Source organism: Pelophylax lessonae (assembly GCF_965119305.1).
Source record: "Pelophylax lessonae genome assembly, chromosome: 2".
In the NCBI taxonomy this organism is placed as follows: domain Eukaryota; kingdom Metazoa; phylum Chordata; class Amphibia; order Anura; family Ranidae; genus Pelophylax; species Pelophylax lessonae.
Window position 1 is genome coordinate 63,013,037 of NC_138769.1, and position 72,089 is coordinate 63,085,125.

Sequence of the window (72,089 nt, forward strand, 5' to 3'; positions counted from 1 at the left end):
GCAGGACACAAAGGCAGACGCGTTTCACGACTTAGAGATGTCGCTTACTCATTGCCAACTCAAAGTAGGAGTTGGCAATCAGTAAGCGACATCTCTAAGTCGTGAAACGCGTCTGCCTTTGTGTCCTGCATCCACAGTGTGTTGTTCCAGTTTGCCCATTTGTTTTGATGTGGAATAAATTTTACTCCAATTTTTGATTTACATCGGAGTGCGGTCATTTTCTTCTTGCTTCAAGTGATTCTGGATCAACGGATCCGACCAGCACCTGACACCCAGCCCACCTGGAGCGGTCTTTTTCTCCCTTGGATTTCAGCTTCCCTGACACCCCCCTAATGTGTGGCACCCGGGCGGACCGCCCCCCCCCCCACTATTGGTACGCCACTGACTACAGCAAGCCTATATGATGGTGAGAGCCTATGCTTCTTAGTAGCCATAGACAAAGGAATCAACAGCTGCTTTGCCGATTGTTCAGATCTCCAGAGTTTACAATTTAAAGTGGTTGTAAACCCTTACATATGCCCAGTGAAGTGACTGGCCTCAGGGGATACACAGACATGAAACAAATCCATATGGTACAAAAACATATGTTGTACCTGTTTATCTGCAGTCTTCTCTACAGCCGTTCAATTTTGAATTTTAGATGAGAGTTGAGAAAAAAAGGGTTGGAGAGCTAAAGTTACACTCTAAAGAGCTCAGCGAGGAGAGCTCTGAGAGCTGATTGGAGGATGGGGGACACACCCCTCTTCACACAGGAACACAGCTGAGGCTGTCAGTCAACTGGAGCTCCCTCCCCTGTCACCATTGTTCTCTTGGTGTCAGGAAAACTTGTCAGAAGTGATTGATACTGATAGCAGAGGAATGAAACAGCAGACAGAAATTACACTTGGTGCTCCTAATTGAGACAAGTAGACACTATAGAAGGATGTGCTTTGTTAATATTTCAGGTCTGAGGTTTACAACAACTTTAATTTTTTTATAGGCTGCTTTGACAAAGGTGGATCACACGATCAACTTACGTAGAATGGAGTGGGTTCAGCAGGACCACCATCTCTGATGAAGCAGCCCCACATAGGAGACTTTTCAAGGCTCAATTATCTCCAGTATAGTTCTATCTATTCAGGTGAATAGTTAAATCTCTTAGTGGCAAGATACTCAAATATCCCTAGCCTAATGCTGGCTATACACTAGCAGAAAAATTGGTCAAAATTCTATAGCGACGATCGTTCGGCTGACATTCTTATAGTTAGTGGATGAGGAACGGTAATCCCTTTCAACTTTTCGGTCTTTAAAAATCGTTTGAGAATTTAGAAATATTTTTCCTGATCGAACGAAATTCTGAAGTTTTGTGGCTGCCTTGCATGAAAAACATTGTGCAACTTTTCGTGCGCATGTGCAAAATCCTTTAACCCGGAAGGTAAACATATTACGGAATGAACAGAATAAATAGACATCTCTGATCCACGAAAACTCATTTTGTGTAAAGTGCATTTCTTCACGAACATTCATTGCTAAACTCAACAAACAAGGGCACCATGCTAGCTTGTGAAATGAGAGTATTTAACCTCCCTGGCGGTATGATTGTTTCCTATTTTAGGTGCTGAAAGCGGTACCATTATTTTGCATGTAATTCTTAAGAATGAGCAGCCCAAACCAACCATTTACATATGATTTTTTTTTTACTGTGCGTTCTTCTTTATAGCATCTCGGGTATGATAAAGTTTGAAACACAAAATCATAAATTATAATTATATATATATATATATATATATATATAACTATTTATCTATCTATTTGTAATTTATCAGTGTGTTTGGTGTGTTTTACTATTTGAATGTGCCGCCGGTTCCTCCCCCCTGTGAGTGTCACGTCGCAGGAGACGGAAGCCAGGGCTCACAGCATCGGGCGGAAGATCCAGCAGCGGTATGCTGCAGTGACACATGGCGGGATCCCGGCAACAAGGTAAGTAACCTCTCTTACAGGATCCAGCGATCTCCCTAGCGGTACCCCGAGCGTGGCTCGGGGTTACCGCTAATGGCTCTGAAATTTCACCCCGAGTCACACTCCGGAATACCGCTAAGGAGGTTAATAACCAATCAAAATACTGCAATGATAAACAAACTTTATTGCAAATAAAAGCACAGCAACATGCGTTATAGAAATGTCACAAACAATACAAACATTATAAAATATATAACGATATGAAAAATAACATGATCGATATTTTGGTTGTAATGTTCTCATTTATTTTTTTTATTTTTCAAAAAAAGTCTTTGCAGTGATATAAAGTAATTTTTATTCAAAAAAGTATTTGCATTTGTTATCCTTAATATTTTGTTTGAAAAACAAATATGTGGATATTACCTGCCAGTTTGCATTGCCATGTGAAATAAGGAGCAGTGATTCATGTGCCGCATACATATGTAGAGGCGGCACATGTACCACTGCCATACTCAGTACACCTGAGCAGCAGTGGTTCATGTGCCGCATACATATGTAAAGGCGGCACATGTACCACTGCTATAGGAGGCACATATCAAACCCAAAAATGGAAAGTTTTTAACCTGCTAATAAAGTGACATATGGCAAGTGCAATAAAAATAATATTGGTGGAGGTAGTAACCACTAGTCATGTGGCAGTCCACGTGAGCAGCAGTGGTTCATGTGCTGCATACATACATACATATGTAAACAATGAACGTTCTGGAAATTCGAGCGAGAATAACCCGGAATGTACGTCTAGAGGTCACTTTTATGTCATCATTTCCCTTCTAATTTCACAAAATCTAAAGATAAAATGGTTAATTTATGTTCATGGAACATTTATCTTTCGAAATTTGATTGTTTCATGATGGTAGTATGTTTTGCCCTTCCGATAAATCGTTCCATTTTATAAATCGCGCACGCCCAATTTTTCTGCTAGTGTATGGCCAGCATAAGGACTGTTCACACCAGAGAAGTCTGTGCTAATTGTTTTTCTACATATTTTCCAACTGCTCTGTGGTATAATTTAGAGTGGGAGCAGTAATTGATTTTTCCATGTAATTAAAGTATTCAGTCGTAAGGTTAGTAAATTTAATCTTTAATTTTTTTGTCTCCAGGACCTGTATTAGTCCAAATCTCTGCTCAAAAATGCCAAAGGATCTTCCTTCGCTTAAAATGATTCCAGTAACAGCCACCACCACCAGTCCATGCTTAGAATTCACACATTTAAACCGTTCATGATCAATACTTGGCCTAAATTCTAATCTCTCGTGGCTTGTAAGTTTCAGCAGGAAATCACTCACACATTCAGAACCTTCATAGCGTTCTAAAGCATGCTGCCCATTATTAAAATGTTTCATCTCAGCTGTGACATTTTCCCAGAAAAGGTGAGGTCCCCAAGTTATGTTTTCACTTTGTCTACATGCTGGATTCTGTGAGTTCCAGAGAGGATAGAATTCATTACAGAACACTTGGCCTACTGTTTCACAGGAAAATACCTCACTTCTTCCCATATCTCTGCTTTGTACCTGCAAGCACATTTTTAATTGAATTAGAACATTAAAGATATCTTGTTTTAACCTTGCCTGTATCCATTAATTAGAACATACCAATTTTACATTAGTATATGGACCTATTTAGTTCTAGAGTTACTTACAGTATATATATATGTTACAAGATGCCTAGGGACTTTGAGGTACTAAATACCAACACATCTAAAACCGGGGTCTCCAAACTTTCTAAACAAAGGGCCAGTTTGCTGTCATTTGGACTTTGAGGGGGCCAGAAAATACCCTGGTGTCAATGGGAGTAAACAATGACCGAGCATTGGCATTAGTGGGAGGAATAGTGCCTTATTGTTGGTATTAGGGGTAGGAACAGTGCTCCATCATTGGTGTCAGTGTTAGGAATGGTAACCCATCATTGGTGTCAGTGTTAGGAATGGTAACCCATCATTGGTGTCAGTGGAAGGAATAGTACCTCATCATTGGTGTCAGTGCAAATAAGAGTGCCCCATTATCTGTGTCAGTGGAAGGAATGGTACCCCATCATTGGTGTCAGTAGGAGGAATAGTGCCCTATCATTGATGTCAGTGGGAAGGAATATTGCTCCATCATTTGTTTCAGTGAAAGGAATCGTGCCCCAACATTGGTGTCAGTGGAAAGAATAGTGCCTCAACATTTGTGTCAGTGAAAGGAATAGTAACCCATCATTGGTGACAGTTCAAGGACTAGTGCCCCATCATTGTTGTCAGTTAGAGGAATAGTGTCCCGTCATTGACGTGAGTGGGAGGGAAAGTGCCCCATCATTGGTGTCAATGTGAGGAATAGTGTCTTGTATCAATGAAAGGAATAGTATACCAAGGGCCAGATAGAGGCAAGCAAAGGACAGCATCTGGCCCCCGGGACCGCAGTTTGGAGACCACTGACATAAGATAAAATGAATAACATAATTTTTATCCATTAGTTGACTTTTTTAAAATGATACAATTGTAATTAAAATTCCTTATTACATATGAAACTACATACTTATTTCAATAAACAATAAATATCTTGGATGTTGAATATAACAACCTTCTCTTTATGACTGAACCACCATATATTTTATATATCATAGTTTTAGCCATAATATTTGTCTTTCCAGTATTCCAGTTGCCCAACTGTAGCGCTACCCTCATAGGAGCCACTGCCTAAGATAGGTCCTCTGTTCTTTACCTCAACCTCCTTAACCACTTGCCGCCCGACTATATACGGCGGCGGTCAGCCCTCCCAGGCAAAGTGACGTACCGGTACGTCACTAGCCTGGGAGCGAATAGGGGCGAGCGCGCGCCGCCGGAGGCGTGCTCCCACCCTCGCTCGTACCCGACGAAGCCGGCGCGTGTGACCGGCGGACCCAATGTCCGCCGGTCACTCGCGATCATCGGGTAGAGAGGGAGAAAGGCAGGCAGCTAGTGTAAACAAAGCTGCCTGTCACTCTCCCCTGTGTAAAAGCACAGATCACTCGGTCCTGCTATGTAGGACCGTTAATCTGTGCTATTACACCACTAGCCACATCCAATGACAGTTAGAAACACGCCCCTAGGGACACACTTAACCCCTCCCTCTCCAATAAAGTTAACCCCTTCGCTCCCAGTGTCATTTTTACAGTAACAGTGCATATGTATCGCACTGATTACTGTAGTAATATCACTGGTACCCCCAAAAGTGTCAAAAATGTCAGTCAAGGGTCCGATCTGTCTGCCGCAATGTCGCAGTACCGCAAAAAAAATCGCAGATCGCCGCCATTACGCCTTAAAACAAAAAGGACAAAAATCTTTCCCTTAGTTAGTAAACGCAATAACTTTTGCGCAAACCAATCAAAATATGCTTATTGTGATTTTTTTTTACCAAACATAGGTAGCAGAAAACAAATTGGCCAAAAAATTAAAAACATTTTGATTTTTACATTTTTTTGGGGGGGATTTTCATATAAAAAATGTGAAAAATATTGTTATTTTTGCAAAATTGTCGCTCTTTTTTTGTTTATAGCGCATAATCAAAAAATTGCACAGGTGATCAAATACCACCAAAAGAAAGCTCTGTTTGTGGGAAAAAAAAAGGACGTCAAATTAGTTTGGATACAGCGTCGCACGACCGCGCAATTGTCTGTTAAAATCACGCAGTGCCGAATTGCAAAATACCCCCTGGTCAGGAAGGGGGTAAAATCTTCCGGGGCTTAAGTGGTTAAGAACTTCAACCCCTCTGATGCACTAGCTTGAGTGTACAAAGCATGCAATATCAAGAAAATACCTAGTAAACCAGTATTAGTACTATGTCAAAGAAAACATACACTGAACCAGTTAGTAAAGGCAAGCTTAAAGTGATTGTAAAGTCTATTTTTTTTTTAAAATACCAATGTTACACTTACCTGCTCTGTGTAGTGGTTTTGCACAGAGCAGCCTGGATCCTCTTCTCGGGTCCCTCTTCGGCTCTCCTGGCCCCTCCATCATGTTGAGTGCCCCCACAACAAGCAGCTTGCTATGGGGGCACCCAAGCAGAGTCACAGCTCTATGTGTCCATTCAGACATGGAGCCGTGACCTCTCTCTCCTGATTGGCGGAGTGATTTTGATTGAGAGCAGAGGGAGCCAAACACATCACACTGCTGTCTCAGCCAATGAGGAGGAGAATCCCAGGCAGTTTAGACACGCTTGCAACATCGCTGGATAAAGACAGCTCAGGTAAGTAATAGGAGGCTGCTGCAAACAGAAGGTTTTTTTATCTTAATGCATAGAATGCATTAGGATATAAAAAATACCTTGTGCCTTTATAATCCATTTAATATATTGTCACCCAATATGCTAGGCCTAGAGCAACTGGGTGTGCGCTGTTTATAGAAATTTGCAGGATGGTCTTACTGGAGGTGCAGTCCTTTATATTGTTCTTAAGCCAGCTATCATTGGGGCCCTTTTAAGAAGTGTTGCTGCACTTACATTTCACTTTAATCAGTCCTTTATATTGTTTTTAAGCCAGCTATCATTGGGGCCCTTTTAAGAAGTGTTGCTGCACTTAGAAACAGTTTAGTAAACCTGCATGTAGTATATCTGCCATAAAAATGCAGTGAAGGTGCTGTAAAAATGCAGTCAATGTGCAGGTGTGGTACAGGTGCAGTATATTCAGTGTCCTACTTCCAGTAACTCAATTCCTGCTAGTAGTGTGAAAAATGGCCAGTGCTCTCTCACCACTCCCCGTGGTGTGGCTGTAGAAAGGGGCCCCCCTAAGTCTCTCCACAGAATGCCTCAGGAGATTCAGCTGTGGGAAGCAGAGGGTGAGATGATTCTCTGGTCTCTACTCACAGATCTCAGACTCAATCCCAGCTGATCTGGCTTCTCAGCAGTGTGGTCAGCATGCAGCAGAGATGCTCTCCTCATTTCTGTCTGGGCCAAGAGGAAGAACTTTACTTTGCAGTTTAATAAAATAACTTCTTCTACTCCTCCCAATGCAAAGTGCCTGTTAGGATCTGTATTGTAAGGAGTCTATTTGTTACATGGCTGCCGTCTCAAACCACAACTCATAGCATTCACAGCACTCTGCATAGAAGTCTATGGCCTTACTTGGCTCTAGCTCTCCCCCTGCTGACCAGAGGAGAATGGTGGAGCACAACTTCACAGTAGAGGGAGAAAAGAACAAAAATGAATGTCTTCTTCTCTATATTGCTGTAGCCCAGCACTTGGCTACACGATCATATGATGAAATTAAGGACTAGTCTTTTCCTCTACGCATTTCACAATATAGTTTCCTCAGGACAATAGAGGAAGGTTAACACTGCACAACTGCCCACCTAACATCGGAAATAGGTTTCAGCTAACCAAGTTGTGCCCCCCCCCCTAGGAGGGGCAGTGAAAGCACCACTGTGCATGTTTAGAGCACAGATATAAGTGGCTGTCTGAATGTGTCTCCGCCAATCAGGAGGGAGAGTCACGGATGCCCAAGGGACTCGTGGACATCGCAGAATAGAGATGGGGCTCAGATAAGTATTATGGGGTGCTGGGGAGGCTGTTACATAGAATGCATTAAGATAAAAAACTCTGACTTTACAACTCCTTTAAGGGAACAATACTATTTGTGAAGTGTAGGCTGGGGGGGTCCCTTGGAGTAATGTTACATTAGATTCAAGTCCATGTCTCCTCAAGACACACATACTCTGGGACTCTAGACCTGGGGTCCCTGTTTATGGCCTAGCTGCCCCATTATTATGAGGACTGCTCCACACAGTCAGACTCATAGCAGATGTTAATATCATCAACTCAACCACCTGTCTTCCACACATTGTTAATTGTGCTAATTAACACACCAGTTGTCTGCTAGCAAACCTATTGGGGGATGTGTTTACACTTGTAATAATGTATATTGTACTTTGTGAGCTTGATGCCAGCAAGTCTGACCTAGAATGAGATCCCTGATTGTCCAGGTGGTCAGTTGTTTAATTAACCTAATCTTTATAGCGTTAATTATATTTCTGTATACAGTTGCGTTTGTAAATGATAATGTGATCAGCCTCATCTGAGTGTGTAGTGCATAAAAATCCTGTATTCTTGTTCAATAAACAGTTCCAGGTTTGCAGCTAAACTAGTCCTGCATAGTTCTGGGTTGCAATATGCGGCTATAATATCTGATATCTATGTTCAGACTGAAGGAAGCGGTATATTGATAGAAGCACTCAAGTGGAGTGTGGAACGGTCCCATCACAACTACAGACCAAATTTACTCCATAAGCTTAGGGCAGCAGTGAAAAAATAGATTGTACAAAAAATAACATTGATGTCACACTGACCTTAAAATTTTTAAATAATTCCTGGCTAAATGATCCTTGATCCTGAGAGTAGCCTGAAGACATGGAAACTCTACTGAAGGCATTAGGAGGTTCAGTAGCAAAAGCAAAACTGCTCTAAAATGTGAAAGAAAATTAAAAACATATACATTAGTGCCAGCTTCATCTAACTCCAGTACTGTAAAATTAAAAATAACACAAGGTTTAACAATCTTTTGATAATAATGAAAATTGTACATTTATTTTGCAAAATTATAGCTATATGTCATCTCTACCCATAGTGCTTTATTAGTCAGTTTGTTAGTAATAAGGGCTGTATACCTCTTGCTATGTTACATGAATATAAAAGGGTTATCACTAGATAATTATATTGCCCTTCCTCCTCACCTGATTTTTAATTAAAATAAACCCAGACATCAGTATGAATTCATAACATTTAATGTATATTTAACGTGAGTCACTGTTACTGGAATGTGCAGGTCTTATAATGCATTGTTACAATTAACATTCACTGAATGCAGTTCCCCTTTCTCGCCCCAGATGTAGCTTCTTCGGACTTAGAGCTTCAGATTCACTGGAGCACTGAATGTTAGGAGATGTAGTTTGTGCCAGGAGAGATGCCAATACCATATAGATAAAATAAACTATAGGACCCAGTGTGCCTGGAGGCAGAAGGTGCCAGATAAATCAGATAAATACAAAAGCGCGGGAAAGGGTAGAGGCAGTTGGAAGATATCTGCAAGTGTGTGAAGAAGGAAAGAGTCTGTTGTGGAGAGAGGAGAGCTGAGGATTCCGGTTAAAGACTTGGTGCTGTATCGCTGGTGGGGCCAGTCAGCTCCGGAGAGTGTGGCGATCTGTTGCATACCATTGGACTGGGATAAAGGCAGAGTGCTTACTTCTACTGTGTCAAGTTCCATACTGGGGTCTATCGCTTGTGCTGTCATGGTGTGCAGATTTCAGAATAGTTTATTGCTGCTGCCGCCAAACAGAGCCCAATCAGAAACTCCTGCTGCAATGCAAAGGCTGATTGCTGCAGGAAGCTGCCTGGAACCAACATCATCTTAATGGGGACCCCCTGTTTGAAAAGGAAGCCTGCTTCTAAAAATACAGTGGTAGCAGTGAGCAGGTCATAGACCCATCAATGATCTATTATTTGACTTTGTGCTTATTTAAGTTGAGAATCTTACTGTTCTTTTCCTCCTTTTACATCTTCCACTTACTTACTACTGATCACTGCTAGTAATGTTGGCCAGAGTATATACACCTGTTATCAAATCTCAGAGGCTTAACACGTGTCTGGCCCCTCCCATTTCAGTGCTCCAAGAAGCTCATTGTTACCCAGGACTGTCTCATTTCTTGCAGGGATATCCCTCTCTCTAACAAGCGTGCCAGGCCTAGGCTTAGCACCCCCACCTCAACTTAGCCCTGATCTGCATTGGTACCAACCTGCAATTGCTCTATGCTGCTCATTTAGTAAGAGAAGATATAGTTAATGCTGGCTCAGTTTGAATTTGAGGTAGCAAATTAAGCCTTGTAATAGTGTATGTTGCAAAGATTTATACTCAGCTTGTCTAAACATTACTTGACGATATATTTTGTTACTTTACCACAAATTCTCAAGTCTCATTTCAGGGTAACCCTAAGGCTAGGTTCACATCTGTGTGAACGATTTTCACTGCATGAACACACCTGTTCCCACAGCCGCAACCACCCACACAGAAAAAAGCAGGAGCGGTGTGAGGTCCCGTTAATGCTAACACTGGAATTCGCACCCACGCTATAAATCGCATTGCATTGTGGCTCACTTGTTGGTTGTGATTTCTAAAATGCTGCAGGGACCTTTTCCCTGCACAAAATGCGGCCAACAGAGCATAACCTCTGTAAGCTGTGTGAACATAACCCAAGGCATTAAAAAAAAATGAATCTCTACCTATTGATGTGTACACCAAGGTGTTAGTGGTGCTGAGGTCTAGGGATGATCGAACTTTTGAAAAGTTCGGTTCGGCCAGAACATCCGAACTACCCGAAAGTTCAGCCCGGATTTCAGAACCCCATTGAAATCAATGGACCCGAACTTCGATAATCAAAAAACACCATTTTAAAGCCATAAAACCCAATAAATGCCCCTAAAAAGTGCCTAGGGTTCTGGGTCATGCACAAGGGACTATTAATCACACAAAAAAGTTCTTAAAAATTGTAATTTTTGAAAAAAAAGCCAATTATTGAAAAAATAAAAAAAAAATAAAAAAAAGAGATTTGTACCTGTGAAGTTTCAGCTCTGTAGCATGTCCAGAACCATAAAAAAAAAAGATTGTTTGTATTTTGTCACTTAGAAGTTAGAACACAGGTAGTTGGCTTCGCCCCGGTTACACATGGCCGGTTTAGTAGCAAGCGTTTATTTGGGCATTTTTTGGGTTCTTTTGAGGCAGGAAAAACATCTGAACTTGTGTATAGTGGTGTATATACACACATAGTTATATGTATATACACACCTAGACATACAGTATATAGGTGTGATATGAGCAGAAATATATTGGTGTTAATTATTTCATTAGCGCAAGTAGTTTTTTCTGCTCCTTTCACACCTATATATGTCTAGGTGTATATATACAGACATTGGTGTGTATATATACCCCCTATACACATGTTCAGATGTCATTTCTGACTCCAAACATGTGCTCAAAAAAGCACTAGCAACGCCTGCAGCCAAAAATGCTGGCGGCGGCGAAGCCATATCCCTGCAGCGAAGGTGACACAAGAGAAACTAGCTTTTCTCTATAGCGGTCACCCTGCTACTGTCAGTTCACCCTACACTACATTACGGTCACCCTGACACTTCACACTTTCCCTACAGAAACTGAATTTTTGCATCTAACTAAAGTGTAAAGGAGCACTCTAACTACACTAGATATCCCTTTCCTCACACTAATAAATGCTAAATGACACTTTTAAAGTAAATTTAACAGAACGGCTTCCATTCTCTTCCATGTCCTGTATAACAATGCTAGGAATATGGCGGGGGCTATCTTATATACTGGGGGGCGTATTCACTAATGATTGGTCTAGGGACCCCCTAGTCACTCCAATCACATTCCTAGCATTCTCCTGCCCCCTCAATTGGCTTTTGCTAATGGTTCTGGTCCAATCACGGGCTTTTAAAGCCCATTTCCTGTCCCATTGCATTTTGGTCGGTTCTGGTTGCCGAATTCCGAACTTTTTGGGCAAAAAGTTCTAAATTAGGCCGAACCTCGAACACCCAATGTTGGGGCCGAACCGATGGTCGACCCGAACCGTTCGATCATCCCTACTGAGGTCTTTGTCAAGGTAAGAACAAATGACCCGATATAGACAGCCGCTCCTGCGGGGGTAGCGCTACATATACTTCAATTAACAGGATTACCATTCATGTGACTGGCGTGACATTTTACAAACTCTTTGAAGAGGAATGCTTTAGGATTATGATAGCCTGTCAGACCTTAAAATTACACTTCCTCCTAAAGACATAAATGAGAATGCTAAAGCACCCTAAAGGGTAACTCCACTTTCGTGGGAAAAAATATAGGAAGTAAAACGAAAAACAATATAGCATCTACATTTGCTACTGAAGCCATCTATACAGTAGCAGAACTTTACAGAAAGCTACAAAAGGAGTTCTTCTGTGCCTGGCAGGTTCCCTCAACAGGGGCTGTGTACACCCTTCAGGAGAGCACACCTCCAGTTCTCCACCTTATGGCCACAGAAGCATGCACTGTAGGACCTTATCTTTTCTGTAGCTCCAAAGCTTGCCAAAGTAGGGCATATGTCAGTCTACTTGGAGACCATGCTGCTTGCTTGTAACATTGCAAATTCTCCAGAAACTTTTTTTCCCTCATCTTCTCTGCTTCCACAAACAACATACAGCCCCAGGTTTCCCCCATGAGTCCTGCACCACCAGTTCCATGCTGGGACCGATGCTGAGAACACAGAATACTGGATACATATGATTACATGATAGCAAGAATGGCTATGGCTGTATTCATGAGGAGAGAGAACATGGGGTAATCAGGCTTGGAACAAAAGAGTATAACCAGCCTACACAGATGAGACATCATTTAAAGCCAGCTTCGTTCTGTTTGCTGATTTACCTTTCCACAAGGAGGTCCTTTATTATATGAGGTTTGATGTGTTTCACCTAAAACAAAAAAAATCAGAAGACATTATTATGCATTGATCCCTGTTCCTAAGTCATCATGATTAGTACACAATATTTAAGTGGAAATAAAACTCCTGCATTGCCACCATACAAGAATATGGAAATAACTAAATGTTTTAAAATAATTACACCAAGCTGCTGAAGAAACTTTTTATGTGCTCCCACATTCAAAATAAATATCAAGGATGTGTATATTGCCGTGCTGCTTTTAACCAACAAAACAGTGCTGTATGCGGAAAAAAAAATACAGATGCAAGGTGTCTATTTAATAGTGCACATCTGTGAGTTTAAAGTCTATTAGGTCCCTAAACAAATAAATAAAAACTTTTATCAAGGTCAGTGATCCCACCACTGCAGTGCTACACAGCACAGCAGGAACTTCTATCAAAGTTGGTGATCTCAAAACTCCGGTACTGCGCAGCAAACCAAATCCACCTCTGTGATAATGCCCTAACCTTAAACAATGAACCTATAGTAGAACACAGGTGTTATATGGCTAACCATCCTGGGGTAACATGTCAGTCTGATGTCACTCAGAATCCCAACAATACAATATTCACCAGTTCAGCATATGTTCCCTTTAAGAGGCTGGTCCCTTCACCAAGCAGCTATAAATGGGCTCAAATTATATAAAAACCACCATAGTAGTGTAGTAGTCTTCCAATATATGAATATTTGTTAAAATATTTGCACTCCCATTAGCATAAAAGGTCAGCACAGTACTTCAAATGTCGCATCAAGGTTTTGAGCAACAATATCAGCACTGTTCTTACAATTTCGCAAAAAACTTCTCCTGGTTCTGCCCAATGTGCTCCACCATCCAATCACATGACTTCATTAGGGGATTCCAGTGCTTTAAGTGGGCCCGTATGCACTGGTAGTCAGTACCGCCACTTCCAAATATGGCTCTTGAGCATACCGCCACCTCTCCGTGCGCCTTAGCGTACCAGGACGCTCATTTTGGACATCTGCGCCCTCAATTGCCCCCCCCAAGAATATTTCCCACTCCAGAGCCAGATCAGTCACCACCAGTGTGTCCCCCTGCTCCAGAGTCCCAGCCCAGGCCAGGGGGGTGCTCTGTGGGGACCCTGATGTGGGGTGGAGGGGCGACATAATTTATAGGCTATAATAGAGTACCGTCACCTCTTTTGGGCCACTTAAAGCACTGGGGGATTCATCCCCATTAGTACTGTGACTTCATCCCCATTAGTACGGGTGATATCAATGGTGGCGCCCGGAACATGGATGCAACATTTGAAGTACTGCATCTTCAGTAACAATGCCCAGTGTAATACAAGTTTTGGCAATGCTTCTCCTTTAAAAGTAATGGCAAAGTTGTTGACGTATATTTTAAGTAGTGCAAAATGTTTTTTCTTATTGTAAAAATGCATAAACAATAAAATACATCCAAGAAGTGAAATAAAAAACTCAGGAGCCATTTAAAGCCCACTAAGGCTTAAAAGAATTACCTTAAAGCCTAACTCCACTTTTGTTGAGAAAAAAACATTCCCCTCTGGGTGATCTCTGTACATTGCAAGGATTATAACAACCTTTGTTGCAGATTCCTACGTTTTGTTATTCTGAAGAAATCATTGTTTGTTCCTCTGTGCCTCTGTGCTAAGTGAGTGTAATGGGAGTGTTTTCATAATTATCAATCAGCTGTGCAGCTGCAGAGCACTAATGATGAAATCTGCTGGCCTGTATCCCTTTAGATTTGTTCCTATTGGGAGTATCTCACCAAAAAATATATTTTTGTTGCAGGGGATGCCTAAAATCTGACTTGTATCTTAGGCAGACTTCTGGGAAATTTGGTGAGCCAATCACACAAGCAGGAAATGATGTTTGTGGGGTGTGGTCAGTACACATTCTGTGTACAGAATACCTCCAGGTAGCCATATTGCATTGCATTTTCAGAAAATTACAGAGCTGCAGATTGTAAAGGAATTGTCGTTTTTAATAACATTCAATTACAATATGACTTGTGTTGCTATTTTATACGCTATATTTTTTCTTTATTTGCTATTGTTTTCCCACAAAAGTGGAGTTACCCTTTAAGCCACTTAAAATTCAACTTCCCATTTAAAATGGCAACATTTCATCAAAATATCAAAGTATTAACAAATTTGGTTTTGGTAAGATCTCTCCATTGAAAGGTAGGCAAATAATCTTGTCTGCCATCAGTTTACCCCAGGGTAGATGAACTTTAGCCACTTGTCGACTGCCCGCCATGTACTGTGGCTAGGTGGCCCATGCAGGCAAATTGATGTACCCCTATGTAGCTGCCAGCTTCTGGGATTTGTGATTGTATACAGCAGGAGTCTGTCAGCAGGTCCAGGCCAATGATTTTCAATCACAACCAAAAGCCCTGTGACAAACGACACAGGGCTCTGTACAGAGTGAACAATCTCTCTGTTTCTTAGCCCCTTTGCAGGGCTAAGAAACAAAGAGATCTTTAGTAAAAAGCAGCACACATTACACATTGTTAGGCACAACTTTAATGCCTTGATTGCCCCTAGATATTAACCCCTTACCAGCCAGTATCCCTAGGATAGTGTATAATATTAGCACTGATCACTGTATTAGTGTCACTGGTGATGTCAGTGGCAGTTAGCCAATTAAACCCCCCCCCCCAGTCAGTTCCATATTTCCCTCCGCACTATCACACTCCCATTATAAATCACTGATCACCATCATTAGTAGTATAAAAAAAATCCAATATACTGTATATACACCATAGTTTGTAGACACTATAACTTTCATGCAAACCGGTCAATATACAGTACACTTCTTTTACCAAAGACATGTAGCAGAATACATTTTGGCCAAGATTTATGAAGAAACTTGATTTTAAAATGTTTTTTTTAATATGCTTTATAGCAGAAAGTAAAAAACTTATTTTAATAAAACTTTTCAGTCTTTTTTCATTTATATATTAAAAAAGCCCAGTGGTGATCAAATACCACCAAAAGACAGCTCTATTTGTGTGAAAAATTAGATAAATTTCCTTTTGGGTACAGCATTGCACGACCGCACAATTACTAGTATCGCAGTGCTAAATAAAAAATGGCCTGGTCATGAAGGGGGTAAAATCTTCCAGAGCTGAATTGGTTAAGCACCCAGTGTACTAGCCCATCAACTAAAGTGCCCAAAATGTGAGGTGTAACAATGAAGACCAATCCAGACTGCCCTGCACTGCGTGTGCAAGGAAGAGTGAGCCAAAAGCAGGACATTAAGTCTAGTTTCATTTTATTCAGACTTTTATTTTGTAAATATAAGGTTTAACAGGCATCTGGAGCAATCATCAGACTAATTAATAATTGTGACAGGAGTCACTTTGGTCAGGGGGCCCGTGGAACCCAGCTTACCCTAGAGAAGTTGGGAAACCATTGTCTCAGCTCCCCAGGTCCCTCTTATGTATAAGTCAACCTGTGTCTATTAGGGACACAGGGCGACCGAGAAAATGATGGACAAATACTTAATGGACACTGAGAATGTTGTTTGGATTACTTCAAATGGGACAGTAATATTTATTAACAATATCCCTCAAGAAATCTATGATACATTAATGCCACTGTATCAGAATGATGGAACATTGTATGAGCTTTGACTCATAGACTATTGTAGGTAGGAGCTGGGCAGTCTGCTACTGGGATCTCCTGCTATTGTCTGAATGTGTTATGTGTTTTATGCCTAACACTGGGAAACTCATAGCAGATGGTAATCTCATGAACTCACACCACCTGTATTTCACCCATTGTTAATTGTGCTAATGAACACACCTATTGTCTGCTAGAAAACTACTGTGGGGGGTGTGTTTATACTTATATAATGTACTATCATATTATATTATATATCGTTATATATATATATATATATATATATATATATATATATATATATATATATATATATATATATATATATACTTATACTGTATACTTATTTATAATAATGTGTATTGTACTTTGTGAGCTCGATTCCTGGCAAGTCTGACCTGGGATGGGATCCCTGGTTGTCCAGGTGGCTAAATAACTTAAATTTTATAGTGTTATTAAATTTCTGTAAATAGTTGCCTTTGCATATGATAATGTGATTAGCCTCACTTGGTGTAGTATAAATTCTCTGTAAATTTTCAAATAAAGAGTTCCAGTTTTGAAACTAAACTAGTCTTGCCTAGTGCTTGGTTGTAATAGGCGTCTATAATATCTGATATTGATGGTCAGACTGGAGGAAGTGGTATACTGGTGGAAGCACTCAAGCGGAGTGTGGGACAGTTCTGTCACAATTACCCTTCAACATCCTTTCCATTTTATCAATCCAGTACAGGCTTTGTTCGATAGTACTAAGCCCCAGTGAGGGTAGGGCTTTTAACACCTAAAATGCATTGGACTTTTGTGATATAGGAGTGTAAGAATATTGGAATAAAATTAAATCTAGGCTTTTTATGTTCTACTTTTGCCACATTCCTCCTTGCACACAAAGTCCCTGCTTGAGCAAAGAGCTAACCTTAGGATATCACTGCTTGGAGAGCTACCTAAAGGTATTTTTTTCCCTCTACACTGCTAAGACCTGACTGAGAAAACTTACGGCTTTAAAATATCCAGCACCAGACACCTTTCTTCTATTTTTCAGGACTGCACTGGAAGGCAGGGAAGCCATCTGGAACCTTTTTTTTTCCCCAAAATTGTATTACTGACCATCGACATTATAATGTTTGGATAACTTTCTTGCCTTTTGTTGTCCTTCTGCCCTAGGGAATGGCCTATGTTGACAGTGAAGAAATCCAGCCTTACACATATTGTTCACAGAGGCCATTTATTCCTAATTTGGTGATACTGACAAGTGTAAAGTAATACACCCTACGCTTGATTGAGGAGGTATGATTTTTGTTTTCTTTTACTATGATCATACGAGAATAAACAAGCATATGACAGCATGTGTATGTTGAGCACCACCGGTTTAAGCAATACCGTAGTAATACACAAAAGCCTACATTTTAAAATTGGTTCCCTTTTTTTAATGCTTTTTTCTCTTAACATTCAATCACACCACTTACTTACATTTATTAGATGTCTGCAAAAGCACCTTGACTTGCTCCTCTGTTTGTTTTGCTAAATCCTTCATAAGCTTAGCCTGGAAGTCTTTCTGTTGTTGCTGGAGTTGCCCAGAAATTAAGTTGTTTTGCTGCTGTATCAAATTCTTCATTTGCTGTAACAAACCTTCAAACATCTGCAGTTGATGGTTCTGGTTTATCTTGAGTTGGAGCAGTAGGTCTTGTTGATTGATCTGTTGTTGATCATTCTTGTTATTCTGTTGCACATAGAACTCTCTTTGCATGTCCAAAAGCTGCTGTAATATGTGACATTGTTGGTCCTGTTGTGGCTTTTGTTGTTCACTCATCAGTTTAACTAAATGTTCAATGTATGCAAAGATCTGGGTCCAGAAAAAGAAAAACTGTTTCATCAACTTGCTTTATTTGAAATGCCATTGAGATTGGTTTTAACAGGTTGACTCACACAATTTTTATCTTACATGAATAAATATTACAAGCCTGATTGACAACACCAAATCCCTTGTATACTGTATATGGCAGTGATGGCGAACCTTGGCACCCCAGATGTTTTGGAACTACATTTTTCAAGATGCTCAACTACAGTGCAGAGTGCATGAGCATCATTGGAAATGTAGTTCCAAAACATCTGGGGTGCCAAGGTTCGCCATCACTGGTATATGGGAAAACAAAGAATATCTATTAATGGGACTTTAAATAAGGGGAACAATGACTATACAACATATGTCTAAAAAGCATAACATTTTATTATTATACCGTTCCGTATTAAAAGACATGTGCGTTTGATATTAACACTTTAAAATTCATGAAATGCTCATTTTCCAAAGATCCCTACTACCTCAGGGGCTTCCTCTGCTATACCCTCTACACATAGAGTATATACTGTATATAGTGAGTGTATTACAATATATATCATATTGATGCACCTTGGTTCAATACATCATTGCATGTAGCATGTTTGTTGGGTTCTGGCTATTAGGATAAATTATGCACATATCAAAAATATCTTTATTGGTGGATGTCATTCTAAGGAAGTGGGTGTTCATAGGCAGGCAGCATTTGCATGCAGGTTGTCCTAGATAATGTGGTAATGTGATAATGTGATGCTAAACTTATGATTTTTGCCTCATGCACACTGGCATCAAAAATACCACTTTTTGTGACTTTTGACTTTTGTCTACCTCTAAACGCCCTTTTGTGGTAGCCCATATGTCCTTGCACACATAGGCATTTACAGGTGTTTAAGAGGCAGGAGCTTTTAGAGGCTAGATGCATTTAGTGCTTGAGCATTCATTTCTGTGACCAGAATAAAAATGATTACTCTGGCCAATGGAATGAATGAATGCCCAGATGCTTGACATGCCGAAGCATACCTAAATTGCATTTTTAATGCTGCTTTTTCTCTCCTGGAGAAAATGCATCTAGAGTAAGAAAAAATTGCAGTGTGCATGAGGCCTTAAGGAAGTAGTAAACCGTGCTAAAAAAAATAAAAAAAAACCCAAATCATCCAGCAAGCTCACGTCATAATGTGCTAGTATGCACTGCATTATGACGGACTTACCTAAACACCACTCCGCTGACAGGGAATCCATCTTCACCTGGTCTTCCTTCCAGGTTGGCAGGCTTTAGCCGTTTGAATGGCCAAGCTGTGATGACGTCCCAGCCGTGACTCCCGGCCATGGCACAGCTCTCTCAATATAAGGCATGCTGTCTTTTGAGAGTGCAGTACACATGTATCGGTAATGTCACCGGGTGCTACACATGTAAGTATCTCCTAAATCGTGCAAGTTTAGAAGATATTTACTGTACCTACAGGTAAGCCTTATTATAGGCTTACCTGTAAGTACAAAACAACAAAGGGAGTTTACTACCACTTTAAAGATCTGAAATATAAAGAATTAAAGGGTGGGCCAGGTATAGTAAAACTGGGAGAAAAGCTAGATGATGCTGGATGTTCTCATACCAGGAAGGCATCATCCACATTTTTTGTTAAAAACTTTCTAGCTTTGGACAGAGTAAGGAAGGAATAAAATACTTATCAGGTTATTTATTGCTGTTTTTGCATTTACATACATTTTAGCACACAAATTAGAAATATTTTGAATATGACTGTATATATGCAATGATCTGCTAGAAAATAAAAAAACATACCTCACAATGGGAAGACTGCAAACTATTTTGTGTTGCTTCCTTGATCTGATGAAAGCTTGCTCCTTTAATCCCAGTATCACATTCTTCACAAGTCTGAGATGCTGTAGTAGTGAACTGTTTTATCTAAAAATATTTTTTTAACAAGTAATTTTAAAACCTTATTTAGAGAGGATTAGCACAAAATAAATAGGAAGAGAGTACAATGGGAAAAAAGGTCTTGAATTAGCAAACGCTTTACTAAAGAATTTGATAGAAGTAAAAGTATTTTTAAAGGCACACTTTTTTAGCTTCAACAGTGAAGCAGAAACTTAAAGCATGACTCTGGGCTTAGGATCCAAAAGGGGTGTGACACTTAATTGGTGAGCCAGCGACAAAATCAAAGATAGGGTGAGCAATGTAGCTGTTTTTTTCTTCCCTTGTTAAATTACTCTGCGGTCCGATGTATTTATTTATTTGGCCCAAGCTGGATTTAGGCTTTAAGAATAGAGAACTTGATTGTTGTATATTTAGCAGGAACCAAAGGTGTGTACATTTTAACTGCATGGAGACCTAGAAAGAAGGACTTGACAAGACCTGGCTTAGAAAGCTGAGCTGAAACACAAGATTGTCATCAGCACAACATAGTAGATTGGTGTACTCAAGCATTGGCAAGAGGAATAACACACTAGACAGGAAGGATGTGTCCCTTATATGTATTTTCATACTAAATTATCACATAGGTTGAAGTGTACTCTTAGTTTTCATCTTTTAGTTTAGCTGACATCTGTATTTCTTTTTTTTTTTTTGCATAGCATTATTCTACTAAATTCCCTCAACGTTTAAAACAGCTTATGTTTAATTTAATCGTGTTCTGCCTTCCACCCGTTTTAAATTAATTATTATGTAGGGTTGAGCTCAGTGTGAACATCTGAACAGTTAACGTTTAGGCATGGACAGCTTTTTGCTGTTATTGTATTACATACATGGTGCTGGAGACCAGTGGAGAGAGGGCTTCCCTTGCGGCTAAGTTGAAACAGGAGAGGTCAGGCCCAAAGTTGCAGGGATCGCCTACTGGACTGTTAGCAGGGAGGTCCAGAGTACAGCTGATGTGGTGGAGAGGAGTTAGCAGACAGGTGGCTCCTGCGAGACATAGCAGGTCTTTGGTAATGCAGAGACTGAAGAGTAGTCGATGGAAAGCCAAGGTAATGTGCCAGGCGGGTTTTGGGCAGATGTGGTCAGGTGGATTGCCGGGGTCAAGCACAGGAGGTGGGCAGGAGACAGGTCCAGGACAAGCCGAGTTAGTAACGGGGAATCACAGGAATAACACACTGCAGGAGCCAAAGATCAACCAGCAACTGCAGCCACTGCCATGCTTCCTTATGAAGGCCATTTGGTGCCGAAACTTCATTGAAGGTGTAGCATGCACGCATGCGAGTGCCAATGTGCATTCTTCTGCGCATCTGTACATTTGTTATGCGCCAGTGTGAGTTCCTGCAGCCATGTAAAGTAACGGCAGGGATGCCAGGTCTTTGAGCACCTCCGTTGCGGATGGTGCCCTGACACATTGGTTACAAAATGGAAATGGCAGTTGCTTGTACCCACTGCATCCTTACCAACCACTGATGTCTCCTGGCCCATTTAAAATGGATGGGGAGGGGGTTACATCGTTGCCTAAATATGGCCACTTGATTATATTTTAAACAAAGCAGAAGGCGCTTTTAAGTGCATTAATAAAACACGTTAATGACAAGGAAGGGTTAAAACACTTACAAGATGGAAATAAAAGACAGGCATATCAATGAATTCATAATGTCCAGTGGGATGCCTCCTGGGAGTAAAGAAAGCTGCATGTGGAAGGTCCAGCCGACCAGTGGTGGGAAACACTGTGTCTCTGATCCAAGATGAAGAGCCGTGCTGTCAATTCCAGCATAGAATACAGGCAAACCATTCAAACCATTGGTTTGATTGGTCTGAAGGAGTGACTGGGCATGCTCTGAAACATGTCTTGCCCATTTTGACATCACTTCCGGTTGCCTGTATTCCACGCTGGACCTGAAAGCACGGCTCTCCATCTTGGATCAGAGACACAGTGTTTCCCGCCACTGGTCGATTGGAACTTCCACCTGCAGCTGTCTTTACACCCAGGAGGCATCCCGCTGGACGTTGTGGATTCATTGATGTGCCTGTTTTTCACTTCCATCTTGGTTTTTAATTCTTCCTTGTCATTAGAGTGTTTTATTACTGCACTTAGAATCGCCTCTTCTGAAGTGCTGCTGTGGTGCATTATTCAGAGCCAGTCATGTACTATTTGTTAAAGTCTATTTGTTATCCAAAGCTCCCTTTTCTCCACACTTCTTGTTATAATTATATTTAGCCCATGATGTCACCACTATACCTGCCTCTTCCATTATATAGCTGATGAAAGCTCTGGGAGCTGTCATTTGGCTATTTGGCTATAGGTAGCCTCTGAATTTGTCTTGTATGGCGGGTCTTCCTTTTTTTTTCTTTTAGTGGGAGTTAGTGGGAGGCAGGTATCATGATGACGGATTTATGGATGATGGAGATATTTTGGGATTTTTGTTTTTTTAATAAAAAGGAGTTCTCAAGTGTTTGGGTCTCCATATTTCTACTAATACATTTAATTGAAAGAGTTTTGCAGTACAAAAATATATAACTTCGACAACAGTCGAGATGTACAATTTTTTAACAAGAACAATAAGAATAACATTGGAAAGAGCAGAGTATCAAGCATGTCGATAAGCTGAATGAAAGGATCGGCATGGTGTGATACAAAGTCGTAGAAATGGCAGCTACATACCCTTTACTCATTCACATAGGGGGATAGTGTTTGGGAAACTCCTTGTTATTAAAGTGAACTTCCAGATTCCGGTAAGCCCTCTACCTGCAAACCCCCACAACCACCAGCCAGGGTAGTAAGGAAATAAGGTGCTCTGCCAGGAGGGGTCCCTTCTGGAAAGGAACTCCCCTATGGTAGGGCATGTGGTCTGGTATGTTTAAAGAGACTGCAAGCTCACCCCCTTGGGAATAATTTAATATAGGGCACTAATATGTGGATATAATTTTGATTGCATTTGTTACACTACAAATTTTTAATTGATGGTCCGTGTAATGCTCCTTTACATTGGCAGTCAGTGGGAAAAGAGCCCCATTACATTGGTGATCATTACAGTGCTCCCTTGCATTGATTGCCAGTGGAGAAATATTCATGTACATTGGTGGTCAGTAAGACAGCGCCCGCCTTACAATTGTGGTCAGTGTAGTGCACCTTACATTGGCGGTCAGTGTATTGCTCCCTTACATTAGTGCTCATTGTAGTGCTCCATTTACATTGGCAGTCAGTTGAAGAGAACAGTTACATTTGTTGTCCGTAGAAAAAATGCCCTGTCATACTGGTGGTCAACAGGTGAAATGCAGTTTTGATTGGTGGTCATTGTAGTATTTACTTTCATTGTGACTCACTGAAAAGAAAGCACCTTCCATTAGAAAGAATTTCTCTCCGCTAATAAGTTTAAAGAGATCAATGTTAGTAAGAACACTGTTTAGGGAACCCCTAAAAACTCTGAAACTACCCTGGGGTTCCACAGAAGACTGGTTGCAAAAGGTAGCACAGGATAGTGAAACCAGGAACAGTATAATAGCCTTCAAGCCTTGGATAGCAATTCTTCAGGGTTTTTTTGGCTCATATTTACCTCGGATGCCAGCTTCACAGTATTTACAGCCTCTATTTTGTCATCTTGAACACAGTGGTCTTTTTCTCCATATTTTGTCTGCAGATGACATAGACACTGATCACCAATTAGGCATATATTAAAATGTTTATTAAAATGGTTTATTAGGGTTTATTAAAAACAGTACAAAGAGCAGCAATGCCATGCAAAGTATATAAAATCAGAGGCACTAATCAGATTGCAGTTTATTGGTGTAAAACTAGTGAAAGATGATGGCTTATTGGCTGATTGGTTTATTTTCATTCAGATACTTCTAGTGACTGAGAAAGCAGTCAGTATGGGTATTCTGTATGGGGTGGCAGGGTAAAAACAGAGTACCTTTTTCTATTACTAATATTTAGTTATAAATACCACATCCTTGTGGCTCCAAGGATTACAGACCAGTGGCTTTGAAATCCCATGTCATGAAGATGGTCCATGGTTAGTACATATGTGGGCCCCTTGCAGTTTGCCAACCAACTGGGAATTGATGATGCTATCATCTTCCTGCTAAATTTCATGTATGCACATCTGGATACGACAGTGAGCACTGTGAGGGTCCTGTTTTTTTTACTTCCCCAGTGCTTTTGATATCATCAGGTCGGATCTCCTGGGCAAGAAGCGAGCAGCTATACAGGTTAATGTCTCCCTTATGTCATGGAATGATGACTACCTGCCTGGTAGACCACAGTTTGTGCATTTGCATGACTGTGTGTCTGACAGGGTAGTCAGCAATATTGGGGTTCCACAGGAGAATGTTCGATCTCCCTTTCTCTTTACCACTGATTTCAGCTACCAGACAGAGTCTTGCCATCTTCAGAAGTTTTCTGATGACTCAGCGGTAGTGGAATGTATCAGAGATGGGGATGAGACTGAATATAGGGCTGTGGTGGAGGTGTGAGGATAATCATCTGTATCTAAATGTGATAAAGACTGTTTGTGGATTTGAGAAGGAGAAAGGCATTGGTGACTCCTGCCTCCATCCGAGGAGGGGATGTGGATGTAGTAGAGACAAGTAGGGATGATCGAACAGTTCGGGTCGACCATCGGTTCGGCCCGAACATTGGGTGTTCGAAGTTCGGCCGAATTTAGAACTTTTTTGCCCAAAAAGTTTGGAATTCGGCAACCAGAACCGACCAAAATGCAATGGTTCAGGAAATGGGCTTTAAAAGCCTGTGATTGGACCAGGACCATTAGCAAAAGCCAATTGAGGGGGCAGGAGAATGCTAGGAATGTGATTGGAGTGACTAGGGGGTCCCTAGACCAACCATTAGTGAATACGCCCCCCAGTATATAAGATAGCCCCCGCCAAATTCCTAGCATTGTTATACAGGACATGGAAGAGAGTGGAAGCAGTTCTGTTCATTTTACTTTAAAAGTGTCATTTAGCATTTATTAGTGTGAGGAAAGGGATATCTAGTGTAGTTAGTGTGCTCCTTTACACTTTAGTTAGCTTCAAAAATTTAGTTTCTGTAGGGAAAGTGTGAAGTGTCAGGGTGACCGTAATGTAGTGTAGGGTGAACTGACAGTGACTGCTATGGCAGGGTGACCAAACCCTTCCATAGCAGGGTGACCGCAATAGAGAAAAGCTAGTTTCTCTCAAGTCACTTTCGCTTCAGGGATATATGCTGCAGGCGTTGCTAGTGCTTTTTTGAGGACATGTTTGGAGTCAGACATGACATCTGAACATGATTATAGGGGGTATATATACACACCCATGTCTGTATATATACACCTAGACATATATAGGTGTGAAAGGAGCAGAAAAAACTACTTGCACTAAGAACTCCAAAGAACCCAAAAAATGCCCAAAAAAACGCTTGCTACTAAACCGGCAAGGTGTGAAAGGAGCGAAGCCATATTACAGACCTATAATTGCACTAATACAAACTATATTTTTTTTAATGGTTCTGGACATGCTACAGAGCTGAAACTTCAAAGGTACACTTTTTAGACGCCCCAGATACTACATCCAAAGAAACTTTTTTTTTTTTTTTTCAATAATTGGCTCTCTATCAAAAAACTATCAAAAATTACAATTTTTTAAGAACTTTTTTTGTGTGATTTTGTGTCTGGGGGGTCTAAAAGGTGTACCTGTAAAGTTTCAGCTCTGTAGCATGTCCAGAACCCCAAAAAAAAGATCATATAGGTGTAAAAGGGGGGTCCCACCATCCCTGCTCTACTGAAAAATTATCATTTTTTCTGGTTCTGGACATGCTACAGAGCTGAAACTTCAAAGGTACACTTTTTAGACCCCCCAGATACTAAATCCAAAGAATTTTTTTTTTTTTAATTTTTTCAATAATTGGCTCTCTATTAGAGTTGAGCGGACACCTGGATGTCCGTGTTCGGCGGGTTCGGCCGAACTTGAAAAAAAAAGTCCGGGTCCGTGTCCCGGACTTTTTCCGAACTTTACCCGGACACCGAACCCCATTGAAATCAATGGGGATCCGAACTTTCAGGCACTAAAATGGCTCTAAAACACCAATGGAAAGGGCTAGAGTGCTGCAAATGGCAGCAAAATGTAGTCAAGAGCATGGCAAGTGCTCTGCAAACAAATGTGGATAGGGAAATAACTTAAAACAACAAAAGAAAAACAGGAAAATAAAACTTTTTCTTCATCTGTGAAGGACGAGGCCCATATGGAGTAGGAGGGAGGTTGAGGTGGTGGTGGATGTGGCGGTGTCATAGGCGTGCGCACAGGGTGTGCCAGGTGTGCCTGGGCACACCCTAATCACCTAGGGCACATTAGCATTATCGCTCTGTTTGCCAGTGAGGAGATGGGAAAGATCTCCCTCGGACCTGCTCTGCCATAAGAGAAGTGCCACACACTTCTATTTCACTTTGCCAGCAGGGAGAGTAATGTACCGGGGCCATATACATGTAGGCAAACACATGCATGTGTATTTAAACTTTGGGTTGCACACCCTAATGCAATAGGCTGCGCACACCTATGGGCGGTGTAGGTGGAAGCGGCGGTGGAGGAGGACGAGGTAGCCAACACTGCTTTTTTTCAGTCATTTTAAATGAGGGAACACCCCAAAAGAGTGAGAAAGATCAAAAATAGAACAATGGCTAGGTAAGGTCGGTATCCATCTCTATTCTGCACAAGGTACGGAAAAGTCCTGTGGGATCCATGCCTGGTTCATTTTAATGAACGAGACTTGTCCACATTGTCTCTGGACAGGCGGCTGCGCTTGTCTGTGATAACGCCCCCAGCTGTGCTAAATACCCGTTCAGATAATACTCTGGCTGCAGGGCACGCCAGCACCTCCAAGGCGTAAAGGGCAAGCTCAGGCCATGTGCCCAATTTGGAGACCCAGAAGTTGAAGGGGGCAGACCCGTCATTCACTACATGTAAGCGTGTGCACACATACTGCTCCACCATGTTGCTGAAATGCTGCCTCCTGCTAAGACGTTCCATATGAGCTGCTGGTGCTGCTGTTTGGCGTGGCGTGCTGACAAAGCTTTTCCACATTTCGGCCATGCTAACCCTGCCTTCTGAGGTGCTGGCGGTGCCCTGGTTGCGTTGGCGACCTCTTCCTCCTCCTCCTCTGCCTTGGCCTTGTGCTTCCACTGTGGCCCCGCTGTCAGGTGGGAATGCCAGCAGCATCGCGTCTACCAGCGTGCGCTTGTACTCGCTCATCTTGCGATCGCACTCCAGTGAGTGAATTAAGGATGGTACGTTGTCCTTGTAACGGGGATCCAGCAGTGTGGCCACCCAGTAATCAGCACAAGTTAGAATGTGGGCAACTCGGCGGTCATTGTGGAGACACTGCAGCATGTAATTGCTCATGTGTGCCAGGCTGCCCAGAGGCAACGAAAGGCTGTCCTCTGTGGGAGGTGTATCGTCTGTGTCCTCTGTATCCCCCCAGCCACGCACCAGTGATGGCCATGAGCTGGCCTGGGTGCCACCCTGCTGTGAACATGGTTCCATCTCCTCCTCCTCATCCACCTCATCCTCCAGAACTGTGCCCCTGCTGGACAATTGTGTCCCTGGCGTTTGTGGGTGCAGGAACCCACCCTCTGAGCCACTTGCAAATGACTGCCCTGAAAGCCTTGGAAATGTTACCTCTTCATCCTCCTCCTCCTCATCCTGTGCCACATCCTCTTCCATCATTGCCCGAATCGTTTTTTGAAGGAACGGCGTCATCGGCACTGGCCATGTTGGTGAAGTACTCAAAACAGCACAACAAGGCACACAGGTCTCGCATGGAGGCCCTGTTATTGGTGGTGAAGTGGTGCTGTTCCGCAGAGTGACTCACGCGTGCGCACTGCAGCTGAAACTCCACTATGGCCTGCTGCTGCTCGCACAGTCTTTCCAGCATGTGCAAGGTGGAGTTCCACCTTGTGGGCACGTCACATATGAGGCGGTGAGCGGGAAGGCCGAAGTTATGCTGCAGTGCTGACAGGCGAGCAGCAGCAGGGTGAGAATGCCGAAAGTGCGCACAGACGGCCTGCACTTTCTGCAGCAGCTCTGACATATCGGGGTAATTTTTAAGGAAACCTTTTTTTTAAGGTAATTTTTGCACCACCAAATTCAGCACATGCGCCAGGCAAGGGATGTGCGTGAAACTGGCTAGGCCCAGAGCTGCTATGAGATTTCGCCCGTTATCGCACACCACCAGGCCGGGCTTGAGGCTCGCTGGCAGCAACCACTCATTTGTCTGCTGTTCCATGCTCCTCCACAACTCCTGCGCGGTGTGTGGTTTTTCCCCCAAACAGGCAAGTTTTAAAACTGCCTGCTGTCGTTTACCCTTGGCTGTGCTGAAGTTGGTGGTGAAGATGTTACGCTGACCGGATGAGGAGGCGGTAGAGGATGAGGAAGCGGAGTAGGAGGAGTTAGGAACAGGAGGCAAACTGAAGCGCCCTGCAATCCTCGGTGGTGGAAGGACATGCGCCAAATTGCTATCCGCCTCAGGCCCATCCGAAACTGCATTTACCCAGTGTGCCGTTAGGGAGACATAATGCCCCTGACCGTGCTTACTGGTCCACGTATCGGTAGTTAGGTGGATCTTGGCACAGATGGCGTTGCGCAGTGAACACCTGATTTTTTCCCCCACTTGGTTGTGCAGGGAAGGGATGGCTTGTCTGGAAAAATAGTGGCGGCTGGGCACGACGTACTGTGGGACAGCCACCGACATAAGGCTTTTAAAACTGCGCGTCTCCACCAGACGGAATGACAGCATTTCAAAGGCCAAGAATTTTGAAATGCTGGCATTCAGGGCCAGGGATCGCGGGTGGGTAGGGGGGTACTTCCTCTTCCTCTGAAGTGTTTGGGAGATGGAAAGCTGAACGCTTCCACGGGACATTGTGGAGATGGTTGGTGACCCAGGTGGTGGTGTTGCTGACAGATCGTCTGTTTGCGGGGTGGCAGGTGCCGGTATCACTACAGAGGTGGATGGAGAGGTCGAGACTGCAGCAGAAGAGGAAGCAGGAGGAGCCAGAGACCTTTCTTGGTTTTGAAGGTGTCTACTCCACTGCAGCGCGTGCTTTGCACTTAGATGCCTGATCATGCAGGTTGTGCTCAGGTTGAGAAGGTTTATGCCTCGCTTCAGGCTCTGATTGCACAGGGTGCAAACCACTCGTGTCCTGTCATCAGCACATTTTCTGAAGAACTTCCACGCTAGAGAACTCCTTTGAGCTGGCTTTGGTGCACTTGGTCCCTTGCTGCGTTGGGCAGTAGCAGGCGTAGTGTCTAGGGCACGGCAGCTCCGCTTCTGCACCCTGCTCCCTCTTCTGCTGTGCTGGTGGCTCTGTGCGACCACCGCCTCTTCCTCCAAACTACTCAGGTCACCTGCATGACCTTCATTCCATGTGGGGTCGAGGACCTCATCGTCCTCCACATCATCTTCCACTCAGTCTTCACCCCTGCCCTCCTTGTCGGTCTCCACAATTCTGAGTGCTGCAGCAGTTGGCACCTGCGTTTCGTCATCATCGGAGACGTGCTGCGATGGTCCTTCCATGTACTCATCTTGAGAAACAAGTGGTTGGGCATCGCTGCACTCAATCTCTTCCACTTCTGGGGCAGGGCTAGGTGGATGGTCCTGAGAAACCCTGCTGACAGAGTCATCAAAAAGAAGAAGAGATCGCTGCATGACTTGGGGCTCAGACTGCTTGCCTGATTTGCAAGGGGGTGAGGTGAAAGACGGTTGGACATCAGCTGCAGGTGCCAACTCTGACCTTTCTGCAGTAGACTGGGTGGGAGACAATGTGAAGGAACTAGAGGCACTGTCAGCAACCCAATCTACTATCGCCTGTACTTCTTCTGGCCTCATCACTTCTAGAGGTGCATGATGCCCTACCAAATACTGTTGCAGGTTCTGTCGCCTACTCACTCTTGAGGAAGGTGTTTCACTTGTGCGTGTAGCTGGCACAGATCGACCACGTCCTCTCCTTGCAACAGGAGCTCTACCAGCAGCACCACGACCCAGGCCACGGCCCCTATTTGAAGGTCTCCTCATATTTCTGTAATTTATGATCTTGCCCTAGAAAGGTGTTTATTGAATAGCTGAACAAAACAACAACAGTATCTTACGGGTGTATCTCAAAATCAAATATGCAAACTATGCCACAATTTAATTTTTTTAACCCCAAAAGGGTGTTTATTAAATAGCGGAATAGAAAAACAGTACACAAATACAATGGGTGTATCTCACAGTCAAATATGCAAAGTATGACGCAAATGTAATTTTTTTCACCCCAAAAGGGTGTATATTGAATAGCGGAATAGAAAAAAGGATATAAAATGGTGTATCTCACACGTACAAACACAGACTAGGCCCCGATTACAATTTTTTGTACCCTAAAGGGAGGAGTTCGGAACAGGAGGCAAAATGAAGCGCCCTGCAATCCTTGGGGGTGGAAGAAGATGCGCCAAACAAATTTAAAAGGTGTATCTCACACGTACCGATACAGACTATGCCGTAATTTAATTTTTTACACTCCAAAAGGGTGTATATTGAATAGCGGAATAGGAAAAATTTTATAAAACGGTGTATCTCATACGTACAAACACAGACTAGGCCCCGATTACAATTTTTTGTACCCTAAAGGCAGGATGAGGATGAGGATGAGGATGAGGAAGAGGAGTAGGAGGAGTTCAGAACAGGAGGCAAACTGAAGCGCCCTGCAAGCCTCGGCGGTGGAAGGAGATGCGCCAAACAAATTTAAAAAGGTGTATCTCACATGTACCGATACAGACTATGCCGTAATTTAATTTTTTACACTCAAACAGGGTGTATATTGAATAGCGGAATAGAAATTTTTTTATAAAACGGTGTATCTCACACGTACAAACACAGACTAGGCCCCGATTACAATTTTTTGTACCCTAAAGGCAGGATGAGGATGAGGAGTAGGAGGAGTTCGGAACAGGAGGCAAACTGAATCACCCTGCAATCCTCGGCGGTGGAAGATGCGCCCCAAAAGATTGGAAGGTGTATCTCACACGTACCGATACAGACTATGCCGCAATTTAATTCTTTTTACCCCAAAGGGTGTAGATTGAATAGCGGAATAGAAAAACATTTTTAAAACAGTGTATCTCACACGTACAAACACAGACTAGGCCCCGATTACAATTTTTTGTACCCTAAAGGCAGAATGAGGATGAGAAGTAGGAGGAGTTCGGAGCAGGAGGCAAACTGAAGCACCCTGCAATCCTCGGCGGTATAAGATGCGCCCCAAAAATTGGAAAGGTGTATCTCACACGTACCGATACAGACTATGCCACAATTTAATTCTTTTAACCCCAAGGGTGTAGATTGAATAGCGGAATAGAAAATATGATATCAAAAGGTGTATCCATCTCACACGTACAGACCCAGACTAGGCCCCGATTACTATTTTTTGTACCCTAAAGGCAGGATGAGGAGTAGGAGGAGTTCGGAACAGGCAGGAGGCAAACTGAAGCACCCTGCAATCCTCGGCGGTATAAGATGCGCCCCAAAAATGGAAAGTGGTATCTCACACGTACCGATACAGACTATCCCACAATTTAATTATTTTTGCCCCAAGGGTGTAGATTGAATAGCGGAATAGAAAATATGATATCAAAAGGTGTATCTATCTCACACGTACAGACCCAGACAAGGCCCTGATTACTATTTTTTGCACCCTAAAGGCAGGATGAGGAGTAGGAGGAGTTCGGAACAGGCAGGAGGCAAACTGAAGCACCCTGCAATCCTCGGCGGTATAAGATGCGCCCCAAAAATTGGAAAGGTGTATCTCACACGTACCGATACAGACTATGCCGCAATTTAATTCTTTTTACCCCAAGGGTGTAGATTGAATAGCGGAATAGAAAATATGATATCAAAAGGTGTATCTATCTCACACGTACAGACCCAGACTAGGCCCTGATTACTATTTTTTGTACCCTAAAGGCAGGATGAGGAGTAGGAGGAGTTCAGAACAGGAAGGAGGCAAACTGAAGCACCCTTCAATCCTCGGTGGTATAAGATGCGCCCCAAAAATTGGAAAGGTGTATCTCACACGTACCGATACAGACTATCCCGCAATTTAATTCTTTTTACCCCAAAGGGTGTAGATTGAATAGTGGAATAGAAAATATGATATAAAATTGGTGATTTTTCAATAGCACATGTGAACACAGCAGTGTCTTATGTCAGTCAGCTCTGCTGCAGGCTATGAAGGGAAAAAAAAAAGAAAATTCCCCTTTAAGTTTGTAATTTTTAAATAGATTAGTACAGACTATGCCACAATAAAAAATTTTAACCCAAAAGGGTGTATATTGAATAGTGGAATAGAAAAAAGTGTATGAAATTGAAAATCATCACTCAATAATAGCACATGTGAACACAGCAGTGTATTATCACAGTCAGCAGCACTGAAGCAAAAACGCTGCACACAACTGACTGATAAAAATAGATTTTTTTCTACCTCCTCCTCAGCGGGCAAAAAGATTGTGTTCACTGCATCACCCCACACACAGCAAAATCGATGTAGAACACTGACCCTGCCTATTCTCCAGCCTCGCCCTAAAATGATCGATAAGATCGTTCACTGGCACTGCACAACCAACCCCCCACACAGCAAAATCGATGTAGAACACTGACCCTGACTATTCTCCAGCCTCGCCCTAAAATGCGCTAATAACTCGCCCTGCCTGCAGCACTCCGACCTGTCCCTGCATTCTTTTCGGACACAATACAATTTTTCACTGTCTGTCCCTAATCAGCAGCCAGCACGTATGATGTGTGCTCTCTCCCTAAACTACAGCAGAATGGCGCAGTGCGCTAGGGCTCTCGAACTTATAAAGATATGGTCACATGCTTCAGATGGCCAATCACAGCTACTAATACATTAGAAGGCATGGCTGGGATGGCTTAAGGCACACCAGTTAAACGCTTGTTGATTGGCTGTTGAAAGCCCGCCATTAAAAGCGCGCCATTACATACAAACCCGGAAATAAAATGACCGAACACGGATTTTAAACCCGAACATACAGTAAAGTTTTCTGGTCCCTGTTCGGGTAACAAAAATCCTATTATTCAGTACGAACCTGAATAATACAGTCCGTGTTCGCTCAACACTACTCTCTATCAAAAATCTATCAAAAATGACAATTTTTAAGAACTTTTTTGTGTGATTTTGTGTCTGGGGGGTCTAAAAAGTGTACCTGTGAAGTTTCAGCTCTGTAGCATGTCCAGAACCATTAAAAAAAGATAATTTGTATTAGTGCAATTATAGATCTGGAATATGGCTTCGCTCCTTTCACACCTTGCCGGTTTAGTAGCAGGCGTTTTTTTGGGCATTTTTTTGGGTTCTTTAGAGGCAGGCAAAACATCTGAACTTGTGTATAGTGGTATATATACCCGTATGCACAAGTTCAGATGTTTTTCCTGCCTCAAAAGAACCCAAAAAAATGCCCAAAAAAACGCCTGCTATTAAACCGGCAATGTGTGAAAAGCGAGAAGCCAACTGCCTGTGTTCTAAATGACAAAATACAAACGTTCTTTTTTTTTATGGTTCTGGACATGCTACAGAGCTGAAACTTCACATCAAAAATCAAATCTCTTTTTTTTTTTTTTTTTTTACATTTTTTCAATAATTTGCTTTTTTATCAAAAATGAAAAATTGTAAGAACTTTTTTTTTGTGTGATTAATAGTCCCTGGGGCATGACCCAGAGCCCTAGCCACTTTTTAGGGGCAATTATTGGGTTTTAGGGCTTTAAAATTGGGTTTTGTGATTACCGAAGTTTGGGTCCATTGATTTCAATGGGGTTCTGAAATCCGGGCCGAACTTTCGGGTAGTTCGGATGTTCTGGCCGAACCAAACTTTTCAAAAGTTCGATCATCCCTAGAGACATGTAGCTAAGGGTACACGTAGATAATAAGCAAGACTGGAGCCAGAACACTGAAGTGCTCTATAGGAAGGGTCAGAGCCGCCTCTATTTTTTGAGGAGGCTGAGGTCTTTTAATATCAGACGGGTGAAGCTAAAGATATTTCATGACTCTGCGATGGCCAGTGCTCTCCTGTATGTGGTGGCATGCTGGGGAAGCAGGCTTAAGGTGGCCGACACCAACAGACTCAATAAACTGATTCCCAAGGCCCATGATATTGTTGAATTGTAGTTCGAAATTTTAACAAATGTGCTGGAGAAGAGAATGTTGTCCAATGTACATTCAGTCTTAGGCAACTCTTCCCACCCACTCCACAATACACTGGTCAGTCTGAGGAGTACCTTCAGTGATAAATTGTTACAATCACGATGCACCACAGAGCAACCCAGGAAACCGGTGTTACCTGTGGCCATCAAATTATATAATTCTTCTCTGTGAGTGCTAGATTTGAAGATTTAATCTGGTCTATGATCCAGATTTCTATGTAGTTTTTATACTGTGTTAGTATTAGCTTACCTACGTGTAATCATTTTTAGGGTAAAGTTAAAGAATGTGGTGTAATATTTGCATTTTGGTTATTATTTAATGTGTTTTGGTGTTATTTATACTATGTAGCATTTAACCACTTCCATACCGCGTCATGTAAAATGACGTCGGCAAAGTGGTTGTGAGGATCCGGGCCCCCGTCATATGACGTCGCCCGGATCTCCCCTCTACTGCGCGCCCCCGGGGGCGCGCAGCGCGGCGATCGGGGGTGAGGCTCGTCCCTCGGACATAGCCCATCCCTGATCAAGGTAAACAGCCAATAGAAATTGGCTGTTTACCACGTGATCGGCTGTGTCGATCACAGCCGATCACATGAGCGGCTCCAGCACGAGCCGCTCGTTCTCTCTGCAATGCGCGCCCCCGGGGGCGCGCAGAGCAGCGATCGGGGATGAGGCTCGTCCCTCGGACAGAGTCGATCCTCGATCTAGGTAAAGAGCCAATGAAATTGGCTCTTTACCACGTGACCGGCTGTGTCCAATCACAGCCGGTCACAAATGTCAACAGAGAACACGGTAACTAGCTGTCACCGTGTTCTCCTCCTCACACACTGATCCTGTGTGAGGAAGAGAGTGTGGTAACAGCTAGTTACCAATCATAGTGCACCCCAAACACACTGATTGCCCCCCCCCCCCAATAAAGAGCACCTGTCACTAGCCCATCAAAGTACCCGAGTACCTGTCACCAGCCCATCAGGTACTCAGATGACAGGTACTCGGGTACTCTGATGGGCTGGTGACAGGTATTCGGGTACTCTGATGACAGGTACTCGGGTACTCTGATGACAGGTACTCGGGTACTCTGATGACGGGTACGCAGGTACTCTGATGACGGGTACTCGGGTACTCTGATGACGGGTACTCTGATGACAGGTACTCGGGTACTCTGATGACGGGTACTCGGGTACTCTGATGACGGGTACTCGGGTACTCTGATGACAGGTACTCGGGTACTCTGATGACAGGTACTTGGGTACTCTGATGACGGGTACGCAGGTACTCTGATGACGGGTACTCGGGTACTCTGATGACGGGTACTCTGATGACAGGTACTCGGGTACTCTGATGACGGGTACTCGGGTACTCTGATGACAGGTACTCGGGTACTCTGATGACAGGTACTCGGGTACTCTGATGACAGGTACTCGGGTACTCTGATGACGGGTACTCGGGTACTCTGATGACGGGTACTCGGGTACTCTGATGACAGGTACTCGGGTACTCTGATGACGGGTACTCGGGTACTCTGATGACAGGTACTCGGGTACTCTGATGACGGGTACTCGGGTACTCTGATGACAGGTACTCGGGTACTCTGATGACAGGTACTCGGGTACTTTGAGTACCTGTCAACGGAGTACCCGTCATCAGAGTACCTGAGTACCTGTCACCTACCCATCAGAGTACCCGAGTACCTTCCACCTGCTCATCAGAGTACCTGACGCCTGAAGTACCCGAGTACTTGCCGCCTGCTCATCAGTACCCATCACTACTCATCAGTACTCATCAGTACCTATCACGTATCAGTACTGATCATTAGTACCCATCAGTACAGTATCACCTATCAGTATCAGTACTACTCATCAGTACTTATCACCTGCCTGTCACCTGCCCATCAGAGTACCCGAGTACCTGTCAGCTGCCTATCGGAGTACTCGAGTACCTGCCACTTGCTCATCAGTACCAGAGTACCTCCGTTTAAACCTAAATACCGGTGTTATGGCAGCAGATAGCTGCCATAACCCTGGTATTTTTTTAAACGGTGGACGGTTGGCTTTCCGATAAGGGTGGTCCCAGCGGCGGATTCGCCGTGGGATCACCCTTCCGGGATGGCGGAAGAGGCGCCCCCCCCCCCCTCCCGCCACGTTCCGGTCCTTTTCCTCGCTTACCGGACCCGCCGGCAGCGGGGAAAAGATCCGGTCCCAGATCCTCACAGACAGGATGTCGAGTGAGGGCAAGCTTGCCCTCACTTGACTCTATGGTCTTGGAGGACCGGAGCTACGGAAAATGTTGTTGCCTAGCAACCGGTTTAAAGGTCCTTTTTTTTTTTTTCTTTTTATATAATAATTTTTTTTTTTTTTTTTTAGATCTTTTACTGTACTTGTGAGATCTGAGGACTTTTTGACCCCAGATCTCACAAAAAAGAGGTCCTGTCGTGCCTATTTCTATTACGAGGAATGTTTACATTCCTTTTAATAGAAATAAAAATGATCATTTTTTTTTTTTAAACGGTGTAAAAATAAAAAATAATAAATAAAATAAATAGTAAAAAAAAAAAAAAATTAAAGCGCCCTGTCCCCGTGAGCTCGCGCGCAGAAGCGAACGCATACAGAAACCCCGCCCACATATGTAAACGGTGTTCAAACCACACATGTGAGGTATCGCCGCGATCGTTAGAGCAAGGGGAATAATTTGCGCCCTAGACCTCCTCTGTAACTCAAAGATGGCAACCTGTAGAAATTTTTAAATTGTCGCCTATAGGGATTTTTAAGTACCAAAGTTTGTCGCCATTCCGTGAGCGTGCACAATTTTGAAACATGACATGTTGGGTATCTATTTACTCAGCGTAACATTATCTTTCACATTATGGAAAAAAATTGGGCTAACTTTACTGGTTTCTTATTTTTTAATTAAAAAAAGTGAATTTTTTCCAAAAAAATTGCGTTTGGAAGACCGCTGCGCAAATACGGTGTGATAAAAAATATTGCAATAATCTCCATTTTATTCTCTAGGGTCTCTGCTAAAAAAAAATATATAATGTTTGGTTCTAAGCAGTTTTCTAGCAAAACAACTGATTTTAGCTTGTAAACACCAAATGTCAAAAATAGGCCTAGGCAAGTGGCTAGGATGCATGATGGTGCGCCTTGGATGTTGGGCCCCTCTATATGGCTAGGCTGTGAAAAAGTCTCACACATGTGGTATTGCCATACTCAGGAGGAGTGGCAGAATGTATTTTGGGGTGTCATTTTTGCTGTGTACATGCTATGTGTTAGGAATATCCTATAAATTGACAACTTTGTGTAAAAAAAAAAAGTTTTCATTTTTTTCCCACATTTTCCAAAAACCTGTGGAAAAAAATGATATGTTCAAATGACCCATAATGCCTCATAGAATATACATTGGAGTGTTTGCTTTCCAAAATGGGGTCATTTTGTGGACTTTTCCATTGTATTGGTGCTCTAGGGCCTTGAAAAGTGTGATAGGTAGTAAGAAAGTTTTATGTGTATTTATGCTCCTAGAACGCCTGAAGGTGCTTCTTGGACGTGGAGTATCTTTTTGTGGCCAGGCTGTGTAAAAGTCTCACACATGTGGTATCGCCATACTCGGAAGGAGTAGCAGAATGTATTTTTGGGTGTAATTTTTGCTGTGTACATGCTATGTGTTAGAAATAGCTTATAAATTGACAACTTTGTGGGAAAAAAACATTTTTTTTTCATTTTCCCAAGAATTGTGGGAAAAAATTACAACTTCAAAAAACCCACCATGCCTCTTACTAAATACCTTGGACTGTCTACTTTACAAAAAGGGGTCATTTGGGTGGTATTTGTACTGTCCTGACATTTCAGGGCCTCAAGAAAGGAGATAGGCTGTCAGTACATCTGGTGTGATCAATTTTCAGTAATTGGTACCATAGCTTCTAGACTCAATAACTTTCACACAGACTAAATAATATACACTAATTTGGGTTAATTTTACCAGAGACATGTAGCAGTATACATTTTGGCCCAAATGTATGAAGAAAAATTAATTTTTTGCAAAATTTTATAATTGAAACTAAAAAAAAAGTGTTTTTTTTTCAAAATTTTTGTTTTTTTTTGCATATATCACGAAAAAAAAAAAAACCCCAGTTGTGATCAAATACCACCAAAAGAAAGCTCTATTTGTGTGAAAAAAATGATAAAAATTTTGTTTGGTTACAGTGTAGCATGACTGAGCAATTGTCATTCAAAGTGTGAGAGTGCTGAAAGCTGAAAATTGGTCTGGGCAGGAAGGGTGTCTAACTGCTCTGTATGGAAGTGGTTAAATAGGGTGGTATGGTTTATTACAATATAGTATTCATTTAGTTTTAATTTGTGTTAACTTGCTGTTATTGGTAATCTTATTGTTAATAAAGTGTCGTGTTTCTGTTAATTATTTTGATGTTATGTTGTCTTTGTTAAATATAACTGTATCTTAACCTCCCTGGCGGTATGATTACGTCTGGAATTTTGTACCGAAAACGGTAGTTTTTTGCATGGAAATTTGGTGTTATGTACTGTAGGCCTACAATTCATAGTAATTACTGACTTAAACCTGACCAAATAATACAGTGTCGTGTTTCTGTTAATTATTTTGATGTTGTGTTGTCTTTGTTAAATATAACTGTATCTTAATAATTTCCCTTTGGAAATAATCAAGTATTCTAAATCTGAATAAAATTATATTGAAGAATATTAGGTTGGGTAACCCATGAGAGAATAATTAAAAGACACTGCAAAGTGGAAGCACTTGCTGTTTAGTGGCCAACTCTACAGAACCAGGAGCTCTGCAGTTTCTTTCAAAATGATTATAAATATAATCTATTAAGACCTAGCTCCTTTACACTGGTTGTCAGTGTAGTGCTCCTTTATATTGGTGTTTATTGTAGTGCTCCCTTACATTGGCAGTCAGTGGCAAAACAGCCCCATTACATTGATGGTCAGCGTAGTGCTCTCCTACATTGGTGGTCATTGTTGTGTTCCTTTACACTGGCAATCAATGGCAGAAAAGCCCTGTTGCACTGGCACTCAATATAGTGTTCCCTTACATTGGTGGTCAGTGTAGTGCTCCTTTATATTAGTTGCCAGTGTATTGTTCTCTTACACTTGCAGTCACTATGATGCTCTCTTATATTGGTTGTCAGTGTAAGGCCCAGCTATGTTAGTGGCAAGTGTAGTACACCCTTACATTCATGGCCTCTTGTTATGGTAGAGCTATGTTAAATTGGAGGTCCTTTTAGTGCTCGACAGTGAGTGGGAGAAGAACACTTTTACATTGGTTGTCAGTAGAAAGAATGTCCTGCCACACTGGTGATCAGTAAGTAGAATGCTTCTTTGTTGGTCAGTGTAATGTCCTATTAAATTGGGACTCAGTGAAAGCTCCTTCCTTTGGTGATCAGTGGAATAATCCTTTCAGCTTATTAATTATGGTGTCAGTGGTTATGTACAATATTTGAGAGATGAGAGAATAAGCTCCACTCATCTTGCACCATGTGGTGTAGGTACAGAAACTGAGCAGCTACTGTCAATCAATTTACCAGTGTTTAAGAAACTCCCTAACAACCCCTGGAGGAACCTTGAGGTTCCACATAAGCCCGGTTTAAATAATCTGCACAATATAGTGAGATCAATCAATTTGAGCCTTCAATCTTTGAATGGCAATTCTGCAATATTTCTACTTTTATATTTACCTCTGTGACTGATCCTGACTCAGCTTTATTTGTTGCCACTATTTCTTCACGTTGAACACATTGGTCTTTTTCTCCATCTCTTGTCTGGGGATGACATAAAACACCAATCAGGCATTAATTTATATATATATATATATATATATATATATATATATATATATATATATATATATATATACATATACACACACACACACTATATTGCCAAACGTTTTGGGATGCCTGCCTTTACACATGAACTTTAATGGCATCCCAGTCTTAATCCATAGGATTCAATATTGAGTTGGCCCACCCTTTGCAGCTATAACAGCTTCAACTCGTCTAGGTTAAAGTCAGGGGTTGGGCTTGGCCCCTTACATCCAGTGAAAAGGAACTCTTAAGGTGTCAGCACACCAAGACATTTTCGACAATTTCATGTTCCCAGCTTTGTGGGAACAGTTTGGGAATGGCAACTTCCTGTTCCAACATGAATGTGCATCAGTGCATAAAACAAGGTCCATAAAAACATGGATGAGCAGGTTTGGGGTGGAGGAAGTTGACTGGCCTGCACAGAGTCCTGACTTCAACCCAATAGAACATCTTTGGGATGAATTAGAGAAGAGACTGAGAGCCTCACAAATGCGCTTCTGGAGAATGGTCAAACATTCCTATAGACACACTCCTAATCCTTGTGGACAGCCTTCCCAGAAGATTTGAAGCTGTCATAGCAGCAAAGTGTAAGCCAACTCAATATTGAACCCTAGGGACTAAGACTGGAATGCCATTAAAGTTCATGTGTGTGTAAATACTTTTGGCAACATAGTATATAAAGTATCTCACAAAAGTGAGTACACCCCACACATTTTTGTAAATATTTTATTATATCTTTTCATGTGACAACACTGAAGAAATTACATTTTGCTACAATGTAAAGTAGTGTACAGCTTGGATAACAGTGTAAATTTGCTATCCCCTCAAAATAACTCAACACATAACGAAACCGCTGGTAACAAAAGTGAGCAAAAAAAGTGAAAACGTCCAAATTGTGACCAATTAGCCATTTTTCCTCCCTGGTGTCATGTGACTCATTAGTGTTACAAGGTCTCAGGTGTGAATGGGGAGCAGGTGAGTTAAATTTGATGTTATTGCTCTCACTCTCTCATGCTGGTCACTGGAAGTTAGACATGGCACCTCATGGCAAAGAACTCTCTGAGGATCTGAAAAAAAGAATTGTTGCTCTACATAAAGATGACATAGGCTATAAGAAGATTGCCAAGACCACGAAACTGAGCTGCAGCATGGTGGTCAAGACCATACAGCCTTTTAACAGGACAGGTTCTACTTAAAACAGTCCTCGCCATGGTCGACTAAAGAAGTTGAGTGCACATGCTCAGTGTCATATCCAGAGGTTGTCTTTGGGAAATAGACGTATGAGTGCTGCCGGCATTGCTGCAGAGGTTGAAGGGGTGGGGGGGGGGGTCAGCCTGTCAGTACTTAGACCATACACCGCATCAAATTGTTCTTTATGGCTGTCATCCCAGAAGGAAGCCTCTTATAAGGATGATGCACAAGAAAGCCCGCAAACAGCTTGCTGAAGACAAGCAGACTAAGGACTTGGATTACTGGAACCATGTCCTGTGGGCTGATGAAACCAAGATAAACTTATTTGGTTCAGATGGTGTCAAGTGTGTGTGACGGCAACCAGGTGAGGAGTACAAAGACAAGTGTGTCCTGCCTACAGTTAAGCATGGTAGTGGGGGTGTAATGGTCTGGGGCTGCATGAGTGCTGCCACCACTGGGGAGCAACAGTTCTTTGAGGGAACCACGAATGCCAACATTTACTGTGACATACTGAAGCAGAGCATGAGCCCTTCCCTTCGGGGACTGGGCCGGAGGGCAGTATGCCAACATCATAACGACCCCAAACACACCTCCAAGACGACCACTGCCTTGCTAAAGAAGCTGAGGGTAAAAGTGATTGACTGGCCAAGCATATCTCCACACCTAAACCCTATTGAGCATTTGTGGGGCATCCTCAAGGCAAGGTCTCTAACATCCACCAGCAACCAGCGTGCTTAATTTCAATCTGTGTGGGGCGGCAGGGTAAAGGGGTTCAAAAAACCCCTTAAATTGGTGGTCAGAGTAGTGCTCTCATACATTGATGATCAATAGGTCAGTGTAAAGCTTCCCCATATTGGTAGTCATTGTAGTGGTTCCTTATATCTACAGTCAGTGGGAGTAGGCCCTGTTACACCAATGGCCAGCAGCTTTAAAGTACCTTGGTAGTCAGTGTAATGCCGTCTTACATTGGGCCTCAGTAAAAAGAAAGCTCTGCCCTTTGTTTGTCAGTAGAAATAATTCCTCTCTCAGCTTAAAAATCATGGTGTCAGTAGTTATGTTCGGTATCTGACGGAAGGGAGGACATGCAGTGTATGTTCAGTATCTGACAGAAGGGAGGACATGTGGTGTATGTTCAGTATCTGACAGAAGGGAGGACTTGCGGTGTGGTACAGAAATGAATCAGCTACTCTCAAGCATCAGATGAATTCATTACTGTTTAAGAAACCCATACTAATCCCTGGAGGAACTCTAAGGTTCTACAGAAGCCTGGTTGAGAAAGGCTACACAGTGAAGCCACGATTAATAGGACAGCCCTCAAATTTTGAATAGCAACCCTGTGATGTTTTTATATTTACAGTATATTTACCTCTGGGACTGACTCCAGATCTGCTTTATTTGCAGACTCCCTTTCTTCATCTTGAACATATTGGTCTTTTTTTCCAGTTCTTGTCTGCTGATAATATAGACACACGTGGATCACTATTCAGGCTTAAAATAAAATACACTTTAAGGTTTATTAAAAGTGTATTGTTTTCTCAAAAATATTTACCTCTGTAACTGATGCCAGCTCTGCTTTACTTGTAGCCTCCATTTCTTCATGTTGAACATATTGTTCTTCTCCATTTCCTGTCTGTAGATAACAGACACTGATCACTAGTCAGGCATAAAAAAAAAAGAACTCAAAAACCTAAGGTTCATTAAAAAAAAAAACACTGCAAAGAGCAACAGTAACATAAAAACTTTTGAAAATTAGAGCCACCAACCACCAGTTTATTGGTGGAAAACCAGTGAAAAATGATTGCTTATTGGCTGATTGGTTTAAAAGTGTATTGTTTTCTCAAATATTTACCTCTGTGACTGATGCCAGCTCTGCTTTACATGTAGCCTCCATTTCTTCATGTTGAACATATTGTTCTTCTGCGTTTCCTGTCTGTAGTTACAAAATGGAAATGGCAGTTGCTTGCACCCACTGCATCCTTACCAACCACTGATGTATCCTGGACCATTTAAAATGGATGGGGAGGGGGTTACATCGTTGCCTAAATATGGCCACTTGATTATATTTTAAACAAAGCAGAAGGCGCTTTTAAGTGCATTAATAAAACACGTTAATGACAAGGAAGGGTTAAAACACTTACAAGATGGAAATGAAAGACAGGCATATCAATTAATTCATAATGTCCAGTGGGATGCCTCCTGGGAGTAAAGAAAGCTGCATGTGGAAGGTCCAGCCGACCAGCAGTGGGAAACACTATGTCTCTGATCCAAGATGAAGAGCCGTGCTGTCAATTCCAGCATGGAATACAGGCAAACCATTCAAACCATTGGTTTGATTGGTCTGAAGGAGTGACTGGGCATGCTCTGAAACATGTCTTGCCCATTTTGACATCACTTTCGGTTGCCTGTATTCCATGCTGGACCTGAAAGCACGGCTCTCCGTCTTGGATCAGAGACACATAATGAAGCTACCCTGGGGTTCCACAGAAGCCTGGTTGCAAAAGGTAGCACAGGATAGTGAAGCCAGGAACAGTATAATAGCCTTCAAGCCTTGGATAGCAATACTTCAGTTTTTTTTTTTTTGGCTCATATTTACCTCTGATGCCAGCTTCACAGTATTTACAGCCTCTATTTTGTCATCTTGAACATAGTGGTCTTTTTCTCCATATTTTGTCTGCAGTTGACATAGACACTGATCATGATCACCAATTAGGCATACATTAAAATGTTTATTAAAATGGTTTATTAGGGTTTATTAAAAAACAGTACAAAGAGCAGCAATGCCATGCAAAGTATATAAAATCAGAGGCACTAATCAGATTGCAGTTTATTGGTGTAAAACCAGTGAAAGATGATGGCTTATTGGCTGATTGGTTTATTTTCATTCGGATACTTCTAGTGACTGAGAAAGCAGTCAGTATCGGTATTCTGAATGGGGTGGCAGGGTACCTTTTTCTATTACTAATATTTAGTTATAAATACCACATCCTTGTGGCTCCAAGGATTACAGACCAGTGGCTTTGAAATCCCATGTCATGAAGATGGTCCATGGTTAGTACATATGTGGGCCCCTTGCAGTTTGCCAACCAGTTTAGACTGGGAGTTGATGATGCTAGCATCTTCATGCTAAATTGCATGTATGCACACCTGGATACGCCAGTGAGCACTGTGAGGGTCATGTTTTTTTTACTTCTCCAGTGCTTTTGATTAGTGATGTCGCAAACATAAAATTCGTTGTTCGAGAACGGCGAACGCGAAAATCGGCGAATGTTCGCAAACCGGCGAACATTGCGAACCGCCATAGACTTTAATAGGCAGGCGAATTTTAAAACCCACAGGGACTCTTTCTGGCCACAATAGTAATGGAAAAGTTGTTTCAAGGGGACAAACACCTGGACTGTGGCATGCCGGAGAGGGATCACACAAAAAAAAGTTCTTAAAAATTGTAATTTTTTGATAGAGAGCCAATTATTGGAAAAATTTAAAAAAAAATAAAAATAATGTATATATATAATAATATGGATTTAGCATCTGGGGGGTCTAAAAAGTGTACCTGTGAAGTTTCAGCTCTGTAGCATGTCCGGAACCAGAAAAAATTACGAATTAGGGTTAGGGCTACGGTTAGGGTTAGGGCTAGGGTTAGGGCTATGGTTAGGGTTAGGGCTATTTTTATGGCTAGGCTTAGAGGGTTAGGGTTAAGGTTAGAGGGTTAGGGATATGGTTAGAGGGTTAGGGTTAGGTTTAGTGTTAGGGGCTAGGGTTAGGGTTACGGTGAGATACTTAGGGTTAGAGTTAGTAGCCCTACCGCTACCCCTCTAACTCTAACCCTAAGCACTAAAAATAACCCTAACCTTAGCCCTGACCCTAACCCTAGCCCTAACCCTAACCCTAACCCTAACCCTAGCCCTAACCCTGATTCTATTTTTTTTTCTGGTTCTGGACATACTACAGAGCTGAAACTTCACAGGTACACTTTTTAGACCCCCCAGACAATAAATCCAAAGACATTTTTTTTTTAAGTTTCCCAATAATTGGCTCTCTATCAAAAATGACAATTTTTAAGAACTTTTTTTGTGTGATTTAGTGTCTAGGGGGTCTAAAAAGTGTACTTGGGAAGTTTCAGCTCTGTAGCATGTCCAGAACCAGAAAAAAAGATAATTTTTCAGTAGAGCAGGGATGGTGGGAACCCCTTTTACACCTATATGATCTTTTTTTCCTGGTTCTGGACATGCTGCAGAGCTGAAACTTCACAGGTACACCTTTTAGACCCCCCAAACAATAAATCCAAAGAAATTTTTTTTTTGTTAAGTTTTATTTTTTTTTTTAAGTTTTCCAATAATTGGCTCTCTATCAAAAATGACAATTTTTAAGAACTTTTTTGTGTGATTTAGTGTCTAGGGGGTCTAAAAGTGTACCTGTGAAGTTTCAGCTCTGTAGCATGTCTAGAACCAGAAAAAAAGATAATTTTTCAGTAGCGCAGGAATGGTGGGAACCCCTTTTACACCTATATGATCTTTTTTTCCTGGTTCTGGACATGCTGCAGAGCTGAAACTTCACAGGTACACCTTTTAGACCCCCCAAACAATAAATCCAAAGACATTTTTTTTTTGTTAAGTTTTTTTTTTTCCAATAATTGGCTCTCTATCAAAAATGACAATTTTTAAGAACTTTTTTTGTGTGATTTAGTGTCTAGGGGGTCTAAAAAGTGTACCTGTGAAGTTTCAGCTCTGTAGCATGTCCAGAACCAGAAAAAAAAGATAATTTTTCAATAGAGCAGAGATGGTGGGAACCCCTTTTACACCTATATGATCTTTTTTTTCTGGTTCTGGACATGCTACATATATATATATATATATATATATATATATATATATTAAAAAAATACTCAAATACCAGCCCTCAAAGGGGCTTTTGGGGACAATATATATATATATATATATCACAGAACAAAAAAAATTACACAAATACCAGCCCTCAAAAGGGCTTTTGGGGACAATAGATATATATATATATATATATATATATATATATATATATATCCAAAAAAAAACTCAAATACCAGCCCTAGGAAGGGCTTTTTGGGGTGCTGTCCTTACAGCAGGAGTGTACCAAGAACACTGGCTAACAAGACCGGGAACTGTCCCCAGCTATAACAGCAGCAGCAGCACCAGCACTTTCCCTGCTCTCAGTAACACAGAAATGATCTAAGATGGATGCTGCCCTTGCTTATTTATAGGAGGTGGGAGGGTGTGGGAGGGAGGTATGCTGATTGGCCTGGAATGTGTCTGCTGACTGTGATGTTCAGGGTCAAAGTTTGCCTCAATGATGATGTATAGGAGGCGGACCGAACATCGCATATGTTCGCCCGCAGCGGCGAACGCGAACGTTCGAAGTTCGCCGGGAACCGTTCGCCGGCGAACCGTTCGGTACATCTCTACTTTTGATATCATCAGGTCGGGTCTCCTGGTCAAGAAGCTAGCAGCTATACAGGTTAATGTCTCCCTTATGTCATGGATTGTTGACTACCTGCTTGGTAGACCACAGTATGTGCATTTGCATGACTGTGTGTCTGATAGGGTAGTCAGCAATATTGGGGTTCCACAGGAGACAGTTCTCTCTCCCTTTCTCTTTACTGTCTTTACCACTGATTTCAGCTACCAGACAGAATCTTGCCATCTTCAGTAGTTTTCTGATGACTCAGCGGTAGTGGAATGTATCAGAGATGGGGAACAGACTGAATATAGGGCTGTGGTGGAGGTGTGAGGATAATCATCTGTACTGTATCTAAATGTGATTAAGACTGGTTGTGGATTTGAGAAGGAGAAAGGCATCGGTGACTCCTGCCTCCATCCGAGGAGGGGATGTGGATGTAGGAGAGACAAGTAGCTAAGGGTACACGTAGATAATAAGCTAGACTGGAGCCAGAACACTGAAGTGCTCTATAGGAAGGGTCAGAGCCGCCTCTATTTTTTGAGGAGGCTGAGGTCTTTTAATATCAGCCAGGTGAAGGTAAAGATATTTCATGACTCTGCAATGCCCAGTGCTCTCCTGTATGTGGTGGCATGCTGGGGAAGCAGGTTAAGGGTGGCCGACACCAACAGACTCAATAAACTGATTCACAAGGCCCATGATATTTTTGGATTGTAGTTCGAAATTTTAACAAAAGTGCTGGAGAGGAGAATGTTGTCCAAGGTACATTCAGTCTTAGGCAACTCTTCCCACCCACTCCACAATACACTGGTCAGTCTGAAGAGTACCTTCAGTGATAAATTGTTACAATCACGATGCACCACAGAGCAACACAGGAAACCAGTGTTACCTGTGGCCATCAAATTATATAATTCTTCTCTGTAAGTGCTAGATTTGAAGATTTAATCTGGTCTATGATCCAGATTTTTATGTAGTTTTTTTATACTGTGTTGGTATTAGCTTAACTATGTGTAATAATTTTTAGGGTAAAGTTAAAGAATTTGGTGTAATATTTGCATTTTTGTTATTATTTATTGTGTTTTGGTGTTATTTAATCTATGTAGCATTTTAATAGGATGGTATGGTTTATTACAATATATTATTCATTTAGTTTTAATTTGTTTTAACTTGCTGTTATTGGTAATCTTATTGTTAATAAAGTGTAGTGTTTCTGTTACGGTAAATATTTTGATGTTGTGTTGTCTTTGTTAAATATAACTGTATCTTAATAATTTCCCTTTGGAAATAATCAAGTATTCTAAATCTGAATAAAATTATATTGAAGAATATTAGGCTGGGTAACCCATGAGAGAATAATTAAAAGACACTGCAAAGTGGCAGCACTTGCTGTTTAGTGGCCATCTCTACAGAACCAGGAGCTCTGCAGTTTCTTTCAAAGTGATTATAAATATAATCTATTAAGACTCAGCTCCTTTACACGGGTTGTCAGTGTAGTGCTCCTGTAGCGCTGATATCCTTTCTATATTGATGTGTGTCTGTATACTGTAATGGAACGTCTGTGGACATTGCTATGTTTGAGTAGTTGGAGCCATCTAGTGACCAATACTGGTAATGCAGCTATGTTTTTTTTTCTGAAAGAGACAGGAAGGGATTGTTGGCTTGGTGACCTACCCATGAACACCTTCTTGTGCAGGGCATGCTGGGTAGGGGATTAAAGTGGCCGGAGCAGCCATTTTAGGTCTCTTGGAATCATGTGGCCTGCCTGAGAGGACCTGTGGGGAGACGGTCACCAGATTGCAGAGACCCAGAGACACTCATCCAAGCATCGGAGGACGGGATCCGCCCAGTGGGGTGAACAGAGCGATTGGTCCAGCTGATGGAGAAGCAAGTTTCAGTCACCGGACAAAAGTCACCACACAGATCCTCTATCCAGTGGGTGAGCGGGTAATGGCCCACAGTTTGTTAAATCTCACATGCAGTTAGACTCACATACAGGCCTCACTGGAAATTATAGTTCCACGAAGGAGCAGAGCAACTGATACTGAGAAGGTTTGAGGCCTATCTACCAAGAAATGTTTAAATAGTTGTTGCAGCTACACCAGAATCATTTTAACTTCAATTTAATTCACCAAAACTGTTGATTACAAATCACAAGGAGCCACTTTAGCTAGCGAAGAAAAGAAGATCCAGGACTAAGTACTCCAAAAAAGTGAGATCTCACACATAGCTTATAAAGTAGGGGGAGCTCCCAGGTATAGACATATATATATATATATATGTATACTGTTTCTTTATAATTGTTTATATTGAAATCCATTGTGCTGTTGTATTATCCTGGAGTGACAATACAGGTGTTTTGTACTATCTTACATTGTATTGTTTTGCATTGCATCACAGCTGTGCCAAGGGGATTGAGCAAAGTTAGTGGGGTTTATTGGTAGAGTGCAGGCCCAGATCAAACCCAGATTGTTCGAATATCTTGTGATGCCATTCGGGCTATGCAACGCCCCTGCAGTTTTCCAACGATTTATAAACGATATTTTTAAAGACTTACTAGATGTCTGTGTTGTGGTATATCTGGACGATATACTTATATATTCACGATCCCTGTCTGAACACATAAGACATGTAAGACTTGTACTATCGAGATTGCTTGCACGTAACCTTTATGTGAAACTGAAGAAATGCTTGTTTCATAAAGACGAGGTACTCTTTCTAGGCTACATCATATCCAAAACAGGAATCGAGATGGACATGAGTAAAATATCCTGCATTCAGGATTGGCCTACACCAACCACACGCAAGGCGCTACAGCGATTCCTGGGATTTTCAAATTTCTACAAGAAGTTCATTAAAAACTTTTCTGCTATTGTGAGACCCCTCACACAGCTCACTAGCATAAAAAAAACCATTCAAATGGTCAGAAGAAGCCAATAAAGCTTTTCACTTGTTAAAGACAAGGTTTACTTCCGCTCCCATATTACGCCATCCAGACCCATCCCTCCAATACATTCTGGAGGTAGATGCGTCAAACATGGCAGTAGGAGCAATACTCTCCCAACGACCAACCCACACTTCACCACTTCATCCAGTCGCCTTTTTTTCTAAATCCCTAAGCAGTCCCGAGATAAATTACCCCGTGGGTGAAAAGGAACTGCTTGCTATAAAATTGGCTCTGGAGAATTGGCGACATTTACTCGAAGGCACCCAATTACCAATAATTATATACACGGACCATAAAAACCTCCAATATCTTCAGACTAGCAAAACTCTCTCGCACCGACAGGTACGATGGTCACTATTCTTTCTAAGGTTTAACTTCCTAGTGACTTACACACCTGCAGATAAGAACAAAAAGGCGGATGCACTATCACGACTAACTGAAGAAAACTACTTTGAAATCCCTTCCGTTCCTATAATACCTCACAAACGCATTATTGGAGTTGTCCGTTCCTTGAAGGAAGAGGTTTTGCATGGTATAAGTTTGGATTCACCCCCATCACAACTAAATACTGATGCAGAAGGCTTCCTCTACTACAACGACAAACTTTACATACCACCTACCCTACGCACCAAGATCTTGGAATTATCTCATGATGTGCCTATGGCAGGACATATGGGTATGACAAAGACTCTTAATTTGATTTCCCGGCAATTCTGGTGGCCTGACATGAAAACATCTATACAAAAATTTGTCTCTTCATGCAATGTCTGTGCCAGGTCCAAAATTGACACTACGAGACCATCCGGTCTACTATGCAGTCTACCAATACCCCAAACTCCATGGGAAGTTTTGTCCTTGGACTTCATCGTAGAATTGCCTCTTTCCAAAGGATTTAATACCATCTTGGTGTCAGTGGACCATCTGACAAAGATGGCACATTTCATTGCTATTCGCAGACTACCTTCGTCCAAACAAACGGCAGAACTCCTGATGAAACATGTCTTTAGATTACATGGTATCCCAAAAACTCTTCTGTCTGACCGTGGATCCCAATTTATTTCTAAGTTCTGGCAAGAACTATGTCACATACTACGGATCGAACGGAAGCTCACTTCTCCTTACCATCCGCAGACCAACGGACAGACTGAAAGAGTCAACCAATGCATCGAGCAGTATTTACGTTGTTACACTTCTTACCAACAGGATGATTGGGTGGATCTTCTCCCTCTGGCAGAATTTGCCTACAACAACGCAACCCACAGTACAACCAAGCAGAGTCCGTTCTACTTGAACTATGGGTTTCATCCCTCTATTCTTCCACCACGCATCCTTCCTTCAAACAACCCAGTAGCCTCAGACTATCTTACCCAAATAAAGGATTCTCTGGGTTTATTAAATACTACCATTGCACACGCTCACAGTCAACAAAAGAAGTACTATGATCTTCGCAGAAGACCTTCTCCACAGTACACTATCGGGGACCTCGTTTGGCTCTCAACAAAAAATTTAAGACTGAAGATCCCTAGCAAAAAGCTTGGACCTCTGTTCTTGGGACCTTTCCCAATCAAAAAACTTATTGGAAAAGCTGCAGTACAGCTTACATTGCCAATAGACCTAAAAATCCATCCCATTTTCCATGTGTCGCTACTGAAGCCCCATGTTCCGGACCAAGGAATAAGGCCTAATATTCCACCTCCGCCTCCTGTACAAGTTGAAGGTGGAGAAGAATACGAGATAAAAGAGATTCTGGATTCTCGTATCTACAGAAGAAGACTTCAGTACTTGGTTAGATGGAAGAACTATGGGCCCCAAGACGACACCTGGCTAAACACTTCTGAAATACATGCCCCTAGATTAATTCGCAATTTTCATGCGAGATACCCAGACAAACCAGCTCCAGAGGCCTTCAGGAGCCGGCCTTAAGGGGGGGGTATTGTAATGTTCCGGTACCTTTGGTACCCTAAATTACTCTTTTCACAAGTGTATGCGCCCCACCATTCTCTTTTGGAAAGGTGCGCATACACCTTTAAGACTGAAGCTGTCATCACTCAGCGCCGGACTAGATGGCTATTTAAATCGCCGGTTCTCACTCACATGTGTTCGTTCAAACACCCTTACCTGGATGCTAACTTGGCTTGAAGCTTTCGTGCTTGCAAGCATACCTCGCTGACGGAACCTCGCTGCGCTGATCCCTGCATCCCGCTTCCGGATCATCCGCTCCTCCTGAACCAACCTTCGGCTGTATTGCTATTAGTGCTAAGTACCCCGCAGGGGAACCCTCTATAAACTTATACTAAGCTTACACTATCTAGCTCTGCATAGTAAAGACTATTTATCACATCTGCATATCTAGATTGCTAGCTCTTAAGACTACTGCTACTTATTCCTGCACTGGGTTGATCTCTCTTGTATGTCCACCTGCTACTCTGTCATCTGCTACCATACATGATTGCTAAACCTACTTGCATCCATCTGCTACTGTCTTACCTTCAAGTGTCTGTCACCTACCACCTCCACTCAACCTGTCTCTTAAATCTTCATCACTGTGTTACTACATACATAAAGTCACTCTAGGAACCAGCTTGTTGAGTGTGTGTATTTACTAGCTGAATTAAGACCTTCCACACATGATGAGTCATTGAGGTTGGGAATGGTATCTCAGCATCTCTCTTACATGACTACTGAAGTGGAATATTTCTGCAGCTGAAAATCCACACCATACATGAAACACAGGAGCGTTACAGTATTCCCCTTACAGATTAATGTTCGGCCGTGAAGCCCGATTACCAGTGGACCTGGCTTTTGGTTCCTCCTTGGATCACACATCAGAGACCTCCCATAGAGGGTATGTGGACAGGCTGCGGAGGAGCCTGAAGATAGCTTACTTGCAGGCTCGAGCCACTTCGAACTCGAGAGAGAACAGGAACAAGAGGAACTTCGACCTGAAAGTAAGAATTCAGGATCTTCAACCAGGTGATCGGGTTCTGCTAAAAAATATAGGCATTCCGGGCAAGCATAAGTTGGCGGATCGTTGGAGATCACAGCCCTACGTTGTGTGTAGGAAGCTACCAGGGCTCCCAGTGTATGAAATCAAGCCAGAAGGAAACACTGGGCCAGTAAAAACCTGGCATCGGAATCACCTTTTACCTCTCACAGAGGCAGTCAGGATAAGCACAGAGGGGGAATCCCCATCCACATCCACTGATGTGTGTAGGCCAATAACCAGGTCTCAGCTTGCACCCTCTACAGATGAAGATGAGGAAGTGGAGATGAGTTGGCTGTGGCCTCCTGAAGCTTCAGAAACAGATGCTGATATCTCTTCAGCTGTAGAGGAGGATAATAACGGAACTCTCAGGGCAGAGGCCCCAGAATTTGTGCCGGCAACTCATCCTGCAAAAGAGCCCAGTACTCTTATTTACTCTCCATCTTTAGTCACTGAGAGGAGGGATGATGACATTTGTCAAAAAGGAATGGACACTCCAAAAGTGCAAAGAGCAAAGAGAGACATTCGCCCACCACGCAAACTGACTTATGATACATTGGGTGAATTCTCTGAAGCATCTCAGTTTGTCAGCAAAAGAAACCTTGAACTGCCTGGTCCTTCTACTTTTGATTCAGTAGGGGACCGCCCCACCTCACCCCTTGGCACATCTGTACCAGACACGGTAGTTTCAGCTGTGAGTGCACAGGATAGCTTCCCATCATATGACAACTGGTGGGAAGCTCCTCTGTCTGTATTGTATGACCGTATAGAGGCTAAAATACAAGATAGAGCTAGCAATTTGAACCTCTTTGGAGGACCAAAGAGATAAAGTAGGGGGAGTGTGTAGCGCTAATATCCTTTCTATATTGATGTGTGTCTGTATACTGTAATGGAACGTCTGTGGACATTTCTATGTTTGAGTAGTTGGAGCCATCTAGTGACCAATACTGGTAATGTTGGTAATCAGTAGGTCAAGTACCGCATTGTTTCTTGTCGGTACATTCATCATCTGACCTATAAAATTGTCCTGCAAAACATTTAGGAACTGCCAGCCTTGGCTGAATGCGCGGTTCCTTCTGCCCAGTCTATATCTGGATAATTAAAGTCCCCCATTTTAATGACACTTCCCATCCTTGCTGCCAATCCTATCTGTGAAAGGAGGTCCGCCTCCCCCTCCTCCCTCTTTGCCTTTCTCTGAATCAACTGTGGGTATAGGATTGTATATATAGAGGTTTTCTATTTGTATGTGTTTTTTTTTTCTTTGTTGATTGAACTGGATTCAACCAGATTCATTGTGTAACTATATAAGCAACAATGATGTTGCCGCTTTTGGCTTCAGGGCTATCATTTTTTGGCTTTTAACCTCCTTAGCGGTATTCCCGAGTGTGGCTCGGGGTGAAATTTCAGAGCCATTAGCGGTAACCTCGAGCCACAATCGGGGTACCGCTAGGGAGATTGCTATTGCAATATGATATGATATCACCCTGAGGAAGACACGTGATCCCTGTGTCATCACGCGTAGGGGAGGGGCAAGGACGGACGGAGCGATACACTATTGTCTAGGTGAGGCTGTCAGCTATCGGCGCACGCTGTGGAGACCGGCGGCGCTGTGCAGTCTCTCCCACTATACCACCACGATTTCCACCATTTACTTGATGCTATTGTCCAAGTGCATGTGTTGCACCTACAAATGTGAGTGAGATTTATCCACCTTTACTTAATAAAAGCTGATTGTTTCATACACTATTGCAAGTCTTTTTGTTTGCATATATACTGCATTGATTGACGCTGCAACTCCTGTGAATGAGAGGAGCCCTGAAGGATATGGATGGATGATCTTTTTGGGATAACAATCTATGCGCTCTTTTTAAGGATTTGAGGTGAGCACCCATTCACATGGAGGTGCATGGCTGGCTGTCCACTGTGACACTCTGGTCACTTCTCTCTGGGAGCACAGATCACTTTAGGATTACATTTTGGACTTTGTTTATTGGCTTTTTGCACTTTGCACACTGGACTTTTATATCTATATATTTTCTCTTTTCTATGAGTATTATATTATATTATATTTACTACTTTATTAGCACTATTGGCACTTTAATATTATGTCACATATAAATATTTTGGGTTTTTAATAATTTAAGCACAAATTAATTAAATTAATAATTTAATAATTTTTTATTTGCGCAACACTATATATTTATTTCAATGAATATTGGTCAACCACTTGCTGACCAGCCATCGCATATATACTGCGGCAGGTCGGCTGTATTAGGTGAAATTACGTACCTGTACACCGTTTCGCGTAACAGCCGGTGGGGCGTGCGCACGCTGATTGGCCAAAGGGGGAGCCAATCAGCGGGTCCAGCCACTCATGATCACTCCCCATAGAGACAGAACAGAAGTCTGCCTATGTAAACAAGGCAGACCTCTGTTCTGTCACAGATAAACACAGGGATCCTGTGTTCCTGTAATTTAGGAACAGAGATCTCTATATTTATCTAGTGAGTCCATTCCCCACACAGTTAGAAAGCATAGCCTAGGGACTCACCTAAACCTTTTATTGCCCCTAGTGTTAACCCCATCCCTGCGAATGTCATTAGTACAGTAACAGTGCATAGTTTTAGCACTGATTACTGTATTAATGTCACTGGTCCCCTCAAAAGTGTCAAAAGTGTCAGTTAGGTGTCCTATCTGTCTGCCGCAATGTCGCAGTCCTGCTAAAAAAACATGATTGCCGCCATTGCTAGAAAAATAAAATGCCATAAATCTATCCCCTAGTTTGTAGATGTGATAACTTTTGCGCAAACCAATCAATATACACTTTACAAAAAATATGTGGCAGAATACATATTGGCCTAAAATGATGAAAAAAATGTTTAATTTTTTATTGGCTGTGCTTTATAGCAGAAAATAAAAAAATATTGTTTTTTGTTTTTTTTTTCAGAATTGTCGCTTTTTTATTTTTTTTGTTTATAGTGCAAAAAAATAAAAACCCAAGAGGTGATCAAACACCACCAAAAGAAAGCTCTATTTGTGGGAAAAAAATATAAATTTTATTTGGGTACAGCGTCACACGATGGCGTAATTGTCAGTTAAAGTAGTGCAGTGCCGTATCACAAAAAATGGCCGGGTCATTAAGGGGGTAAAACCTTCCGGTCCAGAAGTGGTTAAATGGAAAGCAAAATGGTCAATGACCAATATTATCTTATTTTTATATCTGTGTTTTCACTGTTTATTTTACATTTTACTTTAAAAGATTTTAAACAATTTCAGGCTGGATTCTCACAGCATTATTTGTTTTCATCAATGGACAGTAGGGATATCCTGAAAATAAGTGCCGTCTTGTGCTCCGTTTGCCAGCTTGTATTTAAATTCTAAAATGTTTGCATATTGCATATTTTTAGTCTTCATTATTAATAAAAAAAGGAAATAAAGTATATGCAAACCTTTATACATTTTATTTAACCTCCTTAGTGTTATTCCCGAGTGTGGCTCGGGGTGAAATTTTAGAGCCATTAGCGGTAACCCCGAGCCACACTTGGGGTACCGCTAGAGAGATCGCTGGATCCTGGAAGAGAGGGTACTCACCTTGTCCCAGGGATCCAGAGAAGTATCCCGGCAGTGTGCCGTTCGCAGGGGGGGTGGAACCAGCGGCAAATTCAAATAGTAAAACACACAAACACACTGATACATTACAAAAGAAAAGAAATTCACATTAGTTTGCCCCCCAGTGCCCTTTCCTGCAGTTTTATATATAAATATATATATATATATATATATATATTTGTATACACACAATACACACACACACACACATACATATATATATATATATATATATATATATATATATATATATATATATATATATATATATATATATATATATATATATATATATATATATAATACATGGAAAATATACAGTATTTATATATATATATATATATATATATATATATATATATATAATATATAGTTAATTTAGTTATTTATTATATTATAATTTATGATTTTGTGTTTCAAACTTTATCATACCCGAGATGTTATAAAGAAGAATGCACAGTAAAAAAAAAAATCACATATAAAAAGTTGGTTTGGGCTGCTCGATATTAAGAATTACATGCAAAATAATGATACCGCTTTCAGCACCTAAAATCGGAAACAATCATACCGCCAGGGAGGTTAAGAGTGTTTTAGAGTACCCTAATAGGCCGTTTGATTTTGCCACAAAGTAAGATTTAATGAATGTATATAGATAATCATGTCTGATATCTGTCACTAGACTCTCCCTCACCCCCTCAATGCGATGACTCAGGTCCCTCCTGTAGTGTAGTTCAGACCAGAACTCTATTAAGTGGAGTTGAGTCTTCTTATCCTGTGCTGTGGAGTGATATCTGTTGTAGGGACTGGGAGTGTCAGTGCAGGCTTGCAGCGGCCGCCCAGCATGGGAGAACAGACAGCCGGGGGGAAGCGTGGAATTAGTGGAGTCTATGCTGTGGAGGGAGGGAGGGAGGGAGTGAGGGTCAGTGCAGCGACTGAGCCAAGGAGGAGGAAGCAAGGAAGAATTGGAAGGTGCTGGAGCCTGAAGGACTCATAGAATCGTAATTTAAAATATATTTTAGGGGGCGTGGCCGAACAGCGGATGTAAGCAGACGTGTGCACCGCTCGCTCCACCGGTGATCCTTTATTTTATCCTGCTGGACGACCGATCCACTGGCTTAATTACCTCCTGTGGGACTCTTGGAACATACCAACATACCTGGGGTGCAGGTGAGTCCTCTTCGCCCCTCCATCTATGGCCAAAAGGCAGGAGGAAGGGAAAGCCTCCTCCGCCATGCAGACCCAAGGTGGCGCCCTCCCCCCAGTGTGTCTCCCAGAAGGAGAAGTACAAAGAGGCAGTGCAGAAACTTTTCTCTAAACCTGTGTCCTGGGACTCCTCCTCTACGGGCGCCACACCAGCTGTCTCCCCTGGATCGCAGTCAGATGTGGACGATACTGTCCCGCTGGGGGACCTCTCCGGTCAGCTCTCTGACTGGGACTCGGCAGGTGCAAATCAGGCCTCTCTGCTGTCTGTTGCTCAGGATGCGGAGCCCGCGCTCCGGGACATTATGTCTGCTATAACCACCTGCAACTCCTCTATCACAGCGTTGACAACTGAAATAAAGGGGGTCAAGGCGGAAATTTTATTTATTCGGCATGACATGAAAAAACTGAGGGAGCGGACATCTACGGTGGAGGGCCGGTTCAGCTCCCTTGAAGACGACATGGTGCCTTTACAGAGAGAGGTAAAACACACTAATCTACTGTCTGCTCAACAAGCTGCACGATTGGATGATTTAAAGAACAGAATGCGGCGGAACAATGTCAGGGCGATTGGCATCCCAGAAAGGGCTGAGGGGAAAAGCCCAATAGTCTTTATTGAAAATTGGCTGGTGGCAACGTTTGGGCAAGACTCCTTCACCCCCATGTTTCGATGGAGAGGGCCCACCGTTTGCCCAGGCGCCCTCTCTATCCTGGTAATCCTCCTCGCACTTTTATCTTCGAACTCCTAAACTATAAGGACAGAGACACTATCTTAGCTAAAGCCAGAAGAATGCAAGGGAAGCTAGTTGTTGATAATGCCAAAGTCTCCTTGTTTCCTGACTATTCTGCGGAAGTGCAGAAACAGAGGGCAAAATTTGTAGATGTGAAGAGAAGACTCTAGGACTTGAACATAAAATATATTTTAAAAGGTTTTAAGGTGGTTATTTCTGCTATTAAGTTAGACATTTGATCTCAGTAAAGCTGGCCATATACAATACCTCTAGATTCTTTTTTGTTCAGCCTGCAGATTAAATGAAAAAAATATAACTGATTTATTTATTCACTCAGAACCCACTGAGTGGATTTCGATCAGTGCATGACCAGCTTTAGGTTTAACTAGTGAACATTGCCACTGAATGGAGGAAAGGATGCCCAAGCCAGGCTACATCTTCAGCACAGTGATGGAAAAATCTTGGCATCCCAAATCTATGCACCACTGAGCTAGGAGTTAAACATTTCTCTCAGAAATGTGAGTTTGTAAGTGTGAGAGAGGGTGAGATTAGTCCTGTTCCAAGTAGGCTGTGGGTTTTGCATGTAACAATGAAATGCTGTGAGAGGGTTTGACTGTGAGCAAGAAGACAATTTTTTCAAAGCCACCTTCTGATAGATGGTTATAGATGCACCACCAAATCAGGGGGGTCTTTGGGGGATCCTGGCCTGCTCTAAAAGGGAATCTATGAGGACCCTGCTCTAAATGGGGATCTATAGGGATCCTGGTCTGCTCTAAAGGGTGATCTATGAGGACCCTGCTCTACAGGGGGATCTATAGGGACCCTGTTCTAAAGGGGATCTATGGGGGACCGTGCTCTATAAGGTGATCTATGGGGGGCACTTTAAAAGGGGATCTATGGGGACCCTGGCCTGCTCTAAAGGGGATCTATGGAGACCTTGTTTTAAAGGGGTATCTATGGGGACCCTGCTCTAAAGGGGGATCTATAGGGACCCTGACCTTATCTAAGGGGGGTTCTATGGGGACCCTGGCCTGCTCTAAAAGGGGATCTATGGAGACCTTGTTTTAAAGTGGGATCTATGGGGACCCTGCTCTAAAGTGGGATCTATAGGGACCCTGACCTGATCTAAGGGGGTTCTATGGAGATGCTGGCCTGCTCTAAAGGCGATCTATGGGGACCCTGCTCTAAAAGGGGATCTTTGGGGGCCCTGGTCTGCTCTAAAGGGGAATCTATGGGGACACAGCTCTAAAGGGGGATCTATGGGGGACCCTGGCCTGCTCTAAAGGGGGATCTATGGGGACTCTGGCCTGCTCTAAAGGGGGATCTGTGGGAACCATAGTCTGCTCTAAAGGGGGATCTATGGGGACCCTGGCCTGCTCTCTTTTGAAAATGTCATCTATGACGAAACGCGTCAGATCACGGCGTGCGGACGTCACCCTCACAAGCGTCTAGGAAGTGCCGGGCGAGCGGAGCCGTCCAGCCGGCGGCTGCTTACATCTCTCCCCTGCTATTTTTTATCTACAATTGTAAGTGTGTTTCTTCTATTACCTAATTAATTTGTGGGATTTTATGCTATGGCGCTTTTCTTTATTCTATATGGTTGAATCCCTGCCTGCATCTTGCTTATCCCTGAGTGCCCCTTGGCTGGCATTGGAGACCCGGTCCTCTGCATTTATCCAAACCATCTACTAACAGTACTCGCCTGAATCCAGTGTTATCTGGTAAGAATATGCAATACAGATGTTGGTGTCACGGGTCTAACACTTATCAGGATCTTTTTTGGATTTCACATTATGAGTCTTCATATTACTTTTTTCTGGTAAGCTGCATTCATATCTGTGGAGGTGTCCTGGTTCTTGCATGTTCACAGATCAGCCTGTCACTTCTTATATTTGGCAAGGAGTATTTAACTGATCCTTTCTTATGGTGGAGGTCTCACACACTATTTACTATATCACTTCGAATTTCATGTGGATTATCACAGATTTTACTGATTAACATCCATTTTGCTAATGAGCATTCATTTAGCACTCTATCACTATTAAGTTTGTTTGGTGATAGTCTCACATAGTGCACTAGTTTGTTTTTTACTAGTTGTTTTGGTTTTATGCTATGGCGCTTTATATTTTTTTCCACATTTAAACTCCATTGCGGTGGCCGTTCGAGATCCTGTGGTTCTTTGTGCACAGCTGTTCCTGAATTTCCATTGGAGTTTTATGATATCATTTGGCATATTATCTATTGATTTCTGTTAAGCCTTACATCCACACGGATATCTACAGTCACGTTTATTCATCTGGTCTCTCTATTGACTTTAAGGACAATTTATTTACATTTTGATTTAATGTTTTGATCACATATAGCATGACTTATTTTTGTTATACTGCTCTAAAGGAGGTCATATTGGCAAAATGTATATATTCTTTGCAGGGAGAGCCTGGAGTACTTGGTGGTGCAGGAAAACCTTGTAGCATGGGAAATATAGGTGAAAAGGTAAGACTAAAGGGGGGTCTATAGGGACCCTGGCCTGCTCTAAAGGGGGATCTATGGGGTACCTGCTCTAAAGGAGGACCTCTATGCTCTAAAGGGGATCTATAAATGTTATTTTAAACTTATATGTACTTGTAGAACTATGCCAGAGAGTATACAGAGTGTTTTTTGATGGTTTTAATTTGAAATGTACTTGGTGTTCTTCACTAAGGTCTGTAATTTGGAAAATGTCTGCCACAGCCTTGGTCCGTGCCTATCCCTGCCCTGTGATAACTGTCAGAAGTTACAAGACCTGAATCTCACGTGGTGATTTGTGTTTCCATGTCCTTTCCAAACTCCCATTCATTTAGTAAGAGGGTGGGTGTGGCTTACATTACACATTGAACAGGATTACTGACACAGCAGGCAGGTGAATGGGCTTATGTCACACGAATATTGGTAGAGTTACTTCTCTTTTTGCGTGTGCCGAATTACAGAGCCAGCTTTAGTTTTGACAGCGAGGCTCTGTTCAGAGCAAAGACAGCATGTGTAGATTCCGAGCTGCTGACAACGTCTGCCACGAGGAGCGGGGTGCGGCCTGGCTGGTCCTACCCAAAGGAGAAGCTACCCGAGAAGGTATACGTAGTGCCTACTCTTTCCCTACTCCACCGAAACCTTTCCATAACGCTAGTGCTGTCCCTGACAGACAGATGACCTGTCCCTACACTAGCCACTCGCATAAAGCAAGCCAAAACCTGGAGACAGGGACTCTGCTTGATCCAAGATGGCCACCAAGGTCCAGTGCATCCAACTGGATCTTTGCTCCTGGAAACCACAGTGAAACCCAGTTTCTCTCACCTTCCTCCCCCAGCTGCATTGCTGCTACGGTTGAGCACCATTTGCCGTGGAGAATATAGACTGCACCTGCCTACACGCTGTCAAAACCAAAGTTGTTTCTGGAATGCAGCACACACAGACAGCTTCTCTGCTGTTTGTATGTGTACTGTTAGCCTGCCCCTCCCCACTGTCACCTAATTCTGCCCAGTTGCCAGTTTGCGGTTTGTGAATAAGCCATAGATGGGGACTTTTCCACTGTGTCTGCCCCTTCTAAACAAAAATACCACCCTGCTAAAGTTAGGAGGGACTGGTGAAGATGTGACGTCACAAGCCAGCCACAATAAAAGAATACAATAAATGTTAAAAAAATAAAAATAAAACAAATAAAAAGATGTATTAAGACATGTAACTGTTGTAATACAATGTCTTTTTTAAGACGTGTGTTCACAAATACTTTTACAGTATTAAGTTTTGTAAGAAATCTTAATATAAATCTGCAATGTTATAATCATGGAGAACTTCCGGGATATTGCCTGGCGCAGATGGAACCAATCATTCATATAAAGCCTGGTATACAGTCAAAGTAGACTGGTTGATCAGGAACTGGCCGAAATTTGATGTATGTGTGTTGCTTTCTGTCAACATAAGCCGGTCTAATGTCTGGCTGCTGTCCAACGGTCATGCTGGAACACCAGAATTTGATCAGCGCTTCCAGGACTGTTCTGTGTATTCTGGCAGGGAGGAGGAGTCCATATAAACTTATGTCAACCTATTTCATTGTAGAGTTCTCCTTCTTAAGGACTGGGTTACAGTGCAGTTATCAAAATATTGGCTACAGAATGGTCTAAACATCCATACCAAATAGAAATATACAACATAGTAAATTATATTTACATATCTTCCATGTGCTTGGACAACTTAAAGAAAAATCTGAAAATCCTCACCTTTTCGGGGGATAACAAGTAAAATCTTCATTTTCTTCAGTTTCTACAGTTGTGCTGCTCTCTGGCATTCATGAGATTCTCAACAAGTGTGACTACTACTGTGTGCTGTGGTTCCTCCGGGTGAATGCTACATCAGTACTCTGGGGTTGATTTACTAAAACTGGAGAGTGAAAAATCTGGTGCAGCTCTGTATGGTAGCCAATCAGCTTCTAACTTCAGTTTGTTCAATTAAGCTTTCACAAAAAATCTGGAAGCTGATTTTTTTCTATGCAGAGCTGCATCAAATTAGGCACTCTCTAGTTTTAGTAAATCAACTCCTATGTCCTGCTTAGCTGGAGGAACCGCAACTCAATGGAGGGACACAGTGTATACAATGCAATGTGCGCACACAGTGAGGTTGATTTACTAAAACTAGAGAGTGCAAAATCTGGTACAGCTGTGCATGATAGCCAATCAGCTTCTAACTTCAGCTTGTTCAATTAGGCTTTGACAAAAAAAGAAAAAAACCCGGACCTGGAAGCTGATTGGTTTCTATGCAGATCTGCACCAAATTTTGCACTCTCCAGTTTCAGTAAATCAACCTCAGTGTTACATAGTTACATAGTTACATAGTAGGTGAGGTTGAATAAAGACAATAGTCCATCTAGTTCAACCTGTGTAGGTGTGTGTGGCTGTAATCATCTCACATACCCCTGTTGGATAGGGGCAGTACTGGTATGTCTCAAAGAAAACAAAGATTTGACTTGCCCCCCCCCCCCCCCCCACCACTCCAGAAAGTTGTGTGTTGATCTTCTTCTTCTTCAGACTACCCACATTTTTTTGAGATGGTCACATTAACATATGCCAACATTGGGTCCAAGACCACATCGAAACAATAAGTGAACTGACATCAGTTTTTTATTAAAGAAAGACAATAAAACACTGTGACACGGTAATTCCTGTCTATGTTGAAATGTAGCATGATAAGTATTTATCTTATACTGCTGAAAAACTGCTTTTCCTCTCTTCTTCTTTAAAATAAGAGATATAATTCTCTTGATTCATGTTCTTTTTTCATAATATGTAACAGTAACATAGTCCCATTTTGTACATCCTCTTCGATATATATCCACTTTAGCAAAAAGGGAATGTGGTGGTTAATTGGATTGCACACTTGTCTTGCAGCACTGTGGTTATGTGTTCAATTACCACCTGATAATCCATCTGCATGTAGCTACATAGTCCCACTTTGTACATCCATTTTTATATATTGCTACTCAAACGAAAGGGGTGTGTGTTGGCTAATTGGATAGCATGCTTGTCTTGCAGAGTTGTGGTCACGTGTTCAATTACCACCTGGTAATCCATCTGTACGAAGTTACCTAGTCCCACTTTGCACATCCTCTTAGATATATTAGTACTTTCAGAATGGGTATATGGTGTCTAATTAGATAGCATGCTTCTCTTGCAGTGTTGTGGTTACAGGTTTGATTACCCTCTGGCAATCTATCTACATGGAGTTTGTGTGTGTGTGTGTCTACATTCAGTAAATGTGTTGCACATACAGTGAGAGCACCTTTGGAGTAGGAATGCATCTTAATGGTCTATGTACTGTTTAAAATTTAAGTCTTATTTAGAATGCATTCATTTTTTTTCAAAATGCTTGTGCTATCAGGACATTTCAATACCTAAAGCCTATGAAAAAAAGTTTGAACTCCTAGAAATTTTTCTGGATTTCTGCATAAATGTTTAATAAAAGCTGCTCCAAACTTTAATATTAATCAAAAAGTTCTTGCATTACATACGGCTTATCTAATCACCCCCCCCCCCCCATGGTGTATATGATGTGATAGGACCTGCTGTCAAGAGCAGAAGTCTAAGTCTAACCATCAGAAGCCAATCAGAAGGACCCCTAGCTGAATAATTACTGTTAGACATTCTGATCTGGAGCAGTGTAAGGCCCCTTTCACACATGCTGTCCGTTTGTCCGTTTTTCATCCATCCGTTGACGGATGAAAAACGGACATCAATGTATCTCTATTTAAAAAGGGATGACAACGGATGATTATCAGTTAACATCCGTTTTCATCCGCTTCCTTCAATGTCCGTTTTTTTGAACGGATGAATGAAACCGGATCGGACGAAAAACGGATGAAAAACTGATAACAACTGATGAAAAACTGATGAAAAACTGATAACAATGGATGAAAAACGGATGAAAAACGGATGAAAAACGGATGGAAAACTGATACATTTTGACGTGACTGAATTGATGAACTGAATGGACCGTATGTGTGAAAGGGGCCTTAAACAAAATCTTTAATTGAATAAAGATGAATTAATTTTAACTTAAAACAAGTTCAGCATAACATAAGGGAAACAGGAATAATGCTTATTGTGGGTTACTACAGGAAAAAACAAATATAAACCAATTTGCCTGTCTGAACTTTTCTAAAGACCACCTGGGTGTTCAAAACTAATACTAGAAGAATGGTCTTAGGACAGGCAAGACAAAAGGCCATCTCTATGACCCAGGGAGGCTAGAAGCAATGCCATGACAGAGATCTATGTTCATTTTATTTTAATCTCATGCTTTCTAGGGTAGAGGAGAGATGTGGAGTCTTATAGAACCCCAGATGTCTCCATAAAGAGGACCTGTCATGCCTTATTTCTATCACAAGGAATGTTTACAGTTTACAGTAAAAAAAAAAAAAAAATTAGAGGGAAAGTGTAAAAAAGAAATAAATACATTTTTAAAGCGCCCCATCCCTTTGTGCTCGAGCGCAGAAGCAAATGCATAGGTAGGTCACGCCTGCATTTGTAAATGGTGTTCACACCACACATGTGAGTGTATCAGTGTGAACATTATAGTAAGAACAATAATTCTAACCCTAGGCCTCCTCTGTAACTCTAAACTGGTAACCTGTAAACATTTTTTAAAGAGTCACCTATGGAGATTTTTAAATACTATAGTTTGGCGCCATTACACGAGCGTGCACAATTTTAAAGCATGACATATTAGCTATCTGTTTGCTCAGTGTAGCATCTTTTATATGTTACAAAATATTGGGTTATATATTGTGTTTTTTTGGAATTAAAATTCACTAAAGTGTAACTTTTCCAAAAATATTGGAATTGAAAAATTATTTTTATAGTTATACATAAATAGAAAAGAAAAAAAGGACCTCTGAGAGTATTGGCAGTTAAACAAATAATTTTAGCAGCTGTGATGCAAGCAAGGTTTATATTTGCACTGGAGTGTTCACATAAAGGTGGTGGATGGTGACCGAGGGAACCAAGAAGGTGAACGGTTATCATTTGAAGGATTGAGTAGTGTATTGCTGCTTGTGATTCATTAAAATGTGAGCACAATTGATTTTTGTTAAATCATTTTTAAACAAAATACTACATTATTTAAGAAGTGTTGTCTTTTTGGGTGAAATACTCATCACAACAAGGATGGTTGAAGCAAATTTTATGAGGAGTGATTTATGAGATGCACAGAGGTTTAATAAGGTAGATGAACATGGTCTGTATGGAACAGCACTGATCTGTGGCACAATTTTTTCACATTACTGTGAGCACAATTCGGCTGAAGTGGGGATATTGTCACTCATAGCATACTACGCTATAATTTTTTTTATTTATTTTATTTATGGTTATATGTTAACAAATGCCACTAGAATGTGGTAAGAATACAAATAAGAAAAGAAGCGGACGAAATTAGACACATTGCTACATTTCATATTGCATGTTTTATTGGACCCAGTTTCATAAAGGGTCTAACCATCTGGTGAGGATCCCATGAGAAAACATTTATTTTATACCTAATTGAGAGACTTTGACTGAATATTGGGACATTTCTTGAGCGCTATTTTTTGTAGATTATACAGTATGTTTAAGTTGCCCGGGGGGGGGGGGGGGCATTGTGCTGCTAGCTGCTGGGGATTGTATATGATATTGGCTCTTCCTGTTCCTCCTATTTGAATACAAAAAAATATGCTCACCTGAATTCAAAGCCTAACACCAGGTTTCTTGTGACTTTATGTAATTTGTTTGGAAGAAAGCTGTTCCAAAAAAACTATTGACTCCAGTAATAGATGAGCTTGCTGGGAGAGCTGTATAAACTTATGTAGCATCAGCTACTTCATATGGATTTTACAGCACTGTGTTATGGCTGCAAGATGGGGACTTCCCCTCCCGTTAATAAAACAAAAATGAGTCGGACTGAGCGCTGCTCTGCCATTCACAGGAATTCTTTTATTTCATCAATAAATACAAAGCTTCCTCTAATTGGCTTAGGTGGAGAGACAGGCAGATGATGTTTTGATGAAATGCAATGCTTTCTGTGAATGGCTAAGCAGCACTTATCCTAACTCCATTTTATTCCAGGAGCGGCAAATAGTTTGGACCAGCTTAGTCTAAATGAGCAATTGAAAGTCACATGAATGAAGTTAGGGCAAACACTCTATGGTATATAATGACTTATTGTGTATATCCCAAACACCAAAGCTGTAATATATTATATATGGTGTTTCTCTCAGCATTAAGTTTAGGTTGCAATGTTTTTTGGTTTACTGAATTTATTTGTTTTACTGCCAATATTTGCAGAGGCACCATTTCTAGTTACTTGTATACAGCCTTACTGGAACTATGAGGATTGGAAAAGGGCAACTTTGGAAATTGCTACATACTGCATTTACCCAAAGTCGCTGTTTGCTGTGAAGAATAATTGCTCCCCAAATAAGGGGTGAAAATTTTAGATATTTAATTGCAGGAATATGTAAAGTGATAGTGTTCTGCACACTCTAGATATAGCATGTATTAGGCAGTTTGCAAAAGAGCAAATTGCAGATTATAGGTAATCTCCCACCTCTAACGCCAGGGACTGGAATCATTCTTAGAAAAAATAAAGAGAAAGAATCTAATAACCTGTGTATTAAAGGCAGGTGATAGGTTCGTGTTTTAGGGTACCTCCAGCCACTGATAATTACCTTCCTACATTCCCCCATCCATCAATACATCTGCCAGGACCCTGAGTATAAACTCTATGTAAGGTCTGTGTCAGAGTATCAAGTGTTTGTTACCCCAACATTTCATATTCCTGATAAGTGCTTGCTGTACCATGTACTTGTATGAGAAAGTATCCTGTTCTCTCTGTATCGCTTCTCCTCCCCCAGCTCTTATGCAGCTGAGAACAGAGGGTATGTGATTACTTTTAAAAAGGCAAAAAAAGGTATTTATAATGTGTTTTTTTAGTATCTATACAAAAAAATGTTTTGTCTTGTATTTATAAACTGAATGGGTTGTTTTACAAGGTGATCGTTTACAATCACTTTAATCTACCTCTTTCCCCTATATGATAGTGTCTGAGCCTGACTGACTACTGCATCCAGGAAGGAGGAGGTGAGGGTCACATGATTCCCCATATCTAGAAGTGCTGAGAGAGCTGAATGGAATGACTGGGGAACATGGAGAAGGTAAGTATCAGTGGATGGAGTACCCTAATTTAAGCAAAGTTTCAGTCATTTCTGTGTTTATTAAAAGTCAGCTTCAAAAAGTGTAGCTACTGACTTTTAATAAACAGCCACTCACCTGTCCCACGATCCAGCGATGCACTCATCCCAATCGTTTTAACGCTGTGTCCTCCCTTGGTGGCATCTTTTTTATGGGCAACTGGCTGTGACAGCTTGCGGCTTCACTGCCAGGTGCCCACTGCGCATGCGCGAGTGGCGCTCTGTGTCCGGTCCCGAAGTCTTCCGGGTCATGTGTCCCAGAAGACTTCGGGAGGGAGGGGGAAAGAGAACTTCCGCTTCTGATAGCTTAAGGCAACCAGAACAGAAGTCGGAGTTGAAAATAATCAGAGCACTGAAAATCCTGCAATGACAATACCTGTCAAAATCAGGTACCCGCCCCCTCCCTGAAAGCTCAATTTCACAAACAGGAGCTGGGGAGGGGGCCTTAAAGCAGAAATTACACTTTTGGGTGGAACTGCTTTAAGAGCCTGTTTCTGTTTACACTAATTAATGAGACATATACAAATCTTTTATATGTACACCCACACAATCATGATTCCTCTTGCTTTACTTTAAACGGTTTCAAGTATGTGACATTTTACAATTTTGTGTATGCTGGTATGGCTTAGATGAATATTAATTTACATTTTATTAGCCATTACTGCAGAAATCCAGAATATTCTTCAGGGTTAGCAAACATGTATATACTGCAGCACAATGTTAAATACCGAGATCAGCATTAGATAGATTGATGCTTGAGGTTTGTTATTATAAGATCAGCAGCAGTAATTTTGAAATCGCCATCGCCTGGATTTCTAGCTAATGTATATGTGTGATCAAACAACCCTATAAATGAGTTATCCCTATGCACAGTTCCAGATACTTTCACAGTTAGTATGCCATGGTTGTTAAGATTGCTCCTTATTCCTCCATGAGCATTATAGTTAAATTTGAGTCTTTCCTGTCTTATGAGACCCAATAAGATCCAGCTAGCCATTTTAGCTCCTTCACCATGTATTTTCTCACTTCTGTCATCTAAAGTATAGATACAGTGGAAGTTTACATTGTCATAGAAAATGCTGGCTGCCCAAGCACGTATATTTGCATAATCAAGATGAGGGAGCACGCCAATATAAAACCGGTGACAGAACTCCTCTCCCAAATGTTTCCACTCCCGATTAACCTGCAAATAGTGATAGCATTCAGTCAAATAAAACCTAGGATCTCTGGGCATGTCATACATTTATGGTCTTTATTTGTGTCTTGCAACAGCCATTAATCCACTGCACCATTATATATTTTACACTTTCTCTTCCACTTGATTTAGAAGGAAGATTAAAGTCCAACTGAACTTCCAGCTTAGGGCTTTATGTACACACAGCCTACTTTGACCACCAGCCGTGGGAAAACTTAAAATACGGCAAAATTTTGCCACAGTTTGCGTTTTCTGGCGCCATCGGTCAAAACGTTCCTGTTCCTGAGAGAGATTCTTCCACATTCAGGAAAGAGAAGTTGAAGCTCCCCTAACTGCAGCAGCTCCTAAACTCTAGTAAAAGCCTATATGTACTTTGACACATAGGGGTTTATTTACTAAAGCTAGAGGGGGCAAAATTAGTCACAATTCTGCAGAAAACCAATCTTCATCTAACCTCAGCTTGTTTAATTAAACTTTAGTAATAAAACCTGGAAGCGGATCGGTTTTTCTACAGAATTGTGACTAATTTTGCCCTCTCTAGCTTTAGTAAATAAACCCCATAAGCTTTTATGGAGTTGATATTAGTAGCTTTGGCAAAAAAGTGCCAAAAGTTCCTAAACTCAAATTTAAGAGCTGTAGTATACAGTGTAGTGCCTTAATCAGCTAAATACATTCCAGGTAATGTCTTATAGTTTGTTTCCTTTTTAATGCAGCCACAACCTGAGTAGAAAGCCTGCCCCTGGCAGAAGCTGCAGAGTGGGACCCTTGCTTTCTGTATTCATGCTCCCCATTCGTGGATAGCTCTCAATAGGGGACATTTTGGATCTCTTCAAAGAAATTATTGATTCCGCCAGAGAGCAAGGGTCCCACATTGCTGCAGGCTGGCAGGGGACATGTTTTTTTTTTTTTACTCAGGCTGTGGCTGAATTATTAAGAAAAAAAAAATCCACAAGACATTGAACATATTTTGTTTCAATATACCTGTGATTTATTTTTCTAATTTAAACTGAAGGTTCAATTGGGTTTTAAATATTTTAAAGAAAAAACTCACGATGCACTATGTACAACTAAATCACCGTTCATAATATACCTGGATACTAACATTTATAGGAAAAGTTGATCCAGGGAATATCAGATTGCCTTTTGGGGGATCAGGTAAAAAATGTTTCCCCTTGCTGGAGAAAACTGGATCATGCTTTGCTGGGTTTTTCTGCCTTCTCTGGATCAACTGTGGGTTTCCGACAGTATATATAGGACTGTATAATTTTTTCCCCCTTTTATTGGTTGAACTAGATGGACTTGTGTCTTTTTTCAACCAGACTAACTATGTAACTATGATCACATATCATACTGTAACCAAAAAGAAATATGTTTTAGAAAAATCTTTTAATTGTAAAATGATAAATCATATCAATTTTAAAACATCTGCTTAATGATACTGTTTAAAAATGAGAGTTAAAGTTCCACAATATATTATTCAATTAACCTCCCTGGCGGTATCCCCGAGCGTGACTCGGGGTGGATTTTTTAGGTTAGGATCGGTATCCCCGAGTCACGCTAGGGGTGGATGTGCAGAGCGTGCAGCGCTGTCTCTTACCTTCTCCTGGCGATCCACCGATTATCTCCCATTGCTGTGATCGCCAGCCGAGATCCCTGCCGCTCGTCCGTCGGTGTGATGACTTCCTAGTTCCATTCCCTGCAGCAGCAATGCTGCATGGGAGCGGAACTGGGAGGGAAATTCAAACGTTGCACAAAACACAAACACATAACAAATTTATATTATATATATCTATATATATATATATATATATATATATCTTTATATACCTATATATACACACACATATATATATATATATATATATATATATATATATATATATATATATATATATATATAATATAACGCATGAATTATAATCTAATCAATAAAATAATTGTATTATATATGTTATATATATTATATAATAAAATTATATTATTGATTAGATTATAATTCATGCGTTTGTGTTTCAAATTTATCACATCTGGGATGTCTACTAGAGTCTTGTTTTGGTCAGGTTTAAGTCAGTAATTACTATGAATTGTAGGCCTATAATACATAACGCCAAATTTCCATGAAAAAAATTGTACCGCTTTTGGTACATAATTCCTGACATAATCATACCGCCAGGGAGGTTAATGGTTAGGTGTTTATGTGCTCTGCAGTTGCTGTAACTGCTTATAAATTGTTAGCTGGAGTTTAGCTCCAATTTGTTAGTGTACCTCAATTTGCTAGTACTTCTAACACCCCCTTCCCCCTAGACTGATAATGCTGCTATCCAAAGGTGCCTCTGTCACTGCTTCATAGTGGCGGCGCTCTAATATAGGAGGTGTGTTACTGGCCAGATCCAAAGAACAAAGAGAAAACGAATGCAGCCTCCACATCTATGGATTGGTAAGCTGCAATATATTATATTTTTGTTTTTACCTTAATACCACTTTTAACTGTGGCTTCCCATTAGGGGTCAAAGATTACCAACTTTAAATTGTCTCAGCCAATCAGGAGGGAAAGTCCTGGACGGCTGAGGGACTCGTGGACATCGATGGAAAGAGAGGAGGCTCAGGTAGATATTAAAGGGTGCTGGGGAGGCTGCTACACCCAGAAGGCTTTTTATCTTAATGCACAGAATGCATTAAGATGCATTAAGATAAATAAACCATCTGACTTTAAATCTCCTTTAAGGTAAAAAAACATTCTGTGTTCAGTACTCCCCAAATACGTACCTGAGCCCAATCTAAATCCAGAACTGTGCCAGAGAGCAATGGCTCTCTCCCTCCTAACTGGGCATGGAGGTAGCAGCAGGAGCCATTGGTTTCTGCTGCTGTCAATCACAGACTGTGAGGAGAGAGTCAATTGACACACAGAGCTTAGCTCAGGAGTGAAAAAAAAAAAACAAAACTCGCAAGTAAAAACAAAACAAAAGTAACATCAGCTCAGAATTTCCCATTCTGAAGATTTTCTCAGAATCTTTAGGAGGAGTTGCAGGGCAAACAGCGTGGACAAAGTGGAGCTCTGACCACCAAACATGGGGAAGGTTATGGTGTAGTTTTATTTTTGCTGCTATTGATGGGCCTTTCCAGACAGCACAGTGGCTGGAGGGCAAGCCAGAAATTCAAACGCGTACTGTGCAATCTCTGGAGCTCTGG

The 72,089-nt window shown here is 41.7% G+C and overlaps 1 protein-coding gene and 1 long non-coding RNA gene across 2 annotated transcripts; both read right to left on the reverse strand.

Moving 5' to 3' along the window:
- Positions 1 to 2,924: 2,924 nt before the first annotated feature.
- On the reverse strand, positions 2,925 to 46,739 carry LOC309547953 (uncharacterized protein; the record flags this gene model as incomplete). Its single annotated transcript, XM_082247948.1, has 8 exons — positions 2,925 to 3,509; positions 8,291 to 8,404; positions 12,412 to 12,458; positions 17,540 to 17,912; positions 42,616 to 42,696; positions 42,916 to 42,996; positions 43,660 to 43,737; positions 46,590 to 46,739. 8 exons carry the CDS (start codon positions 46,737 to 46,739, stop codon positions 2,976 to 2,978), a joined length of 1,458 nt encoding a protein of 485 aa, XP_082104074.1. The 3' UTR covers positions 2,925 to 2,975.
- Positions 23,395 to 42,463, reverse strand: LOC309547836. The gene is made up of 3 exons (XR_014224986.1): positions 42,433 to 42,463; positions 39,747 to 39,830; positions 23,395 to 23,468 (listed from the first exon to the last, which is right to left on the reverse strand). It is a non-coding gene; the product is annotated as an uncharacterized lncRNA (long non-coding RNA).
- Positions 46,740 to 72,089: the final 25,350 nt, after the last annotated feature.